Raw genomic sequence first — 72,089 nt, 5'->3', positions numbered from 1 at the left:
ACATTACAGAGAGTAATCTGCTTTACTCAAAGTCTACGGATTTAAATGTTAATCATATCTAAAAACTACTTTCAAAGCAACACCTACACTGATTTTGACCAACTGGGCATCATATTTTCCGTTTTATTTCAATTTTATTTTAATACTCCATGAATTTAACAAGTCTGGAAACCGTGAATCTGGCATTATTTTATGCAGACAGTTGTCTCTGAGCAGCACAATCCTAAATCCTCTACTCGGGTCATCACCGTCTCCAAAGAAAGAAGTGCCCATAAGAGGCTCTTACACTATTCTGAATTTTTCCATGTGTTCTAAAAGGGCTTAGAGGAACAGCTTATTAATTTTTTAGAATAATCCTTTGCATAATAAAATTACAAGTTATTTCATTTGTGGTGTTATTTTTTCCTCTTAATCTAGTGTTCAATCAGAAATTATTTGAAGACTGAGTGTTATACAAAAAGTAAAAGATTCAATGCCTCTAATAATTCAATATGCAATAATTTTAGATAAATTATTAAAGAGTAGTAGAATGTTGAACATTTGGTTCATTCCTCTCTTATTCTCCTTGCCCCCTCCCTTTGTACCCCATCCAGAAAGTCATCTTGTATAAGAGAAGGATCCTACTGAATCTCATCGACCGCCAACCCACAGTATATGTTTCCTTGAAAAAATTTACATAGTCCCAGCTATTAGAAGAGCTCTAGAGTTCCCCAAGACTAACTGGATAAATAACCAAGTTGCTGGCCATCTTGCTGTGGACGAGCTTGTTCCTTTTTGTCCTGATCAGATAGCTCGGAAACTAGAAAAGACAGCACCTGGGCCTCCTGCTAAGTTTCTCTTCACCGTTCCTGCCTACTGCTTCTCACAAAAGCCCCAGAAACATGTTGGGACCCAGTGCACTGCTGTTGCCCTATAGAGACGACGGGGCACCTCCCTCGCTTCAGAGAAAATGCAGAGGGAGTTGAGCTAGTGACGTGCAAAGCCACATTTCCTTTGCTGCCTCCATCTCTTCTCATCTTCATACCTGTGTGAATAAAGTATGAGGAAATAGACTCACATCTTGCAGGACTACACTGCTTTTCATCAAAGTACGGAAGAAATTTCTAGCCCAGATGGACACAGATTGGTCTCATCTCAGATGACAAAGTGAACCAGCATGTGGGATATATAAATATCATAGGAAAGTACTAAAAATATAGAGCTAGAGGGACCTTCAGGAGTCTTGTAGCTTTTGTTTGATTTGATTTGGTTTGGTTTGGTTTTAGCAGAGGTCTTTGTTTTAAAAAAAAAAAAAATCCTTCAAGAATTAAAAAATGTGAAATGTACAGGAAATAGAGCTGCTGCTGCTCTACTCGAAGGACAATGGAGATTATTCGACCAAAGTCCCCTTTGTATGCCTCTCAGTGACAATCCCCTAGTTTCCCAAACCTTCTATCATGAGCCTCTGAGGCAGCTATGAGAGACCAGCAGGCCCCTGGTTACCTACAAAGCACCTTTTAGAAACTGCTTGTCTACTCTAATACCTTTAGGTGGCCTAAGTCAGTAAAGAAACTTCCAAACATTTGATACCTTGTTAGCCACAGAGTCAAAGACAAGCACCAAATCTGATTCCATTTCCAAAGCGCCCATGACCTGATACCACTTCCAACTGGGCTTCTAATTTTTATTTTTATTATACAAGATCTTCTTTCTAATGGAATTGTAAGCTATTTCTCCACACTCTGCTGGACCAGCCGGAAACAGCCAGGAGAGGACTACACAGTTGGAAAAGAATAGGCAACACAAATTTTCTAGGGAATCCAGAAGTATCTTAGATGTCTTCATCCTGAAAGTCAATCAAGATAGACTGTGGGAAGAGTAATACCAGTAGAACTTGCATAACAAATGCTGCTTGACATCAAAAAGCCAGTTTCAGCAAAATTTGTTTATAGGAAATTTCAAAGCTTATACACGTCTATTGCGATTACCTGCGGGGGTGGGGTGGGGTGGGAATCGCTTACCCTGCTGCTCTTGACTAGCTCTTCAAAGTAAAGCAGCTCGAGTTATACATTACTGTAGTCATATGTTCAAGGGCCTGTGGGTACTGTGTGACTAGGATTTTCTGGTCAACAGAAGAAAATCATAGCAATGTGTACAAAAGCCACCAGATGTCCCTTATCATATTAGCATCTCTTGTGCAGAAATGTATTTTTTGGCACCATATCCTGGAACCAAAGAGAAGGCTAAGGTAAATGGAATAGCAGATGAGCTCATGAGAAGCCAATTCCAGTCTCACAGCTGAACGAATTTGAAATGGAAGCCCAGTTAGATACAAAGAATTTTAGAACAAGATCTGAAACTTAGTTCAGTAGCCCTCTTAGTCATTACCACTAACTTGGTGCTCATTAGAAGTAAAAGGAAGACTTATCCAATTACCAGTGCTTGGTTTCCTGTTGTGCTGATGAGCAGGAAAACAGACTACTGCTAAGAAAGAATTCATGCCTGTGAGCAGCCTGCAGCTTAGCCACATGTCTGGGTATGCTGAATTGTTCTGATCAGTCAACTTAGGTAAAATCTCATTACTGGTAGATGCCAGAAATAGCACCAGCAAAATCCCCTAAGAAAACCCCAAGATGGAGTTTATGCTATTCCGTCCCCTTTCTTTCTGGAACAATTCCATCCTTGAGCTATCAGGTGCAACAAGCAAGGTTAGGGTTAATCCTCATTCACAGGGGCATGGTGAGGTGTGTTTGAGCTGGAGCAAACCAGGAGGGCCTAGCATGGGGTGGGTGAGGAGGTCTGATGCAGGCTGTCGGATCTAGAGTGGGAGGAGGAGGACACCCATGGGGGCAGCGGGGAGCAGGAGATTGGGGATGGGGTGCCAGAGCCTCAGTGGGTGGAGGAAGCATCAGCAGGGGGAAAGGTTATTAAACAAAAATGAGGCAGATGTCTCAATTAGTAGAGGTTTATTAAGCCAAAGTTTGAAGGCAACCCAGGAAAAACACGAGTCACAGGAGTATCTGTAACCTGGGCTTCCCGAAGAGGGTCTGGGGAACTCATTACTTAAGGGGAAAAGGGAAGGAGGTTAGTCAGTGAAACAAATAGTTACATCCTTGTGAGGCTCTAACTAGCGCTAAATGAATCTATGTTTTACATAAAAGGTGAACACTTTGAAAAGAGGAAGGAAAGAGTCAATTATGCGTCCATCTCAGGGTAGGCGCAGGAGTGGTTCATGTCTTGTGCTTGTTCTGTACCTTGGAAGATAAGCTTGTAATTGACATGGTCAGGGTGAGATTTAACAGAACTCGGTTTTAGGAGTTAAACTTAGGTGGTAGAACCAAGGTTACAATTTGGCATGTTTTGGTTTTATAGGGGAATATGTATCCTGAAAGATTTTGGGGCTAACAAGGAACTTCCTTGAGAGCAATCTGTGAGGGGGGCCATCTGGGGAGGTACATGGCCTTTTGCCGTGTTGGGAACCTGGCTTACATATAATGCTATGACACAAGATTGTGAAATGACAGCTATCTGTTTGGGGAAAAAGAAAGGCAATATTTGCATGACTCAGTTCCCAGGCTTAACTTTCCTTTTGCAATAGTAAGGTTGAGGTCCCAATATTCTGATTTCTTTTACAGGGACAACGTAGCAACACGGTTGATTATATAGGAAGGAATTTAAATAAGTAAATATATTAAGAATTTGGGGAGTTCAGTTTCTCATTCCTCAAGGAGTTACAAACATGAAAGAGAAGAGAACCAGAATGAACCCTGAGTCTGGTTGCAATTGAAGATAATGGAGTAAATGCATGCTTTTTAATAGATAGTTAAGATACAAATCTAGATACACACAGATGTAAATGTGCCTCTGTGCTTGGCCACTGAGAAGAGGGTCTGGGAGAATGACCCCCAACAAAAGCAATGAGTAACAACTAGAACCCAAATACTGCTTTCTAAAAACTGTTCTCCACTAAACCAGGGCCCCTTTTGGAGAAACGATTGACTTCGGAGTACAAGGTAAGTCTGGAATATCTTTTTGTTCCAGAAAGTACAGAAATACTAAAAAGAGATGGGGACATGTCAAAATAACAGAGAACCATATTGAAGGAGTCCTCACTAGCCAAATCAGAGGCAATTTAAGCACCCAAATACTTAGTGAATCTGTTGAATAAACTAGGAAAATCTTGTGATGAAATGAATCCATAAATTGAGTTTTTCATAAGAGATGAACTATTTACATAATCTCAAAATATGTCCTTCCAAATAATTATTAATTCCAAAAGGGAAAGAATAACTTGGTGGAGAAGCCTGACAGACTTGACTCTAATCAAGTGATCAAAGTTGGTGTTAGGCAGTGAGGATGAGAACGGGGTAAGAAAAGATGTAGGACTGCTAAATATTTTCCTTAAGAAAATACAATTTGGGCTGGACGCGGTGGCTCATGCCTGTAATCCCAGCACTTTGGAAGGCCAAGGCAGGCAGATCACCTGAGGTCAGAAGTTCAAGACCAGTGTGGCCAACATGGTGAAACCCATCTCTACTAAAAATACAAAATTAGCTGGGCGTGGTGGCGGGCATCTGTAATCCCAGCTACTTGGGAGGCTGAGGCAGGAGAATCGCTTGAACCTGGGAGAGGGAAGTTGTAGTGAGCCGAGATGAGCCACTGAACTCCAGCCTAGGCGACAAGAGCAAAACTCCATCTCGGGAAAAAGAAAAAAAAGGAAACAACCAAAAAAAAGAAAACACAATTTGACCTTTAAAGACAACATAAATATATAACTGTAGTAAAAATATGTATATATATTATATTGAAATTTTTTAAAAATCTTTGTTATTCTTAGGTCTTATTCATTGAAAGCTAGAAAACAAATAACAAATATTATCAATGAAGACTATCCAATCATAACACAGTGCTTGAAACAAAATATAAATGGAAAAGCTTTTACTAAGAAAAAACAATAATATAATGGCCCCCAAATTGAGAAATCCTTGATACTTCATCAAATCATTGATCCTTAGAGTTTCCAATGTTAGCAAGTTGAAAAAAGCTACTTTAAATTGCTAAAATAAATACTATCATTAGTATTTACAAATTCTTGATCCTTGATCATCAAAGTTTCACATGTGAGCAGTTTGAAAACATTAGTTATGATAAATGATAAAATACTATCTAGCATTTGTGGAGTTTTACTCAAAGGCAAGCATTGTTCCTAATGTTTTATAGACATCATCACATTTAGTTTTCACAATTTCTCTATGAGGTAGGTACAATTATCTCCATTCTATGGATGAGGAAACAGGTGCAGAGAATTTAAGAATCTAGCCCATCATACTATTAGAGGGGGTGAACCCAGGTAGTTTAACTCTTATGCCTGTGTATTTAATCATTACACTGACTGTTTTAATCCTTAATTCTAACACTTAGTTCTATTCCTTCTCACATTGAATCAGTCATCTATGATCTATTAATGTTGTCCCCCAAATCATGTCAGTCCCTGTGCACTTTGGCTGGAGTCATAGATTATTTTTTAAAGTAGAGGTTTATTTTAGAGATAATCTTGCTTATCTAATTTCCTCATATTGCAGACTTGCTGCAGTTTTACATCCAGTTCACTGATCAACTATCAAACTGAAAGATAGCTTGTCACTGCATCTGCAGGGACTCACTTGCCTTGGGGAAAAATACATGTCACACATTTACATTTTGGCCTTAAAGTGAGGAAACTTTATGGTTTTCAGAACAGAGTCAGATCCTTGAAAATGAAAACAATAAATCCAGTGCTGATGGTGATCAATGCTGAATACCTTGCCTCACTTATGAAAACGTACGGCTTCTGGAGGTGTGTTCCTGGTCCTGGGGCTGGTGATTGTGATCATCATAACTACTGATGAGTTGCCAAATTCCAAAGTCCCCCACAGACGGCTTGTGTAAACAGAGCCTGTAATAAGCTATGCTGTGGAGACATTTCTTAGCACCAGTGATCTTAAAACTTTCACCAGTAGAGGCTCCAACATTTGAATGGAGAAGTCACTCTGGGACAATGTGGTGAGAGTGGTCGCTAAGCAGAGATCACTTGGGAGCCACCTACAATCGTCTAAATGGCCCCCCCTCAATGAAGGGAGGGCAGAGACATTTCTGTGAAGTGAGACTGCCCATATGTTGACATACAGACATACATACATACATTTGCCAAAATGATGTATTTGAGCCAGCATATTAGGTTCTTTTTTTGCTTTTCTGGGTGGCAGTAGTACAAAAGAAGGAGCACAGGACTAAAAGTCCAAAGGACATGGGAATAAATGATAGTAATACATAATAATCAAATGCTATAGAAAAATCACCAAGTGCCATGAGTCGTTCTAATACTTTACAAGCATTAAATTAGTTCATCCTCTTAACAAACCTAAAAGGTGGGAACTATTACTTTACAGTTGGGAAACTAAGGCACACATTTGCGTTGACCAAATTATTCTATTCTAAGGGGCGGAACTGGGATTTGAGACAGGCCTTCTGGCTAATAGAGTGTAGCTCCAACTTCCAGTAACTCTAGTATCTATTGACAAAATGCTCTTATCGCCGCTTACAACTTATCCCATTTCTTTGGGTTTTTAAGCATCAGCAAATTTGCCTTGCAAGCTGCCCTTGTGCTAAATAGTTCATCTATATGAAAGGAGAAATTATACATTCAAATAGTCATGTGATATTAATTAAACGAACCAGATCATAGATGGAATTTGCTGTTCATAGATGATCTTTTAGTTTAAAAAGTAGGAGACTATAAAAGTGCTGTTTCTTCAGCTGTCATTCAAAGGCCTATTCATAAATCTATCCCTGAGTCATAAAAGCTCCCATTTTATAACAGGCACATAAACAGATGCCTCCCATAATTCCGCAATTCTGCACCCCATTCTATTCATTACCAACAAAGTGTAAAATGCTTCTCTTAAAAAACAGACAACAGGAGTGGCTGGCAAGATGGCCAAACAGGAACAGCTCCGGTCTGCAGCTCCCAGGGAGATCAGTGCAGAAGGCAGGTGATTTCTGCATTTCCAACTGAGGTACCCGGCTCATCTCATTAAGACTGGTTAGACAGTGGGTGCAGCCACGGAGGGCGAGCTGAAGCAGGGTGGGGCGTCACCTCAGCTGGGAAGTGCAAGGGGTCGGGGAACTCCTTCCCCTAGCCACGGGAAGTCACGAGGGACTGTACCATGAGGAACGGTGCACTCTGACCCAGATACTATGCTTTTCCCATGATCTTCGCAACCCAAAGACCAGGAGATTCCCTCTGGTGCCTACACCACCAGGGCCCAGGGTTTCAAGCACAAAACTGGGCGGCTGTTTGGAAAGACACTGAGCTAGCTTCAGGAGTAGTTTTTCATACCCCATTGGCACCTGGAATGCCAGCAAGACAGAACCGTTCACTGTCCTGGAAAGGGGGCTGAAGCCAGGGAGCCAAGTGGTCTAGTTCAGCAGATCCCACTACAACAGAGCCCAGCAAGCTAAGATCCACTGGCTTGAAATTCTCGCTGCCAGCACAGCAGTCTGAAGTTGACCTGGGACACTCAAGCTTGGTGGAGGGAGGGGCGTCCGCCATTACTGAGGGTTCAGTAGGTGGTGTCCCCTCATAGTGTAAACAAAGCCTCTCAGAAGTTCAAACTGAGTGGAGCCCACCACAGCTCAGCAAAGCTTTTATAGCCAGCCTGCCTCTCTAGATTCCTCCTCTCTGGTCAGGGCATCTCGAAAGAAAGGCAGCAGCCCCAGTCAGGAGCTTAGAAATAAAACTCCCATCTCCCTGGGACAGAACACCCGGGGGGAGGGGCGACTGTGGGTACAGCTTCAGCAGACTTAAACGTTCCTGCCTGCTGGCTCTTAAGAGAGCAGTGGACCTCCCAGCACAGTGCTTGAGCTCTGCTAAGGAACAGATGGCCTCAAGTGGGTCCCGACCCCTGTGCCTCCTGACTGGGAGACACCTCCCAGCAGGGGTCAACAAACACCTCATACAGGAGAGCTCCAGCTGGCATCTGGCAGGTGCCCCTCTGGGACAAAGCTTCCAGAGGAAGGAGCAGGCAACAATCTTTGCTCTTCTGCAGCCTCTGCTGGTAATACCCAGGCAAACAGGGTCTGGAGTGGACCTCCAGCAAACTCCAACAGACCTGCAGCAGAGGGGCTGACTGTTAGAAGGAAAACTAACAAACAGAAAGGAATAGCATCAACAAAACGGACATCCACATGGAAACCCCATCTGAAGGTCAGCAACATCAAAGACCAAAGGTAGACAAATCCATGAAGATGAGGAAAAACCAGTGCAAAAAAAAGCTGAAAATTCCAAAAACCAAAACGCCTCTTCTCCACCAAAGGATCACAACTCCTCTCTAGCAAAGGAACAAAACTGGACAGAGAATGAGTTTGACGAATTGACAGAAGTAGGCTTCAGAAGGTGGGTAATAACAAACTCCTCCAGACTAAAGGAGCATGTTCTAACCCAATGCAAGGAAGCTGAGAACCTTGAAAAAAAGTTACAGGAATTGCTAACTAGAATAACCAGTTAAGAGAAGAACATAAATGACCTGATGGAGCTGAAAAACACAGCATAAGAACTTTGTGAGCATACACAAGTATCAATAGGCAAATCCATCAAGCAGAAGAAAAGATATGAGATTGAAGATCAACTTAATGAAATAAAGTGTGAAGATTAGAGAAAAAGGAATGAAAAGGAACAAACAAAGCCTCCAAGAAATATGGGACGATGTGAAAAGACCAAACCTACATTTGATTGGTGTACCGGAAAGTGACAGGGAGAATGGAACCAAGTTGGGAAAACACTGTTCAGGAGAACTTCCCCAACCTAGCAAGGCAGGCCAACATTCAAATTCAGGGTATACAGAGAACACCACAAAGATACTCCTTGAGAAGAGCAACCCCAAGACACATAATTGTCAGATTCACCAAAGTTGAAATGAAGGAAAAAATTTTAAGGGTAGTCAGAGAGAAAGGTCAGGTTGCCCACAAAGGGAAGCCCATCAGACTAACAGCAGATCTCTGCAGAAACCCTACAAGTCAGAAGAGAGTGGGCACCAATATTCAACATTCTTAAAAGAATTTTCAAGCCAGAATTTCATATCAAGCCAAACTAAGCTTCATAAGCAAAGGAGAAATAAAATCCTTTACAGACAAGCAAATGCTGAAATATTTTGTCACCACCTGGCCTGCCTTACAGGAGCTCCTAAAGGAAGCACTAAATATAGAAAGGAAAAACTGGTACCAGCCACTGTAAAAACATACCAAATTGTAAAGACCATCAACACTATGAAGAAACTGCATCAACTAACGGGCAAAATAACCATCTAGCATCATAATGACAGGATCAAATTCACACATAACAATATTGACCTTAAATGTAAATGGGCTAAATGCCCCAATTAAAAGACACAGACTGGCAAATTGGATAAAAAGTCAAGACCCATTGGTGTGGTGTATTCAGGAGACCCATCTCACGTGCAAAGACATGCATAGGCTCAAAACAAAAGGATGCAGGAATATTTACCAAGCAAAAGCAAAGCAAAAAAAAAAAAAAAAAAAAAAACAGAGGTTGCAATCCTAGTCTCTAATAAAACAGACTTTAAACCAACAAAGATTAAAAAAAAAAAATGACAAAGAAGGGCATTATGTAATGGCAAAGGCATCAATGCAACAAGAAGAGCTAACTATCCTAAATATATAGGCACCTAATACAGGAGCACCCAGGTTCATAAAGCAAGTTCTTAAAGACCTACAAAGAGACTCAGACTCCCACATAATAATGGTGGGAGACTTTAACACCCCACTGTCAATATTAGATCAATGAGACAGAAAATTAACAAGGATATTCAGGACCTGAACTCAGCCCTGGACCAAGCAGACCTAATAGACATCTACAGAACTCTCCACCCCAAATCAACAGAATATACATTCTTCTCAGCACCACATCACACTTATTCTAAAATTGACCACATAATTGGAAGTAAAACCCTCCTCAGGAAATGCAGAAGAACAGAAATCGTAACAAGTAGTCTCTCAGACCACAGTGCAATCAAATTAGAACTCAGGATTAAGAAACTCACTCAAAACCACACAACTACATGGAAACTGAACAACCAGTTCCTGAATGACTACTGGTTAAAAAACAAAATTAAAGCAGAAATAAACAAGTTCTTTGAAACCAACGAGAACAAAGACACAACATACCAGAATCTCTGGGACACAGCTAAAGCACTGGTTAGAGGGAAATTTATAGCACTAAATGCCCACAGGAGAAAGCAGGAAAGATCTAAAATCAACACCCTAACATCACAATTAAGATAACTAGAGAAGCAAGGGCAGATAAATTCAAAAGCTAGCAGAAGACAAGACATAACTAAGAGCAGAGCAGAACTGAAGGAGATAAAGACACAAAAAACCCTTCAAAAAATCAATGAATCCAGGAGCTGGTTTTTTGAAAAGATTAACAAAATAGAATGCTAGCAAGACTAATAAAGAAGAAAAGAGAGATGAATCAAATAGATGCAATAAAAAATGATAAAGGGGATATCATCACTGACCCCACAGAAATATGAATTACCATCAGAGAGTGCTATAAAAACCTCTATGCAAATAAACTAGAAAATCTAGAAGAAATGGATAAATCCCTGGACACATACACCCTCCCAAGACTAAACCAGGAAGAAGTCGAATTCCTGAATAGACCAATAACAAGTTCTGAAATTGAGGCAGTAATTAATAGCCTACCAACCAAAACAAGCCCAGGACCAACCAGACGGATTCACAGTCGAATTCTACCAGAGGTACAAAGAGGAGCTAGTACCATTCCTTCTGAAACTATTCCAAACAATAGAAAAAGAGGGACTCCTCCCTAACTAATTTTATGAGGTAAGCATCATCCTGATACAAAACCTGACAGAGATGCAACAAAAAAGAAAATTTCAGGCCAATATCCCATGAACATCGACACAAAAACCCTCAATAAAATACTGGCAAACTGAATCCAGCAACAGATCAAAAAGCTTATCCACCATGATGGAATCGGCTTCATCCCTGGGATGCAAGGCTGGTTCAACATATGCAAATCAATCAACGTAATCCATCACATAAACAGAACCAATGACAAAAACCACATGATTATCTCGATAGATACAGAAAAGGCCTTTGATAAAATTCAACACCCGTTCATGCTAAAAAACTTAAATTAGGTATTTATGAAAAGAATCGCAAAATAATAAGAGCTATTTATGACAAATCCACAGACAATATCATACTGAATGGGCAAAAACTGGAAGCATTCCCTCTGAAAACTGGCACAAGACAATGATGCCCTCCGTAACCACTCCTGTTCAACATAGTATTGGAAGTTCTGGCCAGGGCAATCAGGCAAGAGAAAGAAATAAAGGGTATTCAAATAGGAAGAAAGGAAGTCAAATTGTCTCTGTTTGCAGATAACATGATTGTCTATTTAGAAAACCCCATCGTCTCAGCCCAAAATCTCCTTAAGCTGATAAGCAACTTCAGCAAAGCCTCAGGATACAAAATCAACGTGTGAAAATCAAAAATCACAAGCATTCCTATACACCAATAATAGAAAAACAGAGAGCCAAATCATGAGTGAACTCCCATTCACAATTGCTACAAAGTGAATAAAATACCTGAAAATACAACTTACAAGGGATGTGAAGGACCTCTTCAGGAAGAACTATGAACCACTGCTCAAGGAAATAAGAGGACACAAACAAATGGAAAAACATTGCATGCTCATGGATAGGAGGAATCAATATCGTGAAAATGGCCATACTGCCCAAAGTAATTTATAGATTCAATGCCATCCCCATCAAGCTACCACTGACTTTCTTCGCAGAATTAGAAAAAGCTACTTTAAATTTCATATACAACCAAAATAGAGCCCACATAGCCTAGACAATCCTAGGCAAAAAGAACAAAGCTGGAGGCATCACACTACCTGACTTCAAACTATGCTATAAGGCTACAGTAACCAAAACAGCATGGTAGTGGTACCAAAACAGATATAGAGACCAATGGAACATAACAGAGGCCTCAGAAATAATGCCACACATCTACAACCACTGGATCTTTGACAAAGCTGATAAAAACAAGCAATGGGGAAAGGATCCCCTATTTAATAAATGGTGTTGGGAAAACTGGCTAGCCATATGCCGAAAACTGAAACTGGACCCCTTCCTTATGCCTTATATGAAAATTAACTCAAGATAGATTAAAGACTTAAACATAAGACCTAAAACCATAAAAACCCTAGAAGAAAACCTAGGCAATACCATTCAGGACATAGGCATGGGTAAAGACTTCATGACTGAAACACCAAAAGCAATGGCAACAAAAGCCAAAATTGACAAATGGGATCTAATTAATTAAACTAAAGAGCTTCTGCATAGCACAAGAAACTATCAGCAGAGTGAATAGACAACCTACAGAATGGGAAAAAATTTTTGCAATCTATCCATCTGACAAAGGGCTAATATTCAGAATCTACAAAGAACTTAAATTTTAAGAAAAAAACAACCCCATCAAAACATAGGTGAAGGATACGAACAGATGCTTCTCAAAAGAACACATTTATGCGGCCAATAAACATACAAAAAAAGCACATCATCACTGGTCATTAGAGAAATGCAAATCAAAACCACAATGAGATACCATCTCACGCAAATTAGAATGACGATCATTAAAAAGGAAACAACAGATGCTGGAAAGGATGTGGAGAAATAGGAACACTTTTACATTGTTGGTGGGAGTGTAAATTAGTTCAACCATTGTAGACAGTGTGGTGATTCCTCAAGGATCTAGAACTAGAAATACCATTTGACCCAGCAATCCCATTACTGGGTATATACTCAAAGGATTATAAATCATTCTACTATAAAGACACATGCACACATATGTTTAATGCAGCACTATTCACAATAGCAAAGACTTGGAAACAACCCAAAGGCCCATCAACAATAGACTGGATAAAGAAAATGTGGCACATATACACCAGGTGTATATGTGAATACTGTGCAGCCATATAAAAGGATGAGTTCATGTCCTTCGCAGGGACATTGATGAAGCTAGAAACCATCATTCTCAGCAAACTAACACAGGAACAGAAAGCCAAACACCACATGTTCTCACTCATAAGTGGGAGTTGAACAATGAGAACACATGGACACATGGAGGGGAACATCACACACCGGGGCCTGTCGGGGGGTGGGGGGCTAGGGGAGGGATAGCATTAGGAGAAATAGCGAATGTAGATGATGGGTTGATGGGTGCAGCAAACCACCATGGCACGTGTATACCTATGTAACAAACCTGCATGTTCTGCACATGTATCCCAGAACTTAAAGTATAATTGAAAAAAACAAAACAACAACAGAAAAACAAAAACTATGCTGCAATCACTGTATACTTAACCCCACTGGTATCCAAGAGTGTGTTCTCTTCTGTGGGTAAACTCTAGAAGCACTGTTCAACTCAATCATAACTCTTGCAATATTGTATCACTTGACATTAACAATCAATGCAAATAATATTCAGAAGTTAAACCGAGTGAAATCAGTGGAGTGTCCTGAATGAGGCAGGCCCCAGGAGGTTTGCAGCACTTGAGTGTCTAGCACCCTATTCTCAGCAAAAATGCCTGTAATGTCAATTTGCTTTGTAGTTTCACAGCTCCACTTCCACCAAGATTCAACTTCAGGTTTCCATTTCTTAACCCAGAGAGGGAATATATCCAACTGTAGCTGTTTCTCTGCCTGCAGACTTTATGGGGACAGTGAACGAGAGTATGTTGTGCTATTAAATCCTAACCAGGCAGTAAATTACAAGGGGGAAAACAAAAGCAAATTCTGCTGAGTAGGAAGATTTTTTTTATGTGAATGATTGTACCTTATTCTGAGTGAGCAAATAAAATAGTGAAATATTTCTTAAGAATTTATCATCCTAATTCATTTTTCTTTTGCCTTTAGTTTAGCAATAAAAGGAGTATTTGAAAGAAATAGTTTCCACATGGGGGAAAGTAAGTTGACAGGACAGTAGTAGCCTAGCAGTTGAAAGAGTTACCAAATGAAACCTGTTTCAGTAACTACGGATTTTTTAAAATCCATGGACAGACATGCAGAGGAGAGACTCAAACTCAAATATTTCAACATTCTCAGTGTTCCTGAGACTATGGAGTGTTGGCAGCATCGTCTCTTCAGCAACGCATGCTTCAAATTGTTCGTTCAGGAGGAGACAGTGAGGAAGGAGGGAGGCAGAGCAATGCTAGAAAATAGACAAAAACCAGGCCGGGCGCGGTGGCTCAAGCCTGTAATCCCAGCACTTTGGGAGGCCGAGACGGGCGGATCACGAGGTCAGGAGATCGAGACCATCCTGGCTAACACGGTGAAACCCCGTCTCTACTAAAAAATACAAGAAAACTAGCCGGGCGAGGTGGCGGGCGCCTGTAGTCCCAGCTATTCGGGAGGCTGAGGCAGGACAATGGCGTGAACCCGGGGGGTGGAGCTTGCAGTGAGCCGAGATCGCGCCACTGCACTCCAGCCTGGGCGACAGAGCGAGACTCCGTCTCAAAAAAAAAAAAAAAAAAAAAAATAGACAAAAACCAGTCTTTGCCCCATTTGGGGGGTGACCAGTGATGATTCTTGGGGAGACTGAGAGTGTTTGCCTCGTATCAAACCTATTTCTATGGTTTTTCCAGCCCACTCCTTCTCCCAAAATGGGAGCAGAATTTGGCAGACGAAGTCCACAGCATCTTTGTACCAAACAGGAAAGCACAGAACTCAGTAGCTTTCTTGCTTTCTTTGATAATGACACAAGCCATCCACCATTGCAAGTGTCACGTTATGGAAACAAACAATAAACCCATGCCTGTGGTATTCCCAGACCTATCCACCCACTCCCCAACATTCAAAATAATATTGAGGGAATAAAATGGAAGCAATGTCATCATGAGATGGGAATTACTGTTTTAATTTGGTAGATAGAGAACTTGAGGTTCTAAGAACTTGCTGTTTTCAAGTTCACAAAAGTTCAAGTCCTCCAGGGGTTCTATTGTAGCGATTTTGAGAACATAGAAAAGTTGTTCAAGGTTAGGGACATTCATTCCAAGAATTCTAGATCTTAGGGAGCCTCCCTCTTTACCAGGTTCTCAGACTCTGAAGAATTGGAAGGATTAAACTTTACACCTAATTTTTTTCTTTAAATAAGGTCAAATTAAATTTTTCCTAAAATTGTAACAGTCATAGAAGTCCTCAATGTCACATGATTTCTTTAGAAACAGATTCCCTTCCACCCTCTAGAGAGATGGTTAGGGAAGCTGTTTGCATGACAAATGTCTACCAGCAAATATTTTCATCAGAAGACAAGGGAATCTCACTAGAAATTCAGGAAATCAAGGATATGGAAAGTTCTATATGTTTCCAAGATAGCTCACCTTTAATTTTTGCGGAGAAAACAAATTTGCTCTTGCTCAAGAGAGTTCTATAAAACAAAGTTTTTCCAAGGATTTTTTTTTTTTTAAAGAAAATGGAAAAAAAGCAGAAACTAGTATATGGGGACAGTGAGGACAGAAATTGTGTTCCTTAATAAAAATATTAATGAGCAGTCTGCTCACCACAACAAATGTAAATATGCAGTCAAAACAGATATGTCTTGAAATGGGAGACAGGCAAGCATCTGAAAGGAAAAAAAAACAAACAAACAGGGAAATAGAAACGTGCTGCTCCCAAACGTTTCTTAGGCCATCTCCTAAATCCCAGTATTTTCATTTGCCAGGTCTGGAGGGAACATTAGATATTCTTCCATTCTGACCAACACGCTCAGAAGGAGCAGTGTGAAGCTGTTTCCAGGGAGCCCATCCATCATTTCTGGAGACACTCGCTTTTCAGGTGGACACCCTTTGTGGAATCTGTCTCAGCTCCCCAGGCAGAGAGCAGGGGCTCCTCCTCTGTATTCCAGAGCCCTTCTTCCCAGCACTCTTTTGGTATGTGCCACAGTTGCATTATTATTCTTTCATGAGCACTAGTTGATAAGACGGTAAGAACCATTGGCCAATGTATTGCAATGGACTGAATGTTTGGGACCTCCTCTCCAAAATTCTTATGTTGAAATCCTAATCCTTAATATGGTGGTATTAGGAGGTACGGCGTTTTGGAGGTGATTAGGTCATGAGGATGGAGCCCTTATGAATAAGAATAGTGCCCTTATAAAAATGACCCCAGGCCGGGCGCGGTGGCTGAAGCCTGTAATCCCAGCACTTTGGGAGGCCAAGACGGGCGGATCACGAGGTCAGGAAATCAAGACCATCCTGGCTAACACGGTGAAACCCCGTCTCTACTAAAAATACAAAAACTAGCCGGGTGTGGTGGCGGCACCTGTGGTCCCAGCTACTCGGGAGGCTGAGGCAGGAGAATGGCGGGAACCCGGGAGGCGGAGCTTGCAGTGAGCCGAGATCGCGCCACTGCACTCCAGCCTGGGCGACAGAGCGAGACTCCGTCTCAAAAAATAATAATAATAAAAATAATTTAAAAATAAATAAATAAATAAAAATAAAAACGACCCCAGAGAGCTCTCTACTCTTTCTGCCAGAAGTTGGCAGTCTGTAACCCAGAAGAGCATCCCTCACTGGAACGCCACCATGATGGCACCCTGATCTCAACTTCCAACCTCCAGAACTGTGGGAGATAAATTTGTTGTTTAGAAGCCCCCCTCCGCCCCAGTCTATGGCACTTTGTTACAGCCGTTCAAGCTAAGATAGTGAGTGTTATGATCCTGACTCATAAATGAGTGTCAGCACATGGATTGCTCAATGAGATGTTACACTGATGCATGAGGGAAATAAGATCCAGACGTGTTCATTGACTTACCCAGTCACGCAGCTGTGTATCAAATTAAATCTCCTCAAAAGCCTTAAAAAAATTTTCTGGATATATAATCCAGCAAAGGGTTTTATCCTAACAAGAAAAACAACATAATATACTCAATCTTAGCCAAAAGGCCAAAAAGTGATGAAAAACTCCATAATGAAGCTGGCATAACCATAGTCCAGAACCCAAATGTGTGCTTCAGATTAGCTGTGTTCTTTTTAATATTTAAACAGTAACCCTGCGCTCACTGTGCTCAACAATGTGGAGAGAATTTGAAGCTTCTGAGTGAATGCAAAAAGCAATTCCATCCAGGTTTTCAACATGCGTGTACCACCCTGTGCTGGGAATGAGGACACAAAGGTGAATGAGGCGGATCTTGGCCCCTGAGGAGCTTGTCGTCTACTGAGCACTTAATGAAGGCACCAGGGATTCCTTTATTTTTTTTAAATAAATACAATTTTTCAAGAAAAAAAATTTTCGCAGAAAAATAGTAGATATAATTTATGTTTTGAAAAGTTAAAGAGAGGTTGAGGAAGAAGACACACTGAAGGAAGAGAACAAGAGTGATTCCAAGTTCTGGTACCCTGCCTAGGGAGGCCTTGCTGCTCTCGGGCAGCCTGGAGCTTGTCAGTGCTCTTCATTGCTTTGGGACAAATGGGGGTGTTGTCAGTGTCCTTGTCCTTGTCATTCTTTCTTAATCCATCATATGCCCTATATGCTGAACGACATGCCAAAACTTCATGGGGAATTTCCTGCTTTGTGTTCCAGGAAACTCCCAAATTCCCAGCTGATGCTGATGCTGCAGGTTCAGATACCAGATGTTGAGGCACCCTCCTTCCCCACCCCAGAAAAGCAACTCTCTCAAAACGTAGAGAGAAAGAGGAGCCAGCAAAGCCATCTCTAACACCATCTTCCTACTTGGCTATCTACTCGTGCACCATGCAACTCCTCCCACCTTTGCCCAGTCCCTTTTCCTACCATCCACTGTCTCTTCCAGAATGGCTGAAAGCCCTTACACAGCCAAGTTCAGGGCAAATTCATGGACATGCAACCTGGGCAGCCACACAGAGTCCTGTGCTCAGTGGACCCCATGCTTAATGTTCTCCTGTTGTCATCTTGAAATCCTTAATCAAGTTTTTATTATTGTTTTAATTAGAATGTATTTATTTATAAATTAGATTATTCGAAATTAGACTATATTTTAAAATTATTTGTAATTTAATTATAACTATTATTTTCCCCTCATTTTTATTTTCCATGATGTCCCACAAATTATGTTCTAATGACCCCATCCTTTTAAAATCTAAGCATCGGGACTGCACAGGTTTTATATCAGCACAGTGCCTGAGCTGTATGTGGTTTTTGCTATCCCAGGCATTATCACAGCAGAGTACTGAAGTCCAAATAGTGGCTGAGCTGCAGGTGCTACTGTTCTTCCTCTGGGAGTTAAGAACCATGGTGAAAGAATTTTTGGGGGATGCCATAACAGGTTCAAGGGAGCAACAATTTCCAAACAATGCCAGCCATGAAGCTTGGTCTTCCTGTCAGTCACAATCCATTGATGCATTGGCAGAGTCAGATCTGTTCCTGAGATCTACCAAACATCCTCCTGGGTAAACAGATCAGAGCTACTTAAACAAAACTGACTTGGCAACAATCCTGTTAGCACACACACAATTACAATAGACTGCTATACAATCACAATGGCTCTCAAAATCTAGTGGCTGAACCTGCAGCATCACACCCCCTGGGGATTTGTTAGAAATGTACAGTCTCAGATCTACCAAATCAGATTCTGGGGATGGGGCCTAACAACCTGTGTTTTACCAAGCTACCAAGGCGATTCTGATGTCACTAAGAACCACTGGCTTATACACGAAAGAAACAAGAGTTTCCAGCTGCAAAAATGTAGTATCAATTATGATTAATGTCCTTCACCATTTGACCTACTGAGGAAACACATATTGATTCATTCAGTCATTTACTTCCATCAAAATTCTTTTTATCCAGATATTAAATACATGTAGGAGTGTGCATGTGTGTGTGTGTGTTTAAGCCTCTGAAGTGAGCTAGGCACTGCAATGGATGGTATGTGTCATAAAAGGGTTTATAATCCAATGCAGGGGAATGAAAGAGTCAAATTTATAAACATGAATAACTGCCTGGAATTCTGGGTGAGAAGTACCAGAAAATATAATATGTGTTTGACCCAGGGAAGAGATTACATAGAACTTGTTGAAGCATAGTCAGGGAAAACTTAAGGAAAGTTTATTTCTACAACTCTGATTATTCTACAATTCTAGTTATTCTACAACTAGGATTTTGATGACTAGACATGGGGAAGAGAAACGTCCAGGCATAGGAACAGCATAAAGGCATGAGGTGGACAAGAATAGAGTGTGTTTCCAGATAAGCTTATAATTCCATTGCCTTGGAGTGTGAATTCTGTGAGAAGGATTAATCTGGGAATAAACCAGAGTAACAGTGTGGGTTTCTGTTACTCCAGCTTCTGGAGTAAGGGCCTTGAGTGTGAGGCAGAATTTGGACTTCCCAGAATGAGAGTGAGAGCTGTGTTCTGAGCCCTGTTTGTTGGGGGTGGGGAGGGGCGGGGGTCTCAGCTTCCTGTTCCGTTTTGGCCACATTTTGACTGTGTGATTCCAGGGAAAAGCATCTAAGCAATTTGTGATGCCATTCTGACAAAGAGAAAAATGTATTTGTGTGTTTATTTCACAGGTAAAGTGAGATAGGCAAAAACAAGTTTACAGGCATTTGGAGACAGAGCCACGTTGCTGGCCCACCTTGTGAGACTAGGGGATTCTTCAGGCCCTTGCCAGGTGATGCATAGCATGCTATTTGTAAATCGACTTTTTAATCCTTCACATCAGATGCCTTCTTGAGGACAGGTTTGTTTTTTTGGTTTTTTTTGTGCGATATATTTTGTTCATTTTTTTTTTTTTTAAGTCAAGAGTAATTTGCAGTTTGGAAAGTTTTCCTGAGCAAGGGTGTGTTTAATCTTCTGCTTTTAGCCACCAGACTTCCAGCTCATCTCTCTCCACCCTCATCTCCTGCACGGTGTTATGGATGGGGTAATAGGCAGCTGCCAGCCCGTCTAAATCCAGGGACAAGAGACAGCTATGACAACACGATGGGCCCTGAGGCAAGGGAGGAATGTCATTTGTTAACTACCTTTCTAGCTATTTCTGCCTGATTCATTACACTCACTCACTCGCAAAGAAATATGCACAGATTACAATGAGCAAAACATCCCATTAAAAACTATGTATGTGCTTGGAAAAAAATTGATTTCTTTTGAATGTTAGTTCTTGAGGGCAAAATGATGGGCATCTATGATGCTGTACAGCACTCAAATGACATAAGTAATTTGATGCTTTGAAGGCCTCATTTAAAAAGCAGTACAAAAATAGCCCGGGGAATGTAAAACAGTGCTACTTCTATGGACAGCAAGTTGGCAATACCCATCAAAACCTAAAATCCAGTAAAATGTGAACCAAAAGTGATAGGGCTTTATCATCTTGGCTCTGTAAAAGGTTAGCCAATAAAGTATTGTTTGTAATAACAATTTTTAAAAAGAATTAGAAGCAAACCAGAATGATGTGAATAGGGCACTGGTTAAATAAAGTATAACCACAGAGTACTTGGCGATCAGAGCAAAGAATAAGGAAGCAATTTATCCCCTTCGATCTGGAGAAAGCTTCATAATTTACAGTTTGTGACAAATGAAAATGACAGCACAATGTGATCAGTATTTTACAATTAAAAAAAATCAGAAAAAAAATGTCTGTAATCTCAGTACTCTGGGAGACCAAGGTGGGAGGATCACTGGAGTCCAGGACTTGGAAGCTACAGTGAGCTATGACTGCGCCACTGCACCCCAGCCTGGGTGACAGAGTGAGACCCTGTCTCAAAAAGAAGACAAATCAGAAAAAAAGAGTTTATACGTATTTTTATTTTTATTTTATTTTATTTTTGAGGTGGAGTCTTGCTTTTTGTCTCCCAGGCTGGAGTGCAGTGGCACCATCTCAGCTCACTGCAAGCTCCGCCTCCCGGGTTCCTGCCATTCTCCTGCCTCAGCCTCCCGAGTAGCTGGGACCACAGGCGCCACCACCACGCCCGGCTAATTTTTTTGTGTTTTTAGTAGAGACGGGATTTCACCGTGTTAGCCAGGATGGTCTCAACCTCCTGACCTCATGATCCACCCACCTCGGCCTCCCAAAGTGCTGGGATTACAGGCGTGAGCCACCACTCCCAGTCTATACGTATTTTTGTGTACAAAAAAATACACCAAAATATATGGCTACAAAAAAAAAAATAACCTTGGCAGCTTCCAAGGAAGACAACTAAGGGGCTAGGACGTGAGTTGGGAGAGACTCCATTGCATACCTTTTTTATTCTTTTAGATTTAGAGCTGCATAAATGTATTATTAAAAGGTAAGTGTATTAAAATGAGAATTTTAAACAGATTTTTAAAAATAACTTTGGCAACAGAACAAGACCCCAACTCTAAATAAACTGCCTAAAATATAAACGAGAAATTCTAATTTCTCTTAATCATTCTGAAGGACTTCAGTTTTGAAATTGCTTTTCCTAAAAGCTCAACATAACTTTTACATTAAAAAAAAAAAAAAAAAAATAGGATGGTCCTGCTAAGAAAAATGGGATGATCCAAGTATCTTTACCTTTACCCCAAAGAGAAAAAGCCATAAGCCAGTTCCTTAGTTCATTCGGGCTGCTACAACAAAATACAATAAACTCTGTGGCTTTTAAACTACAGAAATGTATTTCCCACAGTTCTGGAGGCTGGCCAGTCCAAGAGCAAGATGTTGGCAGATTTTGTGTCGATGGGGGTCTGCTTCCTGGTTCATAAACAGCATCTTTGCACAGCATCCTCACATGGTGGAAGGGGTCAAGAGTCTCTCTCTGACTCCCTTTATATGAGCATCAATTCCATTTGTGAGGTCTCCACCCCCATGACCTAATCACCTCCCAAAGGTCCCTCTTTCAAATACCGTCACCTGGGAGGTTAAGATTGACACAGGAATTTTAGGGAGACACAAACTTTTAGAACACAGCAGTCGAGGAAGAAAATCACTGACAGAGATCATGAAAAAGGAGGACAATATGTAAAAGTGTGAAAGGGAAGGGTACATTAAGCCCAGTTATTTATTTTTATTTCCCTTGTTTCAGAAAAATAGTCGTTGGACTTAGTAAATTATATGCAACACAAAAATGCAATGTCTATAAAAATAAACCCGTTGCTCAATAACAATTATTCACTAAGTGAATACACAATATTTTTATAATGAAATCAAAGAGAAAATCAGTACATGTGACCTCTTAAAGAAGACACATGCCCTGTAATGAATAAACAACATCTTCACGCTAACGATTATCAGTTCCCAGAGAGGTTACTTAGAATATATTTAAATGTAGGCAGAAGTCATAATAACAGAACATAACTGAGTAAAAGCCATTGTACAAGGGACCAAAACAAAGGAATTCAAATGAGCAGCCCTGTGATGATCTGTTTAAGGATGCATTTCAGATCATCAGAGAACAGACAGGACTACGAACTCTTTTAAACTGTCTTCCATCAATATTACTCTTCTCAGCGGACTTTTGCATGATACTGAGCGGCTGTGAATTAACATTATACTTCCCGACAAGGGCCTGGAGGTATTATCAGGTGCTGCTGTGGGACTGAATGACGGGTTTTCATCATCAGCACAGTTAGCACTGAGTGAACGTCCTTTAACAAAAGCTGAAGAGCCTTTCTGTCTGACATGGGAATAGAAGATGTAGCTACTTCTGCATGAAAGTGAGCCGATGAGAGGGCCAAGCTTTCCCTTAAGAACATTTTAGGCTCATTTCAACATATGCATAAATGAGAAATTGGTCAAAATTTGACCAAAGTTGAATATTTTTGCCTGAAATAAGTAAAGCCAAGCAAGTGTTATCAAAAGTCCACCTTAGTCACCTTTTTAAAGCCAGAACAGCACCCAGAGAACATTTAGATTTGAGCAAATGACTTTATGGTGAAGGACCAGAAATAAACTGGTTAGAAGATGTATGTCTTGATAACTAAATCAGTTGACTTGCAGTACATGGGTGTAAGCAAAAAAACAGTTAAATGTTAGCAGATGCTTAAATAAGAAAGCTGATTTGGCTATATTTTAGCTGAAGTTATTCTTTCTGGCAATATATCAGTTAGAATAAGCTTCACCCTCATTTAACTGAAGAACCAAAATAACAGTGGCTGAAACGAAACAAGAGAATTTTATTTCTCTCTTATATAAAAGAAGTCTAAAGATAGGCAATTCAGGACTGGTGCAATGGCTCCATAATTATCAGGGACCAAGGTTCCTCCTCCCCTTTTTCTGAACGTGCTGGTTGGTTTCCATCTTTGAGGTCATCTACATGGTCCAAGTTGGCCAGCCATGGCCTTTGCAAACATGCCTGCTTCACAAGTACAAAGAGGGGAGAAGAAAGGGGGCACGACTCTCAACTGAGTGTTGGGCAACTATAATTTAAAAAACAAATATTCTCTCAATCCAGAAATCCTCTCCACAAAAGTGATAGATGAAGAAAGCCCTTTTATTTTTGAATAAGCGTGAAACCAGAATGTAATGCATATCACAGGCAATCTGATAGATTACACAGAGAGAAATCTCACCCTTCACACACCCAAGCACAACCAACCTGTTGCATAAAGTTCTCAGGAGAAATCATAACTAGTCTTCAAGAGAGAGGTCTGGACAGCACCATTTTATTATACTTGGTTTATCCTAAATCTACCTGGTAATTGTGGTGACCATCTGCGTAAATTAACTGGCTTTATACAAAGGAAAACTAAACTTCTCATATTGTTTAGACAGGAGGTAGTTTTACAACTTGCAGTCAGGCTAAAATTACTCCCCTACTCTCCTACTGCAACTAGGAGATAGGAAGCTATCTTCCTTGAATGTTTACATTCAGAGAAGAAGGTTCCTTCCTGAGTTCTTGAGAAAGGCATTCTAGGGTCAAGTTGACAAACGGCCTATCTACTTTTCAAAACAATTTACATACATTTCTAAGACAGCAGAAAGCACTTGCAGTTATAAGTTTCCAAAGTAAACACTCTAAGAAAAAAGAGGAGACTGATGTTATCTTCCCTTATTTTTAAGAGGGAGAATCTAAGACTCTTTAGTCTGTATTTGTGTAAGATGAGTCAATTCCCTTTAAGGAACATTTTTAGAAACCTCACATAAAAATTTCCCTTTGGGCCAGGCACGGTGGCTCACACCTGTAATCCCAGCCCTTTGGGATTATATATTTCAAGACATCATGTCATACATGATAAATACATACAATTTTATCTGCAAATTTTAAAAAATAAATTTTTTAATGTTGTGATGGAGAGAATGTTTTCCTAGAAATGAACTTGTTTTAAGCCACTGTGTTGTATCAGCTGACCCAGTAAGAGGCCATTCTTACTGCCGCACTACATAGGAGTTGCTTCTGTTGACGTGAGTAACCAGTGATCATCCCATTTACAATAGTGCAGGGGCAGAAAGAGGTGATACAGTTTCTCACCCATCATAAGGGTCACAGCTGACACTCCTCTAACAAAAGGCAGGTTAACAAGAGAAAAGCTTAACAAATGTATTTAACCGAAGTTTGGGGTAACACAGGAACCTTCAGAAATGAAGACCCAGAGACCCAGGGCTCAGGTCCAATGAAGAGTAGACGGCGGTGGAGAAATGTGATTAGACAATGACACGATCTCATGGTAATAGACTGAGAGAGTGCCTTAATTCATTTGTGTTGCGGTAAAGAAATACCTGAGGCTGGGTAATTTATGAAGAAAACGTGGCTCACAGCTCTGCTGGCTGCGCATTCTTAGAAGCATAGCACTAGCATCTGCTCTGGCAAGAGCGCCAGGCTGCTTCCACTCTCGGCAGAAAGCAAAGGGGACCCGAAGTGTGTAGAGGTCACACAGCAGGACAGGAGGCAAGAGGGAGAGAGTAGGCGTTATCAGGCTCTTTTCCACAACCAGTTCTTTTGGGAACTAAGAGTGAGAACTCACTCACTCCTATGAGAATGGAACCAAGTCATTCACGAGGGATCCACCCTCATGGCCCAAACACCTCTTACCACACTCCACTTTCAACACTGGAATCAAACTTCAACATGAGACTCAGTGGAGCCAAACAAAGCATCTCTAGACCTCAGCAGCGGGAAGCCAGCAGGCCTCTCTGTTCAGATACTTCTTGATTTCTCTGTGAAGGATGCCTTTTTCTCAGATATAGGGGAGGACCTGCATCTAATAAGGGTGGTAAGGGAGAAGGCAGAGAGTGACATTTATAGGTTTTATGATTTGATTTGGGGTAGAAGGGATTCAAGTTTTTATCGCCTACCTTGGGGAAGAGGAATTCTGGTTTTTAAGACTCGCTTAGATTTCGGGGAGACAGAGGAACAGGAGGATGGGAGAAGGTCAGAAAGAGCTTGCTTCTGAGGCCTTTCCAATTTCCTTCAGTCCGAAGTATTCAGCCTGTCAAGGTGCCATACTCTGGGGTATGGTGTTCCAATCCCCAGCAATAGCAACAAAAATTACAGAATACTTAGAAATTATCTTAATAAGAAATGAAAAAGAGCTAAAGGTAGACAATTTTAAAACCCTCTCAAGGACACAAAAGAAGAATCTATCAAAACCAGGCATGGTGGTGCATACCTGTAATCCCAGCTACTCAGGAGGCTGAGGCAGGAGAATCACTTGTACCGGTGAGGCAGAGGTTGCGGCGAGCTGAGATCGAGCCACTGCACTCCAGCCTGGGCAACAGAGCGAGACTCCATCTCAAGACTAAAGAAAAAACAAAAAAAAGGAAAGCCATACTTTTTGTTAGAATGAGAAAAAAATTGACACCATAAAAATTTTAATCATCCACAGTTTTTTATTCTCTTAATACAACTTCAATAAAATAAGATTTTTTAAACCAGACAAGTTAACACTGACATTCATTTGAAAAGATAAATAAGCAAAAACAACCAGGAAAATTATAACAATGAAGAGCAACGCGGGAGGATTGGCCCTTCTAGATATGGACCTATAACAACACCTTAACAGTTAAACAGCTGACACATGAATAAACAGACAAGCCAAGTCACAGAATAGGATGTCTAAAACTAGACCAAAATTCATGAGCAGGCCAGGCTTGGTGGCTCACTCCTATAATCCCAGCACTTTCGGAGCCCAAGGTGGGAAGATTGCTTGAGCCCAGGAGTTTGAGACCAACCTGGGCAACATGCTGAAACCCTGTCTCTACTAAAAATACAAAAGTTAGCCTGGCGTGGTGATGAGGGCCTGTTGTCCCAGCTACTTGGAAGGCTGAGGTGGGAGAATCACCTGAGCTCAGAAAGTCGAGGGTGCAGTGAGCCAAGATCGTGCCACTGCACACTCTAGGCTGGGTGACAGAGCAAAATCTTGTCTCAAAAAAATAAAAATAAAAATAAACAGCCTGGGCACGGTGGGTCGTGTCTGTAATCCCAGCACTTTGGGAGGCAGAGGTGGGAGCGTTCCTTGAACCCAGGAGTTGGAGACCAGCTGGGGCAACATAGAGAGACCGTCACTACAAAAAATGTAAAAATTAGCCATATGCCCGTGGTCCCAGCTACTCAGGAGGCTGAGTGGGGAGGATCACTTGAGCCCAGAAGGTAGAAGCTGCAGTGAGTTGTAATTATGCCTCTGCACTTTGGCCTGGGTGACAAAGTGAGACCCCTTCTCAAAAATCAATCAATCGATAATAAGCAAATTTAGTAAATGTTAAGGATGGCAATTCACATCAACAGGGAAGACAGAATATTTAATATATGCTATTGGGACAACTGGGTAGCCATTTGGAAAAACGGTAAAATAGAAACAAATTTTACAATGTACACCTGGAAAAAATTTTAAGGAATAAAAAATTAGGATTAAAAAAGGAAGCCACCTGGTGCAGTGGCTCACACTCATAATCCCAGCACTTTGGGAGCACGAGGTTGGTGGGACATTTGAGCTCAGGAGTTCAAGACCAGCCTGGGCAATAGAGTGAGACCCCATCTCTGGAACAAATTTTAAAAGTTAGCTAGGCATGGCCACACCTGTAGTCCCAGCTACTTTGGAGGTGGAGGTGGGAGGATTGCTTGGGCCAGGGGAGTCAAGGTTGCAATGAGCCATGATTGTGCCACTGTGACCCAGCAAGATCCTGTATCAAAAAAAAAAAAAAAAAGTCATCAACGTACTGAAAAAAAAAAAAAAAAAAAGGCAGACATTTCCAACTGTGAATCCATTATTGAGAAGCTATACAAAATGGATAAACTCAACTCTATAATCAAAACTTTTATGTAAAAACCAAACCAAAAAATAAAAAATAAACACCTATAAGCAAAAATGAAATTAAATGACAAACTGGAAAGGATATTGCACATTTATATTGCAGACAAAGAATATCTCTAAAATATAAAGTACATTTCAACAATAAGAAAAAAGCTATTTAAAGTAATAAATAAATGATAAAGAATAATTCACAAAAAAGGAAATATAAAAGGATCTTAACTATATGAAAAAGATGTATAATCTCACCCATAAGTGATACAGATTAAAACTACATTGAGTTGCTCATTTTTTCTGTTAAATGGATAAAAACTCAAAAGTTTGATAATACACTGTGTTGATTAAACTGTGGAAAAAGTCAACACTCCCACAATGCTAGTGGGGCTGTAACTTGGCATATTTACTAATGGAATGTAATTAGGCATCTACAAGAATAAAAACATTCATAATATACCTTTGGAATTAGCAATTCCAATTTCAAAATTTCATTCTACAGAAGTACTTGGGCATATGTCAAATAATATATGTCACAGTTATGTCATATAAAGCATAATTTGTAATTACATAAAATTGGAAACAACTCAAAATTCTATGCAGCTATAAAAGGAATACAGAGGCTATTTACAGACTGTTTTATAATTATCTTCCAGATATAGTAATAAATATGAAATAAAACAAGATGTAGAACAATCGGTATAGGATGCTGCCTGCCATTTGCGTAAAAAGGGCAGAAAAGTAACATTAGTATCTGCTTATATATTAACCGAGTTCATGTCTATTTCTCTCCCGCTCCCTATTTGTATTCCTGTCTCCCTCCCTCACCTCCAACTTCCTCCAGACACACACACTACATATGTACATACATACATACAAGGCACATGTATATATGTTTGCATATGTGCATGTTGTAGGAGCAGAAAGATATGATACATTTTCTCACCAATGATCAGGCTGACACTTCTACAACAAAAGACAGGTTAACAAAGAAAAAGCATAACAAGTTTATTAATCAAAGTTTTATATGACATGAGAGTCTTCAGAAATGAAAACCCAAAGACTCAGAGAAAACTGTTTCTTCTTGTGCTTAGTTTTGACGAAGCATGGACAGCAGTGTGGAAATGTGATTGCACAAAAGGGTAAGATTTAATGGTAGTAGACGGAGGCAGGAAACCCAGCCCAGCCTGTCTGTTCAGATTCTTCTTGACTTCTCCATGTAGCAATCCATCCTCCCGGGTATGGGACAGGACCTCTCAGGAATGAGGGTCTTCAAGAGAGAAGGGATAGAGTGACCTTCCTAGGTTTTATGGCTTGATTTGGAAGAGAGGGGTTCTAGTTTCTATGATCCGCCTTGGGCAAGAGAAATTCTGGTTACTGTAATTCAGTTTGGGGGAGGAAGAGGGGTGGAAGACAGGAGAGCAGCGGAGGGGCAGAGAGAACTTGGTTCTGAGGCCTTTCCAATGTCCTTCAGTTTAAAGTACTGAGCATGCCAAAGCACCATACTTTGGGGTATTGTGCTTTAAACTCTTGACAATCTACGTATATACATACATGCAGGCATATACACACACATACATTTAAAATCTCTAAGTAAATGGAATAAATGTTACCCTATTGGAAAGATGGTGTCAACTAAGGCAGCGTAAGACCAGGTGGAAAGGAGCCTGCTCACTGTATAGATTTTATAGGTGTTTCTAGCCAGGTGGATTCATTAATTTTTTTTTTTTTTTCCTGAGGCAGAGTTCCCTCTGTCGCCCAGGCTAGAGTGCGATCTCAGCTCACTGCAAGCTCCACCTCCCGGGTTCACGCCATTCTTCTGCCTCAGCCTCCCAAGTAGCTGGGACTACAGGCGCCCGCCACCACGCCCGGCTAATTTTTTGTATTTTTTTTTAGTAGAGACGGGGTTTCACCATGTTAGCCAGGATGGTCTCGATCTCCTGACCTCGTGATCTGCCTACCTTGGCCTCCCAAAATGCTGGGATTACAGGTGTGAGCCACCGCGCCCGGCCGGATTCATTAATATTTTTAAAGTAACGATTAAAAATTTTAAAAAACAGGAAGTGTGTCTAGTTGGCACATGCAACTGAGGCCACAATGAAGTCTGTTATGAGTTAACATTGAAAAACAGCCCATTAAAATCATAAATGCCTACATTTCTCCTGAAACATTCCTACACCTGATTGTTTAAATGGCCAGTAGGAGAAGCTGTGTGCCTAAAGCCTTTTCATTGAATATTTATCTGGGAAGCTCAGACTTGGAGTATATCAGGAACGGAACAGGCATATGATTTGGATGCAGCACCATTTAGTTAACATATTTATAATTTAGTAAAAGGGCTGACCTACTACCAAATGTGCTCAATTACTTTCTCAATTCAATCAGATGGAGTCGCATTGGTGGAACGGATCTTAAAATCTTTTTTTTTTTTTTTTTTTGGATAGGATCTGGCCACTCGTATTTAGAATATTCCCAGGGTACATTCTTTGAGATTTTTAAATTATGTATGAAATAGAAAGGAGCATAAATGCGACCCTGTCGGAAAGCAGCTTAGAATCTAGAAAGTTCTGGCAATGCAATTAATTGTTGTATTTGGTAAAAGCCTTCTGGAAACAGACTTTAGAGACCCTTATAATTTATAATTCAGGTAACCATTTCAAAGAATTCGCCCACACTACTAGATCCTATCATCTTTCTTTGTGAATTATTTATACACGAGTTTCTGTTTTCTAAGTCAACACAAAAATTCCATGTGAAAAAATGTGAATGCAGTAGGATGCCTGTGCAGGAGCCAACAGGATGCTTGACGTGGTTTTAAAATAAATTAGGGAAAGTCACCAGGAAGCAGGCAAGTCTTCTCCATTGCAGGAAGGATTTGAGTGATCTTTCTTAATTAGTAAATGTAGAGAGAATAAGCCTGATAGCGTGGGTGCAGGGCTCCGGAGCGTGAAAAACAGTTTTTATTATTCCAGCAAAGGTCTAGTGATTGAAGGAAACACAAGGTAACCAAAGCTGTCACTTGGGAGGAAATGGATCTATTTACATAAAGAATCTACAGCCTTCTGGGAAGGAGGATATCAACAGTCCAACTCTTTTCCCAGAACCTTGAAGTTAGGAAAATTCTGTCAGGGTCAACAGTCACCTGGAGGGGAGGTCAGTCTGGCTGGGGACCAGGGTCTAAGAAAGAATTTGGTGCTGCATCCAAATCATATGCCTGTTCCCTTCCTGATATACTCCAAGTCTGAGCTTCCCAGATAAAGGTGTAGGAAGTTGTTGTTGGGCGAGGGGGAAACACTGGTTTGCTGAGCACAGTGGGAAATTGATGCACAGGCCAGGCCCAGAATCTGGCCTCAGCAATTGTGTTTGGAAAACAAGCCCTAAGCCCGGGAGGTGCACCAAGAGAATTTTGTGGTACCATCAGTGTCTAATGGTGCCTGGAAAATCTGGTGTTTGCAAATAGGACCTACCTGGCTGGAGCGGGTCATTAAGAAGGAGGTTCTAGATTGCCTGCTAATAGGGCAATGGGAAACCAGAGAGGTGACCTGAACAAATACAAAGATGTAAGTATCTTCCCCTAGTTTAGGAAGCCACTTAATGTAGCAGTGCAAGCTTGAAAACATCGATGTTGGGTTTTTTACATCAGCTCACTCAGCTAGCTGCGCTTCTTCCTTTCTCAGGGATTGAGAAAGGGTCAAACTCCAGTGCCTTCAGGCATGAGGCTAGCAAAACAATTGTCATATAATAAGGAACTCTCCTGTTGCAGCTCAGAAAATGATACCCTCAAATATGCTGCTTTAAACCTCAAACCGAGAGCACCTAGAAAGCAGCAAATGCAGGTGAGGGCTTTCTCTGATCTTGCCTTATCTGACTGAGGGAAGTTCCCCCAGAAAAATAGCAACCACGAAAGATTAACTCACAGAAAGAGAATAATCGTGTGAAACCTCCTTCAGAGAAACTTGTACCACTGGCTACCACCTATTCTTCTGAGGGCTGCTGCCAAAGAGACTTAATCTGCATAAGACAGCCTTTCTCACTGTGCAGTTCCTCCTTTTGCCCCCAGAGCTTGTTGCCACCACCTCCAGGGCACCCCAGCTTCAATTCCTTTCCGTGTGGCGCAACAACTTTAGTCATCTGGTCTTTCTTTCACTCTTACATTTTGTGAGGCTTCTGTTCAGTTGCAAGTAATGAATTGTATGCTTTTTCTTCTGTCAATCTGTCTACTATAGTTTATTCCTGAGACCCAAATTATTGACCCTTAAGAGAGTACAAAGTTTAAAACTGGAGAGTGTACTTCTCTTCCAAGGAAATCTCAATTTAATGATGTTTTACAATCTGAGCTGATTAAGACAAAAAAAATTAATTTGTCTGAAGCTTGAATTCAGCCCCTCAGCTGTTAACTTCGATACTCTACAACCCCAATGTGGCTACAACCGGTTTTAAATTATTCAAATCTGTTTCTGGGAAGATAAAAACTGCCTTCCCATGGTCACTAAGGAAGAATTTTAAAGGATCTTATAAGGACCTGTAAACACTTTATTAAGCTATAAGTCAGCTCTAAGCTCTAGATCCTAAAGACCCCGAGAAGACTAAGACAAGTTCCCTCCTCAGTGAGCTCCTGGACACATATTCAACACTGCCAACCTCATTTGTTCAGTTTTCTGTCCCCTTGAATCATTAGAAATGCTTCCCCGAAACACTGTTGGATAAATCCAATTTTACCTTCTTTAAAGCCAGGTTTTACGTAATATTTATGAGACATTTTTACTGTAAGAATTAGAAGCCGTTGATACTGTTGTCCACTTTCCCATGGTGGGGTTAAACACGTTACCCCAAAGCTGAAGGAATTTAAGAAAATCATAGAAGTAGGACGGTCACTCTGATCTTGCCCTACCCTTTTTCTCTGGAGCAGGTCATAACACCCTCCCTATACCCGAAAGAGAGGAATATTCTTATGTCTGAAGACACAGGGACACAAAAAGAATCTGAGCAAATAGACTTTACTAAGTTTCCTTCCGTTGCTTACATTTAGTTTAAACCCTCTTTGTCCTATCATATTTCTCCATGACTCTCTACTCTTGATCAAACCTACTGTAAAAAGCACTCAGGTTTCATTGTTTCTTCAGGTCTTCATTTCCTTATGAAGGCTCCCATATCATGTAAAACTTTACTTGGTATGACTTTTCTCTTGTTAATGTTAGGGCTCAGAAAACAACACCCCAAAATGAGGGTCTCAACAGCAGCCTCAGAAGCAAAAGTTTTTCTCTGCCCTGCTATCTCTCAGTCCCATTTTCCCTGGAGACTAGCCATAGAAACTAGATTCCCTCTTCCCCACGGTGGGTCTTAGAAACCGGAACCTCTTCTCCCCAAAGTTAGTTACAAAGCCTCAAACGATTATTCTAATTTTCCCTCTGCCTTTCTGTGTAAAAACTGACCACGAAGAAGTTATCTGACCTACCTTGTTCGACTAAAGGTCGTAAGATCCCCCGTTCCAGAAAGGATCCTGCCCCATACCCGGAAGAAAGGAATGTGTGCTCAGAGAGGCTGAAAAGAATCTAGACAGACAGGACTCGCTGGGTTTCCTCACTCAGCCTATTTACATTAGATTCTATCCTTTTTGTCGAATCACATTTCTGTTTTTTTTTTTTTTTGAGACAAACTCTCACTCTGTCACCCAGGCTGGAGTGTAGTGGCACAATCTCAGCTCACTGCAACCTCCACCTCCCAGATTCAAGCAATCCTCCTGCCTCAGCCTCCTGAGTAGCTGGGATTATAGGCGCCCACCACTACACCCTGCTAATTTTTATATTTTTAGTAGAGACAGGATTTCACTATTTTGGCTAGCCTGGTCCCGAACTCCTTTTTTTTTTTTTTTTTTTTTAAGACAGAGTCTTGCTCTATCACCCAGGCTGGAGTGCAGTGGTGCAATCTCGGCTCACTGCAAGCTCTGCCTCCCGGATTCATGCCATTCTCCTGCCTCAGCCTCCACAGCGACTGGGACTACAGATGCACACTGCCTCGCCTGCCTTTTTTTTTTTTTTTTTGTATTTTTAGTAGAGACAGAGTTTCACCATGTTAGCTAGGATGGTCTCGATCTCCTGACCTCGTAATCCATCTGCCTCAGCCTCCCAAAGTGCTGGGAATACAGGCATGAGCCACCACCACGCCTGGCCCCTAACTCCTGACCTCAAGTGATCCACCCTCCTTGGACTCCCAAATTGCTGGGATTACAGGCATGAGCCACCACGCCTGGCCATCCAATCACATTTCTACATGGCTATCTAACTTTGTTAAATCTAAATATAAAAATGGACAATATCCTCTATCTTTGGCTCTTCATTCTGAAGACTCATGTATACACATTAAGTAAATTTGAAGCTGGGCGCAGTGGATCACACCTGTATTGCCACCACTTTTGGGAGACTGAAGCAGGAGGATCCCTTGAGCCCAGAAGTTCAAGACTAGCCTGGGCAGCGTAGGGAGACCCCATATCTAGAAAAAATATAAAAAATTAGTCAGGCATGGTCCCTGTGACCTGAGCTACTTGAGAGACTGAGGTGAGAGGATCACTGAAGCCCACGAGGTTGAGGCTGCAGTGAGCCAAGATCATGCTATTGCACTCCAACCTGGACAACAGAGCAAGACACTATCTTAAAATAAATAAATAAATAAACAAACAAACAAACAAATAAATAAATTTTTATTTTATTAATTAATCTGCCTCATGTCAGAGATTTTGAGCAAAAATTTAGGGGGCCAAGAGCCTTGGCTCCTATAGTTTGGTGTTATAAACGGGATCAGCAAACCTGCTGTGCTCTTCTAGAAGCTACAAAGACAACCCAAGAACCTGACAAGCCAGCAAAAGGATAAGAATTTTTCTACCAGTCAGACTCCCAACCGCTCTCTATATATAATCTGGTTGAGCAACCAATGAAAATTACCACTTGTCTCCTCTGCAAAGTTTTCATTAGTGAAAGAAAAACATTTGTATACATATGACTGGTCTTGATATAGTGACTCTGGTGTACCTTTTGGTACTTTGTGGTATGATTATTCATATTGTCTGAAATGACTTTTAATGACTTTTTTGGTTAGAAACATTGCTGATTCTTTCAATGTTTAGTTTTCCAGGGTAAAGAGAGCTTTTTTTCTTTTATTATACTTTTTTTTTCTTTTAAGCTATTTATAACTTATGACAAATTGGGTAAAATACACTTTTGCAAGCAAAATGAAAGCATTTTTCTTTCTCTCTACCATATTTCTCCAGAATTGGAAACAATTTGTGAGTATTCTTAATTTATGGCAATATAGTTATTTGCATAAATTCAATAAGAATCTGTTTTCTTTTGTAACAGGATACAATTGGAAACACTGGTTATTTTACCAAGGCTTTGACTGGAGTGGCATGTGACCAGACTGCTTTGAGGAATTGAAGTGAATTAATAAAAAGCCCCTTCAAAACACTAGCACGTACCTTGTCTAAGCAATTTCTTTACAAAGTTTCTGACCTGTGGTAAGTAAAGAATGTCAATTTCTTGACAGATCCATGAAGCTCAAGTTATTCTGGGAACTCAAGAAGAGAAGAATTTACCCAATTTACAGATAAATTCTCAGCTTGGCTAGCCTAGAGAGTCTTTTAAAAGTCTAATTTGAGATTTCTTATTTTAAAAGTCCCAGCAAAGTCAATTTAAAGGAGCCTATATAGTGAATCACTATTCTTGCTGCACTCTATGCAAATCATCAGGCCAAGTTTAATAAGAGTAAAACGTGTTTTGCAAATAAATTGGTTGTATTATGTACAACCTTGGTAAAAATGGGGAACCAGAGAGAGAGAAATTACGCTTCAGAAAAAAGCTATATAGTACAGTTATTATTAAGTTATAGCCTCATCTATTACTTTTGAGTTTTTATTGTTTATCTACAATTTGGATTCAATCCTGAACTCTCCTGTAGCTACAAGTCTATAACTAATGTATCCCATTTTTCCCCATATGTCTGACTTGGAATCACTGAAATTAAAACTGCTTTTTTCCTAAAGCCCCAAAAGCTGAAGCTAGACAACTTGATATAAATCTTAAGAGAAATCACTATAGCAACTAAATATATGAACAGTCTTCATGTTTGTTGATGTATTGACTTTGCAGAAAGTTTCCTGGAATATCTCATGTAAACTGCAAACCAGATTGCCACTATCTTCTCTGACTTCATCTGAACATGCTTCAAGCTCGACATCTAAAAATCCTCTCAACCGTCAACAGTCAACTGACCACTGGACTAAAAAACTGAGTTTATAGTTTGTTCTAACCATTAACTTTGGTTTTTCTTTGATATACATAGAAGTGCCTCTTACTGAATATCCAATTGCTCAAATCACATAGAGGACTGGCATTGGGGGAAGCCCATCGACAACAGCACTGCTTGATTCAACTGTTAACTATTTAACTGGACTGGCCTAGTCTCTGGGTTGAAAAACTGGTTTAATGGCCTCTAAGACAATCCAGCAACTCTATTTCTGGACTATGAAACTTCTAGGGGAAATTTCACAATGGGGAATGTTGTGGATCAGAAAACAACAGCCCAAAATGAAGGCCTCAGAAGCAGCCTCAAAGCAAGTTTTTCTCTGCCCTTCTCCTGCCCTGCTATCTCTCAGTTCCATTCTTTCCCAAGGCTCACTATAGAAACTAGAATCCTTCTTCCTTCCGGTGGGTCTTACAACCAGAACCCTTCTCCCCCAAATTAGTCATAAAACGTAAAACTATTATTCTAATATTCCCTCCACCTTTCTATGTAAAACTAGCCATAAAGAAACTATCTGACCTACCTTGTTTGACTGTAGGTCATAAGATCCCATTCCAGAGAGGGTCCTTCCCCATACTGAGAAGAAAGGAATGCTTGCTTAGAGAGGCTGAGAAGAATCTATTCAGGGCTTGCTGGGTTTCCCACTCTGTCTCTTAACATTAGAGTCTACTCTTTTTGTTCAATCCTGTTTCTATATGGCTGTCCATACTTTGTTAAACTTAAGCATAAAAATGGACAATTTCTTCTGTATCTTTTGGTCTTCATTCTGAAAGCTCTCATGTATACATGTTAATAAATTTGTATGCCTTTTCTTTTATTAATCAATCTGCCTTATGTTGGTAATTTTCGGCAAATCTTTTTGGGACCAAGGGCCTTATAGGGGCCTCACCCATGAACCTAAGATGAGTAGAAAAAGAGATATTTTCTTCCCCTCCACCTACCCACACCTTACTCTGTTTGTCCCTTCTGTCACTTAAGCCTTTAGACACCCACACATGCCAGCTTAGCTCTCTGTGTCTTCAGAACTATGCACCCAGAAGAGTTTCTGGGACATGGTGTGTTTTTCATGCACTCCATAATTTGAACTGAGTTCTGCTGGCCTGGAATTCTGATTACCCTTCCTGGCCTTTTTCTGTGTAAGTCTCTTGATATACACTGGAATCTCTGAACATTAAATCCAGACCTACTTTCCTGGATTCCGAATCTTGCCTTCTCTCTAGCTTGGCATGATATTTTGACTTTGATTTCCTTTCTGTAAGCACGTTGCCCCTCCCGTCCTTTTCTCTTCTGTGAGCAGATGTTTCTGTACTAAGAAGTAATTTCTTGTCTGCACTCTCAGCTCCTCCCATTCCCTCCCTGCCCTGCTTCTTCTCAGTTTGTTCCATCTTCTTGCTACTCATAATTTTCCTGATACTTTTGAAGGTACCTTTCCATAGAGCTGCTTTTATTAAGTGAAGAAATTGTAAGTGTAAAGGTAGAATAGTAAAAGACATGAATCATGTACTGAAACTTCATCTTTTAGAGAAAATGTAATCCTCATAATTCTTTTAAAAGGATAAGGCATCAATTGGAAGATTTTGGCTGCAGAATAAAAATCCTCCCTATACCTAGCTTGTTCTCCCCACTCTGTTCCTCCATTTTAGTCCCCAAATGACCAGTTTTTCCTTTCATCAAAGAAAAAATATCCATATAATTATATGGTTATATGATAGACCATTTTCAGTCACTTGTTCACTTAATTCTTACCAAAGAAGTTTCTCTCTATTTCCTCTAACAATTTATTTCTTGTATGATTTCCACTTTGAGTATCTCATTTTAATTAATGAAATTCATATTCATTCCTGAAGTCACAGGACCTCCCCAACCACCTGTACCTTCTGTTTCATATCCAATTACTTCTTACTAAATTCCCAAAGAGCATAGTGATTTAGGCTCAATAGACAACATTTCCTTTAAAAATAAATTTTTAAGCATAGATAACCTGAAAAAGCATTGAATATTTCTAAATCTGCTTTCCAAATGTATGTGTTTTAGAGATGGGAGTGGTAAAAGGGAAAGGTCAAACTCAACATTATTCTCAGTCATCTTGATTCTGCATTTGTCACATGATTATCCATTGGCAAAATTCTAGAATTCCAACACCTTTGTAAACATGGGACAGGGCTACTCAAATACCAGTTGACCAAACCTTGTGTTTTACTTTTGAGTTGATTGCTATACTATTTTGCAAACTCAGAAAATGATGCCCCAAAGTATGGCACTTTGGTATGCTGAGTACTTTGAACTAAAGAAAATGGAAAGACCTCAGAAGCAGCGTGGAATCAAAATCTCTCTGATCTTCTCCTGTCTCCCAACCCTCTTTCGGCTCCAAAGCAAGTAATAGAAACCAGAATTCCTCTTTCCTTTTTTTATTTTTTTATTTTAAAAATATATATTTAAATAGGGAAAGGATCTCACCATGTTGCTCAGGCTGGTTCTGAACTATTGACCTCAAGTGATCCTCCCACCTTAGCCTCCAAAAGTGTTGGGATTACAGGCATGAGCCATCACACCAACCCCAGGATTTCTCTTACTTAAGGTGTCATAGAAACTAGAACCTCTCTTCAAAGCAAACCATAAAACCTAGAAAGGTTACTCTCTGCCTTCTCCCTTCTGCCTTGAAGACCCTCATTCCAGAGGAGTTCTGCCCCATACAGTGGGGTTCAGGGGAAATGCTACCCAGCGACATCTAGAAGAATATGAACAGATAGACCTTGGTCTATTACCACTAGATTGTACTATTTTTGTTCAATCACATTTCTACATGGCTGTCCATTCTTCATCAAACCTAAGCATAAAAGTAAGCCATTTTCCCCGGCTCATTGAGTCATCATTTCTGAAGTGTCCTGTGTCACATAAAACTTTGGTTAAATAAAGTTGTTATGCTTTTCTCTTGTTAACCTGTTTTTGTTATAGGAGTGTTGATTGTTACTCTTATAATTGATTTAAAAAAAAAAAGGTATCACATCTTTCTTCCCCTACACTACTCATACAATAGTAGTTTTGCTTGTTTCAAAACTGATACATTTCTTAAAATCATAATCCATTTTGTTACTAAATTAATATATATACTACATAAATATGAATAGTGCTGGAGGCCCAGGCAATTCCAGTTTTTCACAAATTACCATCCACCCTTCCTAAGTCAGTGTTGAATAGACTTTCCACGCAACTATTATTGTGTGATGATTTCGTTCTAAGGCAGAGGAAAAAAACCATTCAACCCTCCACACAGATGAATAAGGTGGTTTACCATGTGAATTCCTAAAGGAAAATACATTCAGAGTTCCAGTTCATGCTGTATCTAGAATGTCCATAAGCCCAGAGTTACGAAACTCAACTCCGCTCTAGCATCAAGAAGAGAGGGGTGACAAGACCAGTTAGCGCCAGCAGTGACACCAGGAAAGGGAGAGGTGGCAGGCATGTGTGAAGGGTATGAACAACCACAGGATTTTGTCAGCTGGATCAACAGAATAAGAAAGTCCCCAACATCTGGGAGGGAGGGGAGCACCATGACAGCAGCAACAGGAAAGTGCACATAAGAGATGTGTTAAATCAAACTAAATTTAAGCTTTAAAAGTCTCCATATGAGCCCTACAAGACAACCTGTGACTTAACTTAGTAGGGAAACAAACTGAAAATCTGACTTAGGAATTTGCCTTTGTAACAAATAGCTGAGTCTCGGCCAATCACGCCAGCCAAGCTTCAGTCAATGACAAGTGGCCAGCTATTCAAACCCGGTTCAACAGGCAAATACCAAGCTTTAACTAGCTGAGCTGTCTGCACACCTCCTTCCATCTTCTGTTCTTCAGTGACCTTGTTTTTTGTCCGTAAACATTAACCAGCCATGTGGCAGCCTCAGAAGTCTTTCAGAACCTGTTCTGGTTCTGAGGATTGCCCGACGCACAGAGTTCTTTGCTCGATTAAACGCTGTTACCTTTAATTTGTCTAAAGGTTTTCTTTTTACAGATGTTTATAAGATAGATGTTCATAAGCAAGAGAATGTAACTCTATTTGCCTTTAAATACTTGTTATGAAGAACTTATATTTGGAAAGTTCTAAGAAAGCTGCAATCACTTACTGTTGCCGGAAACTGCCTTGTGGCCTGGCATCCTGGGAATTTGCTTGGTTTTTGGTGGCTGCCATCCAAAACTGGGAACCACAAGTCAAAGGTAAATATAAGCTAAAATTACATTACTTCCCTTCCTTGTTTATGCATTTCTGCTGAATGGGGACATTTTAGCAGTAATATTGCATTTGTTAGGAGGATAGACTGTCACAGAAAGTCAATCATAGCTATAATAAAAACACAGAAACATTCTTATGCGTTTTTCCACAATTCACTATGTCAGTTGGGATAAAACTCAGACTCCTAGTTACATAACACTATAAATAGGTGTAATTGCACTTCATCTCTAAATGTGAGTAGATATACATGGAGATGACAGAAATGTGTTAGTTATATTCAATAGCTTCCAAAGAACAACATCTAGATTTCTAGCTCCAAAAGGAAATTTTTCAAGATTAAACTTAAAACCAGTTTTATAACTTAAAATGAAAAATATTCCTCTGGAAATAGTCAAGGGAAAATACATGTTTTCAAAGGGGAGAGACTCATAATCAAACATATCAACATTCACGAAAATGGAAGCCAAAGGAATAGAAATGTTAAGTGTAGACACATTGGAGTCTTCAACATAAGAGTCAAGTGTTTAGAAGAAACCTTTATCACATCTAAATCAGAGATTCTAAATCTTTTCAAAATTTCTATCAAAACTGATAATTGTACTTTTCTCTTCATGTATAATTCATCATTCTGGAAGCAGGCAACCCTTCTCACAGTTGTTACAATTAACTGCATTTGGATATCAATTTAAGAATATAACTACTGGCCGAGCACTGGTGACTCATGCCCATAATCCCAGCACTTTGGGAGGCCGAGGCGGGTGGATCATGAGGTCAAGAGATTGAGACCATCCTGGCCAACATTGTGAAAAGCTGTCTCTACTAAAAAGACAAAAATTAGCTGTGCGTGGTGGTGCACACCTGTAATCCCAGCTACTCGGGAGGCTGAGGCAGGAGAAACGGTTGAACCCAGGAGGTGGAGGTTGCAGTGAGCCGAGATCATGCCACTGCACTCCAGCGTGGGTGACAGTATGAGACTTTGTCTCAAAAAAAGAAAAAAAAAAAAAAGAATGTAACTACTTATGCTACTTATGCAGACATGTAACAAAATCAAGGTTGTTGGTTACAGCTAGTCATTTTTCTGTGAGTAATCCCAGGCATGCTTAATTCTCTATGTAAGTATCATAACTTGTTAAACTACAACACCCAGTGCCTTCTACTATGGGCCCTCGCTTAGGGTAGATAAAAGGAATAGAGAAAATTAAATTCTGACTATACTATCAAAAAGAAACTGCTACATTTTCCTACAGGTTGCAGCTATTTTTAGTACAATATAGAGCAGTCATCAATATGTGTATAGTAAAAGAAAACTTGTGCACTAAGAAGAAAAACCAGGGCAAACGCAGTGGCTCACACCTGTAGTCCCAGCACTTTGGGAGGCTGAGATGGGAGGATCACTTGATCCCAGGAGTTCAAGGATAGTAAGACCTAGTCTCTACAAAGCATTAAAAATTAGCTGGGCCTGATGGTGTACACCTATAGTACTAGCTATTCAGGAAGCTGAAGTAAGAGAATCGCTTCAAGAGTTGGAGGCTTCGGTGAGCCATGATCACACCACTGCACTCCAGCCTGGACAACAGAAAGAGACCCTGTCTCAGAAACAACAAAACAACAGATAATAGATCCTTCTACTATTTACTTGCCATATTTTGTAACTCAAGTGAATCTTCCGTTCCTCTGTAATGTGGTTCATGAGAGGTTCTAGGATGTGTACATCTTTGAAATGGTTAAGAAATTTATTTATAAACTATTTAACAAGGAGTTAAATACCAAGGGAAATACAAGCCCATGAATAATCACAAAAAAGGATGATTTACTAAAGGGAAAGTTAGAGTTCTATGGACACACAGTGGAGAAAACCAACCTAAATTAGTAGAAGAGGAGGTCAGGAAGATTTTCCTGGGGATTGAATGAGACCATAGCATCCTAAAAGAGGAAAAGGAGCGGGATTTGGAGAATGTTGACTGAAGGCCTTGAGAAGAGAAAGCAAAACCAGGGAATCCTCCAGGGACTAAAAGGAGTGACTGCAGCGTCAATGATGGAGAGAGATGGGAAGGACAAGGAGGGAAAGCAGGTGGAGAGATGGCAAATAAGGACAGCAGGAGGGAATGCAACGAGATCTGACCAGGGAAATAAGGGTGAACCAGATCGAGCAGGGCTCCATCTATTATCAGCAATTTGCTCCAGAATTTTGACTGCCCTCAAGGAAAGAAAAATGAAGCCAATGAAAAGCTTAAAGCATGTAGAACTGATACAAAGAGAATTATGTCTCAGTAATATCACTCTAGCTTTGTTGGAGATTATGAATTAGTCCAGGAGAAAAGCAGTAGTGGCTTGTACCAGACCCTGCCAATAGAGATAGAAAGAAATGGATGGAATAGACATGCATTTAAGAAGGGTCAGCAGAGTGTGGTGAAGACTGGGCTGTGAGGCTGAAGGAAGAGAGAGCTGGGCAGGGGGATTATTGAGAAGTAGAGAAATAATGGTCAGTAAAAAGATACATGGTCAGAGGAAAGCCAAGTGTAGAGAAAGGAGTGTGTGGACAAAGATTAAGTTGAAATACACCAAGCGCCCTCTGAGATGGTGTCTTTGGAGGCCAGGACAAGATTTGCAGAGCCAGACCTTAAAAGAAAGACAGATACTGAGAGCTACCCACAGACTGGATTTGAGCATTTAGCTGAAAGAGCTCTTGAAAGAATGGACCCCAAAATTTAATCAAAATTAAGCTCTCTTCAGTCATAGTTTTCTCAATTTCGATTTTTTTTCTTAAGTATAGGAAAGAGAGAGTGTGTGTGTGTGTGTGTGTTCTGATGGGAATTTTGCATAATCAAGACCTCAGATAGCCAGAAATAATTAAAATTTTTTGAAATTTTTTTGAAAGTCTAATGCCTTTCAAAATGATTATCTTTGTTTGAAATAGTAAAAACAAAATTGGTAGCAGGCCTTTTCCCAGATCTTGCTCACCTTGAAAAGTAAATAAAGAAAGAAGTAGGTTAATTCCTGTCCCAATCAAAATACTGCTTTCTCCTTTTTGTATCTGGGGAGTCAAACTATAGGTCAGCATCCAAGAAAAGATTTTAGTCTCCCTGTTCATCTAGACTTTTCCTTAAGATTCTAAATTCACCAAGTCCCATCTCTTTTCTCATCTATAATTCACATTTGCTTTTGTAATAGTCCTCTGTTCCTCTTTCCCTCTCTCTCTTCCTTGTTACCTCCCTCCCTCACTCTGAAAAAAATATAACAATGACAGTAAAACCATCCCAATGTGTTGAGGATTTGCTGATCAGTTCACTGTGGTATGAAGCTGTCAATGGACAGTTTTTCTAAAATACACTCTTTTCTGTTCAACTGGACTAGACACTGGTCTATCTGTCATCAAGTTCCAGACTCACAACCCTGTGCTTTTTAGACATCTTTCTGGAATGAATGCGACAAAGAAGCAGTAGAGAGCAACTCAGTCTTCTCCAGAGGTATCAGGACAAAGACAGGAGGCTGAATGCATTGTCGTGATTCTCAAAGGTACCTCATAGAGCTTCAGTAAGCAATTCTGCTCTATGACAGGAGTATGCTAACTAGAACAGCAGTCAGAGTCGATAAGGCAATCAAATTGAAAAAGGAGGTTTTTTTCTCTCTCACACACACACTGCGTTTTTATTCTGAATTACCCTTTTCATTAAAAATAAAATCCTCCCCCCGTATGGGTTGGATCTGTGTCCCCGTCTAAATCTCATGTTGAAATGTAACCTCCAATGCTGGAGGTGGGGCCTGGTGGGCGGTGATTAGTTCGTGGGGGCAGTCTCTCATGGTTCATCGCCATCCCCCTTGGAGCTGTCATTGCGATAGTGAGATCTGCTTGTTTAAAAGTGTGTGGCACCTCCCTCCTCTCTCTCTTCCTCCTGCTCTGGCCATGTGAAATGCTGGCTCCCCTTTTGCTTTCTGCCATGACAGGAATCTTCCTGAGGCCTCCCCAGAAGCAAAAGCTGCCATGCTTCCTGGACTGGTCTGCAGAACCATGAGCCAATTAAACCTCTTTTCTTTATAAATTACCCAGCCTCAGGTATTTCTTTACAGCAATGTGAAAACAGACTAATACACCTCCCCCCACCTCGATCACCCCAATCTAATCATGAAAACACAAACTCAAACAGAGGAACCTTCTACCAAATACCTGGCCAGTACTCCCTGAATTTGTCATGATCATGACAAATAAAGAAAGACTGAGAAAGTATTCGGAACAGAACAGACTAAAAGACATGGCAACAAACGCAATACTATCTCCTGCATGGGATCCTGGAAGAGAAAAAGGACATTTCATGGAAAAACTAGTGAAATCCAAATAACCTAAGCAGCAGTAAAGTACCAATGCTGGTTTTTAGTTCTGACAAATCTGTCATGAGAATGTAAATGGTTAACATCAGAGAAACTGATTGAGGGGTATACAGAAACTCAGTACTTATTTTGCTAATTCTCTGTTAATCTTAGCTTATTCCAAAATAAAAAGTTTATGTAAAAAATAGGAAATAAAACCTTCATCTTATTTTCTCCCCTCTGGTAGCTGCAATACTAAAATATAAAATAACATTTTATATGATGCAATATATTCATCTCTGATCTATATTATTTTATCTAATACTCAGAGCTGCGACACGTGTTACCAGGCTTGATTTATCGCCCTTATTTTACATGCGAGGAAATGGAAGCTTTGAGAGGTGGTGACTTGCCAATATTTCACTGTGTTGGTTAGGGCACAAGATAAGCTATTTTTACAAGAAGATCTCGAAAATGCAATAGCTCAAAAAAAATTATTCCTTATTTTTCTCTCCTAAAACAGTGAAAAGATGTCATGAAATTGAGGGCCCAGGCTCCTATCTTGCGGTTCCCTTGGGTTTGCCCGTGTCATTAGGTAAAATGGACCCACCACATCTGCACGCCAGCCCAGAGGGAAGGGGAAAGAAGGTTAGGAAGCAGCGTCTTATTAAGGACATTGCACACAATTGCCCACATAATTTTAATTTGCAACCCATTAACCAAACTTAGCCTCATGGCTACTCCTAACCTAAAGAAGACGGAAATGTAGTCTAGCTGTGGGGCTACAACTCAAGAAGTAAGAGAGAGATAATTATGGGGACAAGTAACCAAATCTACCACATTTCCAGGCACTTTAGAAGTAGAAGCGGGCTTTTAATCAAGACCTTCTGATTTCAAGTTTGATGCTATTCCTCTTGTCTGTTGAATATACATTTGCACTCTATTCATCTACATATAAAAGTAAAACAAACAGTAAATGCAGGTAATTTTCTATTTTACTTAATATCTTTTTATAACTAAATTTGCCACTTAATAAAAACATTGAATTATTAATCATTTCTTTTTGGGTCACATCCCTCTGATGTTCACGTATTTTGTGACATCAATTTAAATATGTAAATACCTTCTAGAACGCATATCTAATGTAGCACTGGCTTTAACATTTCTCTTAAAGCTAGAGAAAGACTAAGGTACTAGGCAGAAAGCCAAAGAAGCCAACACAGCACAGCTGCTCTGTGCTCTGTTGGCTTCTTTTGTCAATTTCTCTGTGACCATAGAAAAACTATTTATCTGATCTTTTCAAGATTCAATCCAGGTTTTGTAGGAACTAAAGATAATATGTGATTTAGAGACTCTTTTTAAGAAAAATACCCAATTATTAATCTAAAATTAAGTATGAAGGGAAATACTTATATGATAAATAAAATCAGAGCAATTAAAAAAATTAAATACAGAAAACTAGCTGGGTGTGGCCAGGCATGGTGGCTCACACTTGTAATCCCAGCACTTTGGGAGGCCGAGGCAGGCAGATCACAAGGTCAGGAGATTGAGACCATCCTGGCTAACACAGTGAAACCCTGTCTCTACTAAAAATACAAAAAAATTAGCCTGGCATGGTGGCCGCACCTGTAGTCCCAGCTACTCGGGAGGCTGAGGCAGGAGAATGGCGGGAACCCGGAGGCGGAGCTTGCAGGGACCCGAGATCGCACCACTGCACTGCAGCCTGGGTGACAGAGCAAGACTCCCTCTCAAAAACAAAAACAAACAAACAAACAAAAAATTAGCCGGATGTGACGGTAATGGGTCTATGGTCCCAGCTACTCAGGAGGCTGAGGTGGGAAATCACTTGAGCCCCCAAGATCAAGACTGCAGTGAGCCAAGATCATGCCACTGCACTCCAGCCTGGGTGTCAGAGTGAGACCCTGTCTCAAGATAGATAGATAGATAGATAGATAGATAGATAGATAGATAGATAGATAGATAGATAGATATTTTAAAATAAAAAATTTAGAAGTTGATAAAAGCCGCAAATACCAAAAAACTCTGAAATATAAGATGTTTTTATTCTGCCTGACATATAATACTTTTCTCCCTACATTGTTTGCTACCTACTCATTGATATCTTTATATGGTGACAGTTTTGTAATATTTTCTAAAAGGTGTTTAAAATTAGTTTTAACATGACTGACTAAAATTGCTTTTCTAATATTATAGTTGGGATTTATTTTTAAAAAGTAACTTCACATTTAGGTGTACTTGTATTACTACGACTCATTTTACTTTATAAACACAAAAATTATGGTAAATTCTGTTTTGTCGGATCCCCATCAAAAAAAAGAAAAAGAGGGTACTTATCATTACAATGTGCTGCAAAAGAGAAGCTCCACTTTGATGAGGCTTCAAAAACAAGTGAATTCTTTGCTTGCAATTTTGCACATTTGATGACTGGAAAAATTTTCCCCAAATTAGTTTCTAATGCCTTCCATTCCAAGCTTTTTTTCTCTTCTGCTAACAGAACCAGACTCCATGAGACACATCTGGGAATTACTCCCACCTCAGAACAACTAGCCACAACTTAACCATACATGGAAGTGACCAGAAGCCCCCAAATATATTCTGCTCTGTCCAAATGCATCCCCAACTCAACTTTCCCCAGCCAATTGCCAAAAATGCCCAACGTCACCGAGCATGAGATGAACCATGATGAAGGGGAAGTCAGAAAAGAAAGAGACTGCACCAGTCTGAAGACTGTAGTTCCTCTCGTGAAGTTTACAAAAATATGTGATGATCTAATCACATTCTTAGGACCCCTCCCAGAGTCTTAGCTGGATCCTGTGCTACTGAAAACAGCATGGTACTGACACAAAAATAGACACATTGACCAATGGAACACGACAGAGAGCACAGAAATAAACCCACGCATTTATAGTCAACTGATTTTCAACAGAGGTGCCAAGAACACCCATGGAAAAAGGATAGTCTCTTCAATAAATGGTGTTGGGGAAACTGGATATTCATGTGCAGAAGAATGAAACTGGACCCTTGTCTTACACCACATACAAAAATCAACTCAGAATGGATTAAAGACTTAAACATAAGACGTGAAGCTATAAAGCTACTAGAAGGAAACAGAGGGGAAAAGCTCCATCACATTGATCTGGGCAATGATTTCTTGGAAACACAGAAGCAACAAAAGCAGAAACAAACAAATAGGATTGCATCAAATTTACAAGCTTAAGCTTTTTTTTCCTTTTTTTTACATATGCAAAAAGGATAATATTGGCCTATCTTATGGAAAGGCTCCAGTGGGGTACACATAAGTAAACAGTTTGAAAATGAAATACTCTTGGGAAAATCGGTACAGGTCGACTTGCCACCTCCCAAACCTATCATCCCAGTAAATGTAAACGTAAGTAACTTTCTGGTTTATCACACTATCTGTGCTCTTTTCTTTTTATCCCCACTTTTTTTTTTTTTTTTTTTTTTTTTTTTTTTTTTTGAGACAGTCTTGCTCTGTCGCCCAGGCTGGAATGCAGTGGTGTGATCTCGGCTCACTGCAACCTCTGCCTCCCGGGTTCAAGCGATTCTCTTGCCTCAGCCTCCTGAATAGCTGGGATTACAGGCACGCACCACCACCACCAGGCTAATTTTTGTATTTTTATTAGAGACAGGGTTTCACCATGTTGGCCAGGAAGGTCTTGATCTCCTGACCTTGTGATCCGCCCGACTTGGCCCCAAAGTGCTGGGATTAAAGGCGCGAGCCGCCGTGCCTGGCCTTTATCCCCACTTTTATGTAGAATCCTGTGATCTCCTTCCTCCCACCTGGCTTATATTTTTTCTTTTTATTTTCTGCTTTTCCTCTTCCCTCTTTTTTCCACTCTCCCGCCCCTCTCCTCCCACCCAATCTCCAATTCCTGTTGTTTGTGTCCACTTATGTGCTAGCAGAGCTGCTCCCTTGGCCTTTTCTAAGCTGCTTTTCATACCTTTAAAACCTCCAGAGGCTGGGAAACGCCATCCATCCAGAAGAGAAATGTAGCCACGTGATGCCTCACTCACCAGATGGGATTTCAGGGTGACCCTGTCTGATTACCAGCCTCGACTTATGAAATGCAGCCAATGATGAAATTCATGGCAGGCAAATTCCCTGTTCAAGGTGGGGCAACAGCATGATGGATGGGCCAGCAGTGATGGACAGCTCCTCTGAATTTTGGTTCCTGGGTTTCCTCCAGCAAGGACTGAGTTGTTCCAGAGATAACACTCTACCAGGGGCTGGGCTCTGGGCTGAATGCTTGCTTAGGGATAACACCCTCATTACTCAGTAAAGCAAATTATTATTGACAATGTAAGATTTTAATTCATTTTGGTAATGTTTAAATTAAGCAGACAGCCTGGCATATGGATCAAGATTCCTAGAACTGTAAAAGATTCTCTCTTCCAAAGTATTAGTGAAACACAGAATTAAAGTAAAATGAAAGATGTATATATAGGATTTATATATAGAAGCTTCTTAATCCTATTTGTCATCTGTTCTTTTTGGGAAATAACTATGACAACTCACTATAATCTTAATCCTGCATAGTCGTTTGGTTTATATTTTAATACAGGACCCTATTTTAGTATTAGGAAATGAATTAGAAATCTAAATATGAAAAAAGTTGGGTGACTTTAATACACCTAATAACATTATCTCATTAATCCTCATATTGTTTCTGAAAGATGTATGCAATGTATTTTATCTCCATTTTACAGAATGTGAAACCAAGATATCCCAAAGCGTTTTAACATAATTAAGGTCACATAGTGGCTCAGTGATACAGTCAGAAATAGAAGCTAGTTTTTCTAACAAGAAGGTCACTGAAAATTAATCAGAAACACAGCAGGTCCACTTTTTCTCTGATGGCTAGAAAATTCGTCTGAAGTTGAATACTGATTTGGGAAGGAATAAAGTCTTCACGGCTGGTGACTTATCATCTTTAGAAGATTTTCAGTCCAAAAACCTGTAACACAACTTGTAATCCTCACTTAGATTCGGTACATTACAGCAAAGATAGCTAAAAAAAAAAAAAAAAAAGCCTATAAAGAAAATCTTATTCTTCCCCACCTATCTCATTTATAAAATTCAGAGAGTCATTCCTATGAAAAACAGAATCCATAGATTCCAATAAAAAAAAATACGTAGCTAGCTGGGTATGGTGGCATGCACCTACAGCTCCAGCTACTTGGGAGGCTGGGGTGGGAGGATCTCTTGAGCCCAGAAGTTCAAGCCTGCAATGAACTATGATCACACCACTGCACTCCAGCCTAGGAAACAGAGCAAGACCCCATCAAAGAAAAAACAAAGGAACAAAGGAAGGAAGGACAGAAAGGAGGAAAGGAAGGAAGGAAGGAAGGAAGGAAGGAAGGAAGGAAGGAAGGAAGGAAGGAGGGAGGGAGGGAGGGAGGGAGGGAAGGAGGGAGGGAAGGAAGGAAGGAAGGAAAGAAGGCAGGCAGGCAGGCAAGAAGTTCTAATTCATAGTTCCAGACTCGGGAACTTCTAAGAAGACAGTTTTGGAAATAGGACTCAATTACATCCTAGGGCTTCTGTTCCTGGTTCTGGAGCTGACATCATCAAGGATGAATAATAATAAAGGCCACATCTACATAAACAGGTTATGGCAAAAATCATTCAGTTATCCTCAGTGCTTGGCTTAGCCAGATGACCAGGTAATTAATGCATAATCATTGACTGTAAAGGGGAAGGGTATGCAAATAATTAATGATACTCATGTGTGTCATTCTCACTGTGCCCCAACTTAACTCCACCTGGAGACAATCCTAATATTCCTGGAGTATTTCAGGATTTTTCCACCACTTAAATGTTTTTTCAACTAGGAGATTTCTTCCACCTTCCTTCAACAAAAATAATTTCTCTGGCTGGGTGTGGTGGCTCATGCCTGTAATCCCAGCTCTTTAGGAGGCCAAGGTGGGCGGATCACTTGAGGTCAGGAGTTTGAGACCAGCCTGGCCAACATGATGAAACCTTGTCTCTACTAAAAATACAAAAATTAGCTGGGTGTGATGGCACACACCTATAATCCCAGCTACTCAGGAGGGTGAGACAGGAGAATCACTTGAACCCAGGAGGCGGAGGTTGCAGTGGGCCGAGATTGCACCACTGCATTCCAGCCTGGGCAAAAGAGTAAGACTCCATCTCAAAAAAAAAAAAAGGAATTTCTCATATTTATAAATACCAATGTCATACATTTGCAACTGCCATCACATTGTTTTGATTGAACAGATAACCACCAGTTCAATGCTTTTCCAATTTTATTGAGTATAATGATCGCCAAGGGTATATGTTAAACACAGATTCTCAGGCCCCCAGTGATTCTGATTCCAATAGAAGGATGGGACTCACCATTAAACAAGACCCAGGCATGACCTTATTCTACAGATAAAGATATTAAGGCTCCAAACAGTTTCTCACCCAAGGCAACCGATTCATCCATTTAGTCAGTCACGCAGCCATTCAACAAAAACTGATTATGAGTATACATGCTCCAGTGCTATTGGTTTGCACGGAACTGGAGCTTGGCATGATCCCCAGCCCATTGCTATTTCTACTTTGTCTGCTGCCATATGTTATCGAACTTCAAAACAACATGCAAGACTGGCAGGGGGTGGACTTAAGAAAGGTTTTATGGAGCAGGTAATATTTGGAGTCAACTTTAAAGGGTGGATAAAATTTCAGCCAGCACAATGTAACAGGGAACTGGGCCAGGAAAGATATTGACAATGGTACAAGGGCTTGTGTTCAGAACCGCAGATTGCACCCAGAAGACCAAATAAGTGAATCAACTATAGCACAGCGGTGATACAGCTCAGGGTTCCCCACTCAGCATGTTTCAGAAGGATACATGTATCTCCTAAGCAGTTCTCGCTGCCACCTTTAAGTTGGTTGGAATTCCCATTGGGAACAGGAGAATCCTAACAGCAGTAGCTTGAGCCCTCCCTGGCCAGGTACCCTCGTGTCTCCAGTGTCAGCTCCAGGATTTCCAGGGGCAAGGACTCCTTCCTCACTAACAACTTACTGATGCAGAAGGATAGGGAATGAGATGGGAAAAGCTGCATGAAAAACCAAACAAGCAGTATAAATATGACCCGAAAAGTCCTCAGGATGCTGGTGTCTCTTGATCATCTCTCATCAAAATGTGTAAGCATCGAGTTATTTCTCAGGGCTCTTTGGTTTTCAGCATGGGTTGCCTACAAAAATCACCTAAGGAGCTTTTTAAAAAACACTGATGCCCTGGCACCCTCACAGAACAACCAACTCAGAAGCTCTAGGGTGGAGTCCAGGCATCAGTACATGTTAAAGCTCACCTGGTGGTTCTAATATGTATCCAGGATTATGAAGCATTGACTTCAAAAGGCTGAGCTTGAAGACCACAAATGCAGTATAAATGTGCTGGAGCCAATGAACTGAGATGCAGGTAGCTTTGAATAGAGTAATTTCAACCTGCTACAAGGAGGCTTAGGAAGAAAGGCCTAAGTAATCCCAAGGGAAGGGTGCCAGTATGAGCCAACCAACGTGGCACCTAGCGTTCTTATCTCTGTAGGACCAACATGTGCCTGGCTAGATTAACTGATTTTTTTTTTCTTTTTTTGAGACGGAGTCTCGCTCTGTCGCCCAGGTTGGAGTGCAGTGGCGCCATCTCGGCTCACTGCAAGCTCTGCCTCCTGGGTTCACACCATTCTCCTGCCTCAGCCTCCCGAGTATCTGGGACTACAGGCACCAACCACCACGCCTGGCTAATTTTTTATATTTTTAGTAGAGACGGGGTTTCACCGTGTTAACCAGGATGGTCTCAATCTCCTGACCTCGGGATCCACCTGTCTCGGCCTCCCAAAGTGCTGGGATTACAGGCGTGAGCCACCGTGCCCGGCCGAATTGATTTTAACAGTAAATAAATAAGTAAACAAAATCTATCATACCAACTTTTCAAATAAGGAAACTGAGTCACGCAAAGGTAAAATTACCCAAGGCTCTTGCTCAAAAATAAGCATGAACATTTACTAAATTGAATTGACTTTGATACATGCAATAGAACATATTTGAATTATAGGACATTACCATTTTTGTAGGTCAAAATTGTTGCATACAGGGAATTCCATGTGGCTTATCCTAATACATTTCCATCCCATCTTGTCTTTACATGTGTTTCTTACTCAACTGTTGCTGCTCAGATGTTTATGCAGGAAGCATAACTGAGTCTTTTCTTTCTGTTGCTCTGGAATCTTTTTCCAGATAACCAAACCAAAATGTTCTATATTAAAATAGCAACTTTTCTTTCTATGTGTTTCAATCAGTTCTGCCGGACAAAGAGTTTAAGTCAGAAGAGGCTGGGTAAAAAGTGACCCTCCTTGACAACTAAATTAGACTAACGAGGCTTTATAGGACTCAACCTTAGCAGGAAGAGCTGAGGTTGACTAACCAGCCTCCAAGTTTCTGTGAGAACAAGGACAGATCTTGCAGCAAAGTAACAGAAAAAAAGTCTGTAACCTTAATCTCTAACTTCTTTAATAAAAGCAGGATCCAAGAGTAAATTTTCTCCCCTTAGAATGTTTGTGAATCAGAGTATCCTGAAGGAAACTCTGCTGGCTCTCCCATCAGTTCAATAAGTAAGCTATGCTAAGAAGAGTTTAATTTGATTGTTGTCTAATTAGCACCAGACTGCATTGAATGGTACCATTTTTTACTGTCCCACCAGAGTGCTTTGAGTAAGTTCCATGACACCAAGGCTGTCTTTGTTTTATTCAGCTCCTCATAACCAATGACTGGCATTGTACCCTATATGAGATAGAGGTCAATAAATACTCTGGAAAGGGTAAATATTGTTATTAAAGTAGGAGTTGATGTAGTCATAGTACGAACAATTGCTGGTTTTCTAATCCCAACTTAACAAAAACTGGCTATGTGATTGTGAACAAGTCATTTAAATTCTCTGTGCCTCCTTTTACCTAATGAGTAAAAGAGGGGATTGGAATCAAATCCCTCTTCATCTCTACAATTCTAATGCACATAAGAAAGTGTGATTGAGTTACTCTTGTGAACAGTGTAGTTAACATTTCTGTTCTATTTCCCTGTGTGTTCATTCATCTTCTCCATACTTACCTAAAAGCACACCAGGGAAGGGCAGGGAATGCAGAATTAGGAAGCAAATTACAAAGAATTCTCAGGATTCTGCTTGAAGTATCTTTACTTCTTTGACTAAGTGAGATTTTACAATAGCAAGGCTCATAGGAACAAAGCTTCTGTATGCACAAGTTATGTTCTCTTTGTGCATTGTCTGAGTTCATTTAGGAATAATTTCTCAGTCCTATTGCCTTCCACAAGGTCTACATCATGTTCATTGCAATTTAGTATAAATTCTATTGTCTCTTTGTAAAAACAATAGCAATTTTTCATTGAAAAGTAGTTTCTCCCCAGTGGAAGGAGATTGGATAATAGCATCTTCTTAGCAAGGTCAGACTTTTGGAGCTTTGCTTCAAATGAATAAACTTATTGTCTCCAAGAATTGAAAATCTAACCCTCTGTCCTTGTGGAGAGATACAGCTCCCAAAGGGTAAATGGCCTAAGCCCTAGGATTGCACTGTGTTCTGAAAGGAGGGAAGGAGGCCCCAAACACCACAGCTTTTAACCCTCTATTCCTTTCTATAAGGTTATATATAAGTTGGATCAAAAGGACTATAACCCAAGGGAAAGGGAAAAGAGGGGAGAAAACACAAAGAAGGGTACCTGGCACTCTCCGTATCTACTCATCTAACAGAAAAAAAAGGCTGCCAACTCCAAACATACATCTTTATATATGTCCAGGCAGATAACAGAAAGAGAACTTAGCCTCTTAGTTTCTCAGCAAAGTTTGAACTACATATATAAATTGGCAATACATTTTGGGACACTTAGTTGTAGCACTTATTAAACAATTATGAGGAACATACCACCACGTTGGGAGGCCAAGGCAGGTGGATCGCTTGAGTTCAGGAGATCAAGATCAGCCTGGGAAACATGGTGAAATGCTGTCTCTACAAAAAATACAAAAATTAGCCACACGTAGTTGTGCGTGCCTGTAGTCTCAGCTGCTTAGGAGGTTGAGGTGCGAGGATCACTTGAACCTGGGAAGTTGAAGCTGCAGTGAGCCGTGATTATGCTACTCCAACCTGGGTGACAGAACACGACCTTGTCTCCAAAAAAACAAAAGAAAAAGAAATAAAATACCACCATCATCTTGGTCAGTGATTTAGAATGCTACATACCTGAAGTTTCCATGATTTGTTGCTATGTAATAGATCAATTCGAAGCTTAGCAGCTTAAAGCTTAAAGTGCTTGTTTTATTATATCTTAAGATCTTGTGTATCAGGAATTCAGGCAGGACTCACCTGGGTGCTTTTACCACTCTGTGCGGCATTGACTGAGGTTGCTCAGGTATTTGGCTGGCAGGTGTGTTGTGCAGAGGGTTGAATGTGGCTTCCTGCCCATGTCTGGCACCCTGGCAGGGATGACTGGCAGGCTGAGCTCAGCTGGGGCCATGGACCAGAGCACCCATGCTGGCCTCTCTGGCATGAGGCCTCAGGTAGTTGCACTTCTTACATGGCTTAGGGCTCTTAAAGAAAGTTTCCTAAGAACCAGAATAGAACCTGCTTATTTCTTAAAGGCTGGGCTCAACAGGTAGTATAATATTATTTCCGCCATTTTCTACTGTCAAAGCAGTCACCGAACCACACATTTTCAAGGCAGAAGGCCATAGACATCCGACCCCCATCCAATCTCCTGATGGAAAGAAAGTCAAATAACTCGTAACCATCCTTAACGTGCCGTATCTGCCAAGGTTCCTCCAAGGTCACACTTTTTGGAAGGACCAAATCTGTAATTCGGCAAGTCAACCTACAAAAAAGTACAAGAGGCCTGCCAGAAGGGAGGGGTGGGAAACATTAAAACCAATGCCAGGATGGTGGGGCGTGAAAGTAAAGAGAAAAAGTCTGCAGTGTGAGCACCATGGAATCCCGAGTCTGTTACACTAATACTGGAGACAGGAATGCCCTGAGTGGAGAGAAGACGTGCAGAGTTAAGCACAGAAGATTAAGATAGATAAGTGTGATACTATGAAATGTCAGTGACTTTTGTCCTCTGAGCCTCCTGGTGAGGAAACTGGGGTCACAATTGTTTTCAGGAGATGAGGGATCTGAAAAACAGAAAGATATAGAAGTAGAATTACAACCTTTAGAGATGTGTTATCAAATTATCAAAGCTTTCCTGCTCAAGAACTTAATGAAAACAACTTTAATATGTTCTAAAAAACTTTAATAACTCTTACACTTTTTTCCCTTGATATAAGTGAATATGCATGAGCCATACAGGTTCCCCTTCCAAATTGAGGCACTCATTCCTCTAGGCACCGGGAGTGGTGGCGGCCAGTGGTTCTCAGCCCAGAGTTTCTCCCTGGGACTCATTCTGTTCTGAAGGGAGCTGCTCCGATGGGCAGCCCTCATCTAACCACTGGTCCTCCTTATGAAATTGCCTGATGCCTTTTTCAGTGACTGCATCGCAGTTTAACTCCTCCCTTTGTACAATCGTACCTCTTCTCCCCTATAAGAGTTGATCCCAAGAGCACTCCCTAATAACATTCTGCACGCAAATTCTCATCTCAGACTTTGGTTCCCAAGAAACTCATTCTAAAACATAAGTATAGCAGCAGTTGGGTAGCAACAGCAATGAAAGGTGTCTGTGTCTACTTTGGAAGCCCTGGGAGTGACCAGGTTAGACTGAACTAGCCATGGAAGGGACTTGCTGATTATACTGCCCCATTAGGGAAGCATTGGAATAGCAACCACATAACCAAGGGAAATGGCTCTGAATGTTTCCTTGGAGTGGAGGCTTGTTCTTTATTCTATTCATGTGTTGGCAAACTGGCTCTATAGGGAAAAATGGGGCCTCGATATGTATATATATAATTTCTTTGCCAATTTCTGTGGTGTAGATTTTCCTACTTTGGTTGATTTCAAGCTACCAGCTTCTTTAACTGGGCTCATCAATTTCCTAAATATTTAACAATCATCTCTTGGGGATCTCCAGCAGGCTGCGGCATGTAAGCATACTGTCCTTCTCAGACCTGCTTGGACCAGGAGAGCATCAAGCTCACAGGCAGCAGATATGATGATATGGGCCTGTTAGTGGCCTAGGCTTCTGGCGTGAGACTCAGAAAAAGACAATATTGTGATTAAACAAAGCAATAAAATTTGAATGCAAGGTATATGGAGAATACAAGCAGCAGCCACCAGGGAGCAAAAGCTAAGAAGGCAGCCAGCAGATGCAGTGATGCCACAGAAACCAGAGAGCAATGGAAACTGTGAGCAAGCAGTTCATCGTGGGAGAGAACAAGCAGTGGCAAAAACGGAAATTGAAAGATACTCCGAGTAATGCAGGGATAGGAAGAACAGCTGAGCTGTCTTAGTGGTAGAGCCATACAGCAGACAGCAATCAACTTGCAATATTGACACAGTGACAAGAGCTGCCTCAAGAGCTGCATTTCACTCCAGGCAACCTTGTAGTGCTCTGTTGTCTGAGTGGACTGCCTACCCAGCTAAGATCCCATCTACCTAATTTCCACATACAACCTTACAATCAAGTCCCCGCTATTTGAAGTAACCAGAGAGACTCTCTCTTGCTTACAAAGACATGATTTTATTAACCCCAGGTCACCATCTGAGCTCAGCAGCCACAAGGCAGTAACAAAGCCAGAGTGTGTGCAAAGGTTGTTAACAACATCAGAAGCAACCCAGAATAGAAGCAGCATCATCTCTGCAACAGTCAGGGGAAACCAAAGCCATTTTCTTACAGAGAGTCTAAACATCCACAGGGCAACTTAATTAAATCATCCTTTTACCCTGTTAGTAAAGGAAAAGGCTGCTAAGAACTCGGTACTACTGATTCATTCATTCAACAAATATTTATTTATTCATCCATTTATTTTTAAGGAAACCACACACAGGGGTAAAATGCCTCCAGCCAAAGAAGGCAAGGGATAGAAGTGTCTTACCACTAGGGAATGTATCCAAGTCATGTGGCACCAAAGTATGTTAGCAGCAGCAAATTCAAAGAGTCTGCAACAAACTCGATTCTTGCCTCCTAGGAGGCAAGATTTTGGCGGACGGGCACAAAACAGGGGAAAAGATCAAGGCAGGAGTGAAAGTTTAGTAAAAAGTTTTGACCAGAAATGGCAGGAAGTAACGTACAATTGGAAGAGGACCAAGTGGGCAACTTGAGAGATCCAAGTGCCTCAACAAATATTTATTAAGTGTCTCATCTGAGAACCCCATACTGTGTGGGTTCTGGGGACGCAATGGCAATCAGAAACCGTCAGACACTCCATCACGGAGTCAATGGTCTTGGGGGAGACAAATATTTGATTTTAAAAATGTGCACAGAAAACATAGAACTGAACTATGCTAAGTGCTAAGGAGAGACACAGAGTTCCCTGAGACTTCGCACTGGGATTGGGGGGATTTGGCCTAGTCAGAGAGGTCAGAGAAGACTTCCCTGAGAAGAGATAATAATTGAGATCTGAACAACGGGTTCAAGTGAAGAGAGGAGGAAAGAGTGTTGAGGAAAGCCGGGAATAACATGTGCAAAAGCATATGGTAAGGGAGCATGGAAACTGACAAACCTTCAGATTCAGACTTTTGGACCATCAACCTTTGTACCATGTGGGAGTTGATAGAAAAGAAACGCAGACTCTCAGGCACAATTCCAGATTGACTTAACCAGAATCTGCATTTTAACAAGATTCCCTAGCAATCTGTACACATTTTAAAATTTGAGAGACTGAAAGAAGACCAAAGTGGTTGGAGCTAAGGAAGTGAGGGGTGGGGCATGGTGTGAGTCAAGGCTAAACAGGTGGGTAAAGTCCACCACCCAGAGTTTCATCAGCCGTATTGAGGAGTTTGGCGTTATTATTATTATTTTTTTTTTCTGATACATGGGTTATGTTGCCCAGGATGGCCTGAAAGTCCTGGGCTCAAGAGAATGGGCTCAAGAGATGCTCCTGCCTCAGCCTCACAAGTAGTTGGGACTACAGGCACGTGCCACTGCACCCAACTCAAGTTTGGCTTTATTCTAAAAATATTGGAAAGTCATTGAAGTGTTTTAAGTCTGGGCAGGGAGGGAGGTTGTAGGAGGAAATCTAACCTTATAGTAGTTACTCATTAGACAGAATGAGAATTAAATGTGATTTGCATTTAGAAGGCTATTACAGATGTCCAGGCAGGAGAATATGAGAATTTGGACTCCAGGTAGAGGGGAGTAAAGGTAGAGGTGGAATTGGGGGAAAAAAAAAACAAAAAAAAAAAAACAAAAAAAACACAAAGGAATGAATGTGAGACATATTCAAAACATAAAGTCAGCAAGACTTGGCAATTGTTTGGATTTGGGAATGGGAGGATGTGATAACATACAAAATGCTTTCAGACTTGCACAAATGATTTTCATGGTTTTTCTTGATTTTCACTGTCTTATTTTGGCACCAACAATTAAGCCTAGCGAGTGCTGAATAAATGAATGACTGAACTAAATGGAAAGTTTGAGGTAGAGGTTTAAGGGTAAGATCATGATTTGGGCTCTGGAATTGTTGATGGGGACTATTGTGAATTGAAGTGGGCCTCCTGAAAACATATATTGAAGTCCTAACCCCTGGTACCTGTGAATGTGACCTTATTTCAAAACGTAACAGACAACAGACGTGATCAAGTTAAGATGAGGTCACACTGGATTAGGGTAGGCCCTAATTTTTTTTTTTTAATAAACTTAAGGGATATAAGTGCAGTTTTGTTATGTGAATATATTACATAGTGTTGAAGTCTGGGCTTTTAATATAGCCATCACCTGAATAATGTACATAAGTAATTTCTCATGTCACCACTCCCGCCCCCAACAATTGCAAGTCTCCAATGTCTATTGTTCCACACTCCATGTCCATGTGTACATATTATTTAGTTCCCGCTTATAAGTGAGAACATGCTGTATTTGACCTTTTGGGTTTTTTTTGAGATGGAGTCTTGCTCTGTTGCCCAGGCTGGAGTGCAATGGTGCAGTCTCAGCTCACTGTAACCTCGGCCTTCCGGGTTCAAGCAATTCTCCTCCTTCAGCCTCCTGAGTAGCTGGGATTACAGGTGCCTGCCACCACGCACAGCTAATTTTTTTGTGGGTTTTTTTTTGTTCTGTTTTGTTTTTGTATTTTTAGTAGAGATGGGGTTTCACCATATTGTCCAGGCTGGTCTCAAACTCCTGACCTCATGATCCACCTGCCTCGGCCTCCCAAAGTGATGGGATTACAGGTTTGAGCCACTGTGCCCGGCCTTGACTTTCTATTTCTGAATTGCTTCACTTAGGATAATGGCCTCCAGTTCCATCCCTGTTGCTGCAAGAGACATGATTTCATTCTTTTTATGACTAAACAGTATTACGCTGTGTGTATATACATTTTCTTTATCTAATTATCCATTGATGGATACTTAGGTGGATTTCATATGTTTGTTACTGTGAATACTGCTATGATAAGTATGAGTGTAGGCATCTTTTGATATAATTATTTCTTTACCTTTGGTTATACATCCAGTAGTGGGATTGCTGGATCAAATGGTAGTTCTATTTTTAGTTCTTTGCGAACTCTTCATACTATTTTCCGTAATTGTTATACTAATTCATATTGCCACCAGCAGTGTATAAATGTTCCATTTTCTTCACATTTTTACCAACATCTGGGTTTTTTTTTTTTTTTTACTTTTTAATAATAGTCATTCCGACTGGTGTGAGATGATATCTCATTGTGGTTTTAATTCGCATTTGTCTGATGATTAGTGATATAATGAGCATTCTTTCGTATGTTTGTTAGCCGTTTGTATGTCTTCTTTCGAGAAGACATGTCTATTTATGTTTTTTGCCCACTTTTTAATGGGATTACTTGGATTTTTTTGTTGCTCTTGAGTCATTTGAATTCCTTGTAAATGTTGGATATTAGTCTCCTGTTGGATGCATAGTTTGGGAATATTTTCTCCCATTCTGAAGATTGTTCATTCTGTTGATTATTTATTTTGCTGTGAAGCAGCTTTTTAGGTTAATTAAGTCCCATTTGTCTATTTTTGTTGTTGTTGCTTGTGCTTTTGAGGTCTTAGTAATGAATTCTTTGCCTAGACTAATGTCCAGAAGAGTTTTTCCTAGGTTTTCTTCTAATATTTTTATAGTTTCAAGTCTTACATTTAAATCTGTGATTCATCTTGAGTTGCTTTTTGTTTATGATGAGAGATAGGGGTCCTGTTTCACTCTTCTGCATATGGCTAGCCAGTTTTCCCAGCATCATTTATTGAATAGGGATCCTTTTTCCATTAGCTTGTTTTTGTTGACTTTGTTGAAGAACAACTGGTTATAGGAATGCTGCTTTATTTCTGCCTTCTCTATTCTGTTCCACTGGTCTATGTGTCTATTTTTGTATCAGTACCATGGTGTTTTTGTAGCTTCGTAGTGTAGCTTGACATCAGTTAATGTGATGCCTCCAGCTTTGTTCTTTTTGCTTAGGATCGCTTTAGCTATTTGGGCTTTTTTTGTTGTTCCATAGAAATGTTAAGATCTTTTCCCCAATTCTGGGAAACTCGATGTTGGCATTTTGATGGAAATTGCATTAAATCTGTAGATTGTTTTGGGCATTATGGTCATTTTAATGATACTAATTCTTCTGATCCATTAAATAAGATGGTTTTCTATTTGTTTGTGTCATCTACAATTTCTTTCATCAATATTTTGTAGTTTTCCTTGTAGAAATATTTCACCTCCTCAGTTAAATATATTTCTAGGTATTTTTTTTTGTAGCTATTGTAAATGGGATTACCTTCTTAATTGGTTGTCAGCATGATCATAATTGGTATATGGAAATATTAGTGATTTTTTGCACATTGATTTTGTATCCTGAAACCTTACTGATATGGTTTGGCTGTGTCCCCACCTAAATCTCATCTTGAATTGTAGTTTCCATAATCCCCACGTGTTGTGAGAGGGACTTGGCGGGAGGTAATTGAATCACGGGTGTGGTTATCCCCATGCTGCTGCTGTTGTGATAGTGAGTGAGTTCTCATGAGAGCTGATGGTTTTATAAGGGGCTTTTCCCCCTTTTGATTGGCACTTCTCCTTCCTGCCATCATGTGAAGAAGGATGTGTTTGCTTCTCCTTCTGCCATGAATGTAAGTTTCCTGAGGCCTCCACAGCCATACTGAACTGTGAGTCAATTAAACCTCTTCCCTTTATAAATTTTCCAGTCTTGGGTAGTCCTTTGGTTTGTTTGTTTGTTTTGAGACAGAGTCTCGCTCTCTCATCCAGGTTGGAGTGCAGTGGTGTGATCTCAGCTCAGTGCAAACTCCGCCTCCCAGGTTCAAGCCATTCTCCTTAGCCTCGGAGTAGCTGGGACTACAGGCACCTGCCACCATGCCCAGCTATTTTTTTGTATTTTTTAGTAGAGACGGGGTTTCACTGTGTTAGCCAGGATGGTCTCAATCTCCTGACCTCGTGATCTGCCCACCTCGGCCTCCCAAAGTTGTGGCAATACAGGCGTGAGCCACCGTGCCCAGCCAGGTAGTCCTTTGTAGTAGCATGAGAATGGACCAATATACTTAATGAATTCATTTACCAAATGTAAGAGATATTGGTGGAGTCTTTTGGATGTTCTAGATATAAGATCATATCATCAGTGAACAGAAATAATTTGACTTCTTTTCCAATAAATGTCTTTTTTTTTCCCTGCCTGATGTCTCTGACTAAGGCTTCCAGGACTATGATATATAGGAGAGGTAAAAGTGTGCATACTTGTCTTCTTCCAATTCTTAGGGGGAATGCTTTCAACTTCTCCCCATTTATATAATGTTGGTTGTAGGTTTGTCATATACTGCCTTTATTATTTTGAGGTATACTCCTTCTGTGTCTAGTTTGTCAAGTGTTTTTATTATGAAGGGATATTGAATTTTATCAAGTGCTTTTTTTTTTGTATCTATTGAGATAATCATCTAGTTTTCGTACTTAATTTTGTTTATGTGACAAATCACATTTATTGATTTATGTATGTTGAACTGTCTTTGTACCCCTGGAATAAAACTCAACTTCATCATGGTGTATTATCTTTTTTATATATTGTTGGGTTGGGTTTGCTAATATTTTGTTGAGGATTTTTGCATCTACGTTCATCAGGGATATTGGTCTGTAGGTTCTTTTGTTGTTGTGTCCTTGTCTGGCTTTAGTATCAGGATGATACTGGCCTCATAGAATGAGTTAGGGAATTGGGCCAGGCATGGTGGCTCACTTAAATAATCCCGGAACTTTGGGAGGCCAAGGCAGGGGGATCGCTTGAGGCCAGGAGTTCAAGACTAGCTTGGACAACATGGCGAAACCCTGTCTCTTCCAAAGAAAAAAAAATGCAAAAATTAGCCGGATATGGTGGCACATACCTGTAATCCCAGCTACTTGAGTGACTGAGGTATGAAAATTGCTTGAACCCAGGAGGTGGAGGTTGCAGTGAGCCAAGATTGCACCACTGCACTCCAGCCTGGGTGACAGAGTGAGACTCTATCTCGAAGAAAAGAGAAAAAAAGTAAAAGGAATGTGTTAGGGATAATTTCCTCCTCCTTGATTTTTTGAAACAGTTTCTGGAGGACTGGTACCAGTTCTTCTTTGTACATTTGGAAGAATTCGCCTGTGAATCCATTCAGTCCTGGGCTTTTTTTTTTTATTGTTGCTGGGAGGTTTTTCATTACTGATCTCGCTACTCATTACTGGTCTGTTCATAATTTCTATTTCTTCCTGGTTCAATCTTGGAAGGTTGTATGTTTCAGGAATTCATCCATTTTCTTTAGGTTTTCTAGTTTGTGAGCATAGAGTTGTTTATAAATCTCTTATGATTTTTTGTATTTCTGTGGTCTCAGTGGTAATATATTTTTTTTATTTCTGATTGTGTTTATTTGGATCTGCCCTCTTCTTTTCTTCTTTTCTTAGTCTAGCTAGTGGTGTATCAATTTTATCTTTTCAAAGAACAAACTTTGTGTTTCATTGATCCACTGGGTTTTATTTTTGGTCTCAATTTCATTTAGTTCTGCTCTGATCGTTGTTATTTCTTTTCTGCTGCTAGCTTTGGGTTTGGTTTGTTCTTGAGATGTGACATTAGGTTGTTAATTTGTGATCTTTCTATTTTTTTGTGTAGGCATTCAATGCAATAAACTTCAAAAGGCCCTAAATCTTATGATTGATGTCCTCATAAGGGGAAAGGGAGTTGGAGACACACACAGACACATGTAAATGGAGAAGGCCCTGTGAAGTTGGAGGCAGAGATTGAAGTGATATGTCTATAAGTCATGAACGCCAAGGATTGCCAGGAACTACCAGAAGCTAAAAGACAGGCAAATTATTTCTCACATCCTCCAGAATGAACCAATCCTACTAACACCTGGATTTCAGACTTCCAGCCTCTAGAACCATGAAAGAATAAATTTCTGTTGCCTTAAGCCACCCAGTTTTGTGGTATTTTGTTATGGTATCCCTAGGAAGCTCATAGGGGAATGTCATTCCAATATCCAAAAAGCAATGCCAATAATTAGTTTAAAATTTTGATCTGAAACTGAGGAATTACTCTAATAAAGGCTCTTAGCCAGGACCTGTTATGATTAGGATAATATCCTTGATTATATCCCTCCCAACCATCATCCCCTAGAAAATATGGGTTTCCACATTTGTTGTCGAGAGTAGTCTATGAGGCCGGGCACGGTGGCTCACACCTATAATCCCAGCACTTTGGGAGGCCGATGCAGGTGGATCACTTCAAATCAGGAGTTCAACACCAGGCTGGCCAACATGGTGAAACACTGTCTCTACTAAAAATACAAAAATCAGCTGGGCATATTGTGCCTGTAGTCCCAGCTGTTTGGGTGGATGAGACAGGAAATTGCTTAAACATGGGAGGTGGAAGTTGCAGTGAGCAGAGATCATGCCACTGCACTCCAGCCTGGGTGACAGAGCAAGTCCCTGTCTCAAAAAAAAAATAGTCTATGAGATCTCAAATGTCTCTTTGGCAATCTGAGAATTGAGAAAAGAAAGACATAAAATTAAGAGATGTTAGAAAGCAAACAAGATATGATAGAGAGCATTGAGAAAGTTGTTTTACCAAAGCACTCCAAATTCTGCTTCAAAGGGCAGAGAAGCTTTTATTATGTTTGAGATTGGTGTGTTATTTGACCACCTGACTATTGTAGCTGCTCAGAAGTCTCTTAGAGCTATTTCCTCTAATTCAGTCATCACTTTTTAAGAAGGTCTGGAAGATAACCTTTTAGGCCTTTTCTGGGATGTAAACATCATTATCAATTGCCTGTAAGAATCTAAAGGTCATCCCAATGTATCATAGGCCAATCTACCTCCCAGGTCAACCAAATTGTTGCAACAGGCTCATCATCAGTGTTTTTCTCTACCCAGCACAGCCTCCAGTATAAATGAGCCTTGAACCCAGAAAAGATTAACTGACTGGAAACTTGGACTAGCCAGGAATGAAGATGTCCATGTTCATTTCACTTAGGCTTTTGTGCATGATTCATAGCCCAGTCCTCTCCGGAGCTGGCTAAGAGGAATTACACTAGGCTGGTCCTAAAGAGTTTTGGTCTTGAGTGGGACTATGTATTAATATGATCCATTACAGGGCAAGGAACAACAAAGCTGTTTTACATGCAGATAGTTTCAATTGACCAGTGCATCAGGAGTTCACATCAAGTACAGTTGTCCAAGATGTGAAACTGTATCTTTTTAGACAGAATTCAGGGATGATGCTAAGGGGTGCCAACTTAGTTCACCTAAGGTAAACAAACTCACTGAATGCAAGTATACCTGGTAAATGATTACTACATGAAACTTCATCCAAAGCTCCCTCTTGGGATTCCTGGAACATACACTCTGGCAAACCTAATCTAAGTGTCCTCTCCCCCTCCTCCTGATCCTACCTCACCCACCAGCTGTGCAATTGGAAGTATTTTCACCACTCTAAGATATATCAAACACAAATTCTCAAAGCAATACACAAAGATGAGCTTGTGCCTAGCCAACTCTAGACGGCCGGGAAGAAATGCTCAAGAGGTCTCTGGCCAGACCTCCCTCACCTGCTGACTTCTCACCTCTCTCCTAGGCTACTCTTAATGCTAAGTGCTAACTAAATTTTTGTGCTAAATGGCTCCCCTCTCCAGGCCTAGACATGAACCGAAACCTTCTTTTTGCCTTTTCCCCTGGCAAAGGCAAAGAAAGATGAATATTTATATAACAGCAACTATCAACAACAAAAAAGTGAATAAAAGAAAGTACAAAAGCATGAGTAAATGTTCAGTTAACATATCCTGCCTGATATGATTTGGCTACATGGGATATGTAGCTCTCACAGTTTCCATGTGTCATCAGAGGAACCCTGTGGATATGATTGAATTATAGTGATAATGAATGAGTCTCACAAGATCTGATGGTTTTAAAAGTGGGAGTTTCCCTGCACGAGCTCTCTCTTTGCCTGCCGCCATCCACATAAGATGTGACTTGCGGCCAGGAATGGTGGCTCACGCCTGTAATTCCAGCACTTTGGGAGGCTGAGGCAGGCAGATCATGAGGTCAAGAGATCAAGACCATCCTGGTCAACATGGTGAAACCCCGTCTCTACTAAAAATTCAAAAATTACCTGGGCGTGGTGGTATGTGCCTGTACTCCCAGCTACTTGGGAGGCTGAGGCAGGAGAATCCCTTGAACCCCAGAGGCAGAGGTTGCAGTGAGCCAAGATCACGCCACTGTGCTCCAACCTGGTAATAGAGTGAGACTCCGTCTCAAAAAAAAAAAAAAAAAAAAAAGATTTGACTTGCTCCTCCTTGCCCTCCACCATGATTGCGATGCCTCCCCAGCCATGTGGAACTGTAAGTCCATTAAACACTTTTTCCTGTGTAAATTACCCAGTCTCGGGTATGTCTTTATTAGCCCCATGAAAATGGACTAATACAGTAAATTGGTACCACGGTGGGGTGCGGCTGAAAAGATACCTGAAAATGTGAAAGCGACTTTGGAACTGGGTAACAGGCAGAAGTTGGAAGAGTTTGGAGGGCTCAAAAGAAGACAGGAAAATATGGGAAAGTTTGGAACTTTCTAGAGACTTGTTGAATGGCTTTGCCCAAAATGCTGGTAGTGATATTGACAATAAAGTCCAGGCTGAGGAGGTCTCAGATGGACATGAAGAACTTGCTGGGAACCAGAGCAAAGGTGACTCTTGTTACGTTTTACCAAACAGACTGGCAGTATTTTGCCCCTGCCCTAGAGATTTGTGGAACTTTGAACTTGAGAGAGGTGATTTCAGGTATCTTGTGGAAGAAATTTCTAAGCAGAAAAGTATTCAAGAGGTGACTTGGGTGCTGTTAAATGCAATCAGTTTTATAAGGGAAGCAGAGCATAAAAGTTCAAAATAATTGTAGGCTGACAATGCAATAGAAAAGAAAATCCCATTTTCTGAGGAGAAATTCAAGCAGAAATTTGCATAAGTAATGAGGAGCCAAATGTTAACCCCAAGACAATGTGGAAGATTTTTCCCGGGCATGCCAGAGGTCTTCACATCAAACCCCTGCATCACAGGCCTAGAGGCCTAGGAGGAAAAAGTGGTTTCATGACCAGGCCCAGGGTCCCCATGCTGTGTGCAGCCTAGGGACTCGGTGCCCTGTGTCCCAGTTGTTCCAGCCATTGTTGAAAGGGGCCAACATAGAGCTCAGGCCGTGGCTTTAGAGGGTGCAAGTTTCAAGCCTTGGCAGCTTCTATGTGGTGTTGAGCCTGCAAGTGCACACAAGTCAACAATTGAGTTTTGGGAACCTTTGCCTAGATTTCAGATAATGTATGGAAATGCCTGGATGTCCAGGCAGAAGTTTGCTGAAGGGGCTGGGCTTTCTTGGAGAATCTCTGCTAGGGCAGTGCAGAAAGGAAATGTGGGGTCAGAGCCCCCATGCACAGTCTCTACTGGGGCACCACCTAGTGGAGCTGTGAAAAGAGGGCTGCCTTCCTTCAGACCCCAGAATGGTAGATCCACTGACAGCTTGCACTGTGCACCTGGAAAAACCACAGACACTGAATGCCCGTCTATGAAAGCAGCCAGGAGGGAGGCTGTACCCTGCAAAGCCACAGGGTCAGAGCTGCTCAAGGCCAAGGGAACCCACCTCTTGCATCAGTGTGACCTGGATGTAAGACACGGAGTCAAAGGAGATCATTTTGGAGCTTTAAGGTTTGACTGCCCCTCTGGATTTCAGATTTGCATGAAGCCTTTAGCTCCTTCATTTTGGCCAATTTCTCCCATTTGGAATGGGTGTATTTATCCAAGGCTTGTACCCCCATTATATCTAGGAAGTAACTAATTTGCTTTTGATTTTACAGGTTCATGGACAGAACTGACTTGCTTTGTCTCAGATAAGACATTGAACTGTAGGCTTTTGAGTTAATGCTGAAATGAGTTAAGACTTTGGGGGACTGTTGGGAAGGCATGAGATTTGAGAGGGGCCAGGGGCAGAATGATAGAGTTTGGCTCTGTCCCCACCCAAATCTCTTCTTGAATTGTGACCCCCACATTTGCCACATGTTGTGGGATGAGCCCAGTGAGAGGTGAATGAATTATGGGGGCCAGGCTTTCCTGCACTGTTCTTGTGATCATGAATGATTCTCACAAGATCTGATGGTTTTAAAAATGGGAGTTTCCCTGCACAAGCTCTCTCTTTGCCTGCTGCCATCCATGTAAGATGGACTTGCTCCTCCTTGTCTTCTATCATGATTGTGAGACCTCCCCAGCCATGTGGAACTGTTAAGTACACTAAACAATTTTTTCTGTATAAATTACCTAGTCTCAGGTATGTCTTTATCAGCAGCATGAAAACAGACAAATACACTGCCCAAGTGGACCATGGATTGGTGAGCTGACTGATGCTAATACCTAGGAAGAAATTGTCCCTCATTTGGCTAGCATACAGTGTGGCTGGTGCCCTGACCTCCTCTTTCTTTAGCTGGGGAGACTGAGGTCAGTCTCTTCATCCCCCAGGACTTGCCACTGAATGCATGCTAACCATGACTAGGCTCATGCAAGCTCATTAAAGCAAGGTTGTCATGTGGATCAGAGTGAACAAAGGAGAGGAGTAAGTAACTGAAGACTTTGATCTGTGCTCTGATAAGAAGTGTTGTGTCACCAAGCCAATTAAGGAAGGAGTGAGAATTTGAAGAGTTGAAAGCAAACCCTGGAAACTGGCTGCACATATACCTTCCTTCTTGTTCTCTTGCTAGGTGCCTGGGGCTGTGCAGCCTGGTCTATTTAGTTCTGGAGTGGGAGGAGATAAGGAGGGAGAGCTTCAATAGGCTCACACTTGCTCAGTAGGAAGTGAGAGCATGGGTCCCAGGCCTTGAGATAACCTAGGCTTTTTATTTGGAGAAATCCAAGTGACCAGAGATTCTTTAGCCAGGAGTGATGGTCATTATTCAAAAAAGGTACTTGCACACACATGTTTATAGCAGCACAATTCACAATTGCAAATTTGTGGAACCAACCCAAATGCCCATCAATCAACGAGGGGATAAAGAAATTGTGGTGTATATAAACAGTGGAATACTCTTGAGCCATAAAAAGGAATGAATTAACAGCATTTGCAGTGACCTGGATGAGATTGGAGACTTATTCTAAGTGAAGTAACTCAGGAATGGAAAACCAAATATCATGTGTTCTCACCGATATGTGGAGCTAAGCTATGAGGACACAAAGGTGTAAGAATGATACGATGGACTTTGGGGACTTGGGGGGAAAGGTGGGAGGGGGACGAGGGATAAAAGACTATAAATATGGTGCAGTGTATACTGCTCAGGTGATGAGTGCACCAAAATCTCATGAATCAACACTCAACAACTTACCCATGTAACCAAATACCACCTGTACCCTAATAACTTATGGGAAAAAAAAGAAGATGTTGCCATTTGCAACAATGTGGAGAATATCATGCTAAGTGAAATAAGCCATGAGGATGAGGGTTTCGAGGAGGGTGAGGATGGAAAAACTACCTGTTGGGTGCTATGCTTCCTGGGTAATAAAATAATCTGTACTCCAAACCCCCATGACACACAGTTTACCCATGTAACAAACCTGCACATGTACCCTCTAAGCCTAAAGTCAAAGTTGGAAAAGAAAAAAAAAATAAGCCAGACACAGAAAGAGAAATATTGCACGATCTCATTTATTTTGTGAAATCTTAAACAAAAAAGGCAAATACATACGATAGAGAATAAAACAGTGTTTACTAGAGATAGAAAGTGGAGGTTGGAAGTTGAGAAAGGAGAAAATAGGGAGATGTAGGTCAAAGGATACAAAGTGGCGGATATAGAGGATAAACGAGCCTAGAGATCTAATATAAAATATGAGGACACTAGTTAATAATACTGTATTGTAGTCACCATTTTTGCTAAATTAATAGATTTTAGCTGCTTTTGCTCAAGAAAAACAAAACACATTTTAAAAAGCAGGTTACTAAGTGAGATAATGAATATGTTGATTTGCTTTACCATATTAACCATTTTGCCATCTGTATGTATCTTATAACATCATGTTGTCTACCTTTAATATATACAATACAAATTATTTTTAAAAATCAACAAACTTCTGTCTGGTTGCAGCCTCTCAGCTCAATTGATCTATATTGGGGAGGGGATGTGAATCTGCAGAGAACTGAGAGTACAAAGATAACAAGAGTGTCGTAAAGACAAATAATGTTAGCTCCTCCCTATCTATTTTCTGTACACAGTGTCCATGAAGATTTAAGAACAGTAGCAGCAAGAAGGAAGAAAACGGATGAAAGAGAAAGAGTGGGAGGGAAAGAAAGAAGGAAGAGGAGGAGGAGAAGGGAGAAGGAAGGAAGATAAAAGTGGAGGGTGGTAGAAGAGGGTGAGGTGAGTGATGAGAAAAGCTATGAGGTTTTGAGAGTGAATGTTGAACCCCTGTCTGGCTTTCCCAGCCCCGGAATCTTCTGCTCTCTGCATCTGAAGTCTCTGATGATTTTCTCCCACTGCAAGCTCTTGCTTAACCCCATTTCATAGTCAGAGAAAGGACGTTACTTAATCATAGCCTCCCTGCTGATACATCTCAGAATTAACTCAGACTGCTACAACAGGGCCTGGTGACACAGTAACTCCACAGTTGCTGACTGTTTAAGATTTTTTAGCGACTAAACCACTCGGGGACCTTGTATGATTTGTTTTTGTACCAAACATTTGGATCCAGTTGCCAGCTTTTTCCTGACTGTCAATCATTTCTGACTGGCTATTTTCCTAATACTCCAGCTCCTTCTTCTAAACCTGCCATCTCCAACTCCCACCCAAGGACTAGAATCTCCATCCTTCCTCCTTCCAGTTCTTATCCTGTTCCTGTCATCTCTCCTTCTGTGTTGGGTCTCAAAAACACAAATGAAATCCTCAACAAAATACTAATAAACCAGCTTCAACAGCACAGCACATTCAAAGAATCACATACCATGGCCAAGTGGGATTTATTTCTAGGATGCAAGGATAGTTCAACATATTAAAATCAATCAATGTGACCACTACAGTATCAGAATAAGTGAAAAAAAATCACATGATCATCTTAACTCATGCAGCAAAAAACCTTCAACAAAATCCAAAACTATGATAAAAACACTAAATAAACTAGGAATGTAAGAAAATCACCTCAACTTTATAAAAGCCATATATAAAAAGCTCCCAGCTAACATCATACTCAATGGTGAAAAGCTGAAAGTTTTTTTGATAAGATCTGGAGCAAGGTAAGGATGACCACTATCACTTCTATTCAACATAGTCCTACAAGTCCTAGCCAGAATAATTAAGGAAGAAAAAGAAATAAAAGGCATTCAAATTGGAAAGGAAGAACAGAATGATCTCTTTCTGAAGATGATATGATTCTATATGTAGAAAACACTGAAGACTAAAAATAACCATTAGAAATAATAAATGAATTTGGAAAAGTTGCAGAACAAAAATTAACACACAAAAAATCAGCTATATTCTATATAATAACAATAAATAATATGAGAAGGAAATTCAGAAAATCATCCTATTTACAACAGCAACATCACTTCTTGGCCTTTTGGCTAAGACTGAGTATACAATAGCATCAAAAATAAATAAATAAAACAAAGTACTAAGGAATAAACTTAACCAAGAAGGCAAAAGACTTGTACACTGGAAACTACAAAATATTCCTGAAAATAATTAAAAGGACACAAATGAAAAAGTATCTTCTGTTCATGGACTGGAAGACAATATTGTCAAAATGTCTCTACTACCTAAAGCTATCTACAAATTCAATGCAGTTTCTATCAAAATCCCAATGGTATTTTTTTAAGAAATAGAACATCTAAAATCTATATGGAATCTCAAAGAACTCTGAGTAGCCAAAACAATCCTGAAACAAACAAAAACAAAGCTAAAAGCCTCACACTTTATAATTTCAAAATATATTACAAAGTCACATTAATCCAAACAGTATAATTCTGGCATAAAGACAAGCATATATATTAATGGAACAGAATAGAGAGCTCAGAAATAAACCCTCACGTGTATGGTCGAATGATCTTCGACAAGGGCACCAAGAATACATAATGGGGGAAGTATAGCCTCTTCAACAAATGGTGTTGGGAAACCCAGGTATCCAATTGCAAAAGAAAAACGTTGGATACCCTGTACCATATATAAAAATCAACTCAAAGTGGATTAACCACCTAACCATCAGATCTGAAACTATAAAACTACTAACTATAAGAAAACATAAGGCAGAAGCTTTGTGATAATGTATTTGGCAATGATTTCTTGGATATGACCTGATAACCCCAAGTGATAAAAGGAGAAATAGACAAATGGGACTATATCAAATCTAAAAACTCCTGAGCAGCAA

The 72,089-nt window shown here is 40.5% G+C and overlaps 2 long non-coding RNA genes across 3 annotated transcripts in view; both read left to right on the top strand.

Annotated features, from left to right (window-relative positions):
* LOC105543118 overlaps positions 1–5,777 on the top strand; it is a 15,355-nt gene extending 9,578 nt beyond the window's left edge. For both annotated transcript variants that reach the window (XR_001006581.1, XR_001006582.1), the window contains one exon: positions 5,562–5,777. This is a non-coding gene — a long non-coding RNA (uncharacterized LOC105543118). The remainder of the gene's footprint in view (positions 1–5,561) is intronic.
* Positions 5,778–39,417: 33,640 nt separating this feature from the next.
* On the top strand, positions 39,418–48,413 carry LOC105543115. Its single transcript, XR_001006580.1, has 2 exons — positions 39,418–39,746; positions 48,066–48,413. It is a non-coding gene; the product is annotated as an uncharacterized LOC105543115 (long non-coding RNA).
* Positions 48,414–72,089: the final 23,676 nt, after the last annotated feature.

Source organism: Mandrillus leucophaeus, unplaced genomic scaffold (genome assembly GCF_000951045.1).
Source record: "Mandrillus leucophaeus isolate KB7577 unplaced genomic scaffold, Mleu.le_1.0 Scaffold275, whole genome shotgun sequence".
Lineage (NCBI taxonomy): Eukaryota > Metazoa > Chordata > Mammalia > Primates > Cercopithecidae > Mandrillus > Mandrillus leucophaeus.
This window is presented reverse-complemented; position numbering and strand designations above follow the sequence as displayed.